The sequence below is a fragment of the Balaenoptera physalus genome (assembly GCF_965194825.1).
Source record: "Balaenoptera physalus genome assembly, chromosome: 13".
NCBI classification, from domain to species: domain Eukaryota; kingdom Metazoa; phylum Chordata; class Mammalia; order Artiodactyla; family Balaenopteridae; genus Balaenoptera; species Balaenoptera physalus.
The window spans coordinates 11058449-11111257 of record NC_138892.1 but is presented as its reverse complement, the minus strand read 5'-3'; the positions used below and the strand labels follow the sequence as shown (position 1 = coordinate 11111257).

The 52809-nt window shown below is 52.1% G+C and overlaps 1 protein-coding gene across 4 annotated transcripts; it reads left to right on the top strand.

The window, feature by feature from the left end:
- Nucleotides 1-15219: 15219 nt before the first annotated feature.
- CYTH4 (cytohesin 4) lies at nucleotides 15220-48655 on the top strand. 4 transcript variants are annotated; one of them, XM_082420047.1, is made up of 13 exons: nucleotides 15220-18542; nucleotides 26972-27054; nucleotides 28995-29059; nucleotides 30266-30332; nucleotides 31839-31957; nucleotides 33628-33708; nucleotides 35294-35406; nucleotides 37245-37393; nucleotides 43150-43261; nucleotides 44689-44765; nucleotides 45142-45213; nucleotides 45720-45874; nucleotides 46680-48655. In XM_082420047.1, the coding sequence occupies exons 1-13, from the start codon at nucleotides 18110-18112 to the stop codon at nucleotides 46750-46752; spliced, it is 1599 nt and encodes a 532-aa protein (XP_082276173.1). In that variant the 5' UTR covers nucleotides 15220-18109; the 3' UTR covers nucleotides 46753-48655. The 4 variants fall into 4 exon arrangements, with proteins under 4 accessions (XP_082276173.1, XP_082276174.1, XP_082276175.1 ...); XM_082420048.1 differs by having other exon boundaries at nucleotides 45142-45223; nucleotides 46680-46768; XM_082420049.1 differs by having other exon boundaries at nucleotides 45142-45223; nucleotides 45720-48655.
- Nucleotides 48656-52809: the final 4154 nt, after the last annotated feature.

The window sequence follows — 52809 nt, the reverse complement described above, 5'->3', positions numbered from 1 at the left end:
ACAAGGAAGGACACTACATAATGATCCAGGGATCAATCCAAGAAGAAGATATAACAATTATAAATATATATGCACCCAACATAGGAGCACCTCAATACATAAGGCAACTGCTAACAGCTATAAAAGAGGAAATCGACAGTAACACAATAATAGTGGGGGACTTTAACACTTCACTTACACCAATGGACAGATCATCCAAAATGAAAATAAATAAGGAAACAGAAGCTTTAAATGACACAATAGACCAGATAGATTTAATTGATATATATAGGACATTCCATCCAAAAACAGCAGATTACACATTCTTCTCAAGTGCGCACGGAACATTCTCCAGGATAGATCACATCTTGGGTCACAAATCAAGCCTCAGTAAATTTAAGAAAATTGAAATCATACCAAGCATCTTTTCTGACCACAACGCTATGAGATTAAAAATGAATTACAGGGAAGAAAACGTAAAAAAGACAAACACATGGAGGCTAAACAATACGTTACTAAATAACCAAAAGATCACTGAAGAAATCAAAGAGGAAATAAAAAAATACCTAGAGACAAATGACAATGAAAACACGACGACCCAAAACCTATGGGATGCAGCAAAAGCGGTTCTAAGAGGGAAGTTTATAGCTATACAAGCCTACCTAAAGAAACAAGAAAAATCTCAAGTAAACAATCTAACCTTACACCTAAAGAAACTAGAGAAAGAAGAACAAACAAAACCCAAAGTTAGCAGAAGGAAAGAAATCATAAAGATCAGAGCAGAAATAAATGAGATAGAAACAAAGAAAACAATAGCAAAGATCAATAAAACTAAAAGTTGGTTCTTTGAGAAGATAAACAAAATTGATAAGCCATTAGCCAGACTCATCAAGAAAAAGAGGGAGAGGACTCAAATCAATAAAATCAGAAATGAAAAAGGAGAAGTTACAACAGACACCGCAGAAATACAAAACATCCTAAGAGACTACTATAAGCAACTTTATGCCAATAAAATGGACAACCTGGAAGAAATGGACAAATTCTTAGAAAGGTATAACCTTCCAAGACTGAATCAGGAAGAAACAGAAAATATGAACAGACCAATCACAAGGAATGAAATTGAAACTGTGATTAAAAATCTTCCAACAAACAAAAGTCCAGGACCAGATGGCTTCACAGGTGAATTCTATCAAACATTTAGAGAAGAGCTAACACCCATCCTTCTCACACTCTTCCAAAAAATTGCAGAGGAAGGAACACTCCCAAACTCATTCTATGAGGCCACCATCACCCTGATACCAAAACCAGACAAGGACACTACAAAAAAAGAAAATTACAGACCAATATCACTGATGAATATAGATGCAAAAATCCTCAACAAAATACTAGCAAACAGAATCCAACAACACATTAAAAGGATCATACACCACGATCAAGTGGGATTTATCCCAGGGATGCAAGGATTCTTCAATATACGCAAATCAATCAATGTGATACACCATATTAACAAACTGAAGAATAAAAACCATATGATCATCTCAATAGATGCAGAAAAAGCTTTTGACAAAATTCAACACCCATTTATGATAAAAACTCTCCAGAAAGTGGGCATAGAGGGAACCTACCTCAACATAATAAAGGCCATATATGACAAACCCACAGCAAACATCATTCTCAATGGTGAAAAACTGAAAGCATTTCCTCTAAGATCAGGAACGAGACAAGGATGTCCACTCTCACCACTATTATTCAACATAGTTCTGGAAGTCCTAGCCACGGCAATCAGAGAAGAAAAAGAAATAAAAGGAATACAAATTGGAAAAGAGGAAGTAAAACTGTCACTGTTTGCGGATGACATGATACTATACATAGAGAATCCTAAAACTGCCACCAGAAAACTGCTAGAGCTAATTAATGAATATGGTAAAGTTGCAGGATACAAAATTAATGCAGAGAAATCTCTTGCATTCCTATACACTAATGATGAAAAATCTGAAAGAGAAATTATGGAAACACTCCCATTTACCATTGCAACAAAAAGAATAAAATACCTAGGAATAAACCTACCTAGGGAGACAAAAGAACTGTATGCAGAAAACTATAAGACACTGATGAAAGAAATTAAAGATGATACCAACAGATGGAGAGATATACCATGTTCTTGGATTGGAAGAATCAACATTGTGAAAATGAGTATACTACCCAAAGCAATCTACAGATTCAATGCAATCCCTATCAAATTACCAATGGCATTTTTTACGGAGCTAGAACAAATCATCTTAAAATTTGTATGGAGACACAAAAGACCCCGAATAGCCAAAGCAGTCTTGAGGCAAAAAAATGGAGCTGGAGGAATCAGACCCCCTGACTTCAGACTATACTACAAAGCTACAGTAATCAAGACAATATGGTACTGGCACAAAAACAGAAACATAGATCAATGGAACAAGATAGAAAGCCCAGAGATTAACCCACACACCTATGGTCAACTAATCTATGACAAAGGAGGCAAAGATATACAATGGAGAAAAGACAGTCTCTTCAATAAGTGGTGCTGGGAAAACTGGACAGCTACATGTAAAAGAATGAAATTAGAATACTCCCTAACACCATACACAAAAATAAACTCAAAATGGATTAGAGACCTAAATATAAGACTGGACACTATAAAACTCTTAGAGGAAAACATAGGAAGAACACTCTTTGACATAAATCACAGCAAGATCTTTTTTGATCCACCTCCTAGAGTAATGGAAATAAAAACAAAAATAAACAAGTGGGACCTAATGAAACTTCAAAGCTTTTGCACAGCAAAGGAAACCATAAACAAGACGAAAAGACAACCCTCAGAATGGGAGAAAATATTTGCAAATGAATCAACGGACAAAGGATTAATCTCCAAAATATATAAACAGCTCATTCAGCTCAATATCAAAGAAACAAACACCCCAATCCAAAAATGGGCAGAAGACCTAAATAGACATTTCTCCAAAGAAGACATACAGACGGCCACGAAGCACATGAAAAGATGCTCAACATCACTAATTATTAGAGAAATGCAAATCAAAACTACAATGAGGTATCACCTCACTCCTGTTAGAATGAGGATCATCAGAAAATCTACAAACAACAAATGCTGGAGAGGGTGTGGAGAAAAGGGAACCCTCTTGCACTGTTGGTGGGAATGTAAATTGATACAGCCACTCTGGAGAACAATATGGAGGTTCCTTAAAAAACTAAAAATAGAATTACCATATGACCCAGCAATCCCACTACTGGGCATATACCCAGAGAAAACCGTAATTCAAAAAGACACATGCACCCGAATGTTCATTGCAGCACTATTTACAATAGCCAGGTCATGGAAGCAACCTAAATGCCCATCAACAGACGAATGGATAAAGAAGAGGTGGTACATATATACAATGGAATATTACTCAGCCATAAAAAGGAACGAAATTGAGTCATTTGTTGAGACGTGGATGGATCTAGAGACTGTCATACAGAGTGAAGTAAGTCAGAAAGAGAAAAACAAATATCATATATTAATGCATGTATGTGGAACCTAGAAAAATGGTACAGATGAGCCAGTTTGCAGGGCAGAAGTTGAGACACAGATGTAGAGAATGGACATATGGACACCAAAGGGGGAAAACTGCGGTGAGGTGGGGATGGTGGTGTGCTGAATTGGGCGATTGGGATTGACATGTATACACTGATATGTATAAAATTGATGTCTAATAAGAACCTGCAGTATAAAAAAACAAACAAAACAACTAATACTAAACTTTCATTGGGTTATTTGTATGGAAATATGTTAATATAAATGTTTCAGACATTACATGAAATTCCTAAAAATCTTATATTTGTATTTGTATGGAAATATGTTAATATAAATGTTTCAGACATTACATGAAATTTCTAAAAATCTTAAAAAAAAAAAAAAAAAAAAAGTTTGTAAAGAAATCCCACAAGTGACCATAGCATAGCAATTGACTTATATATTTGTATTTAACAACTCTGAAAAATTCTTTGCTTAATAGTTCGGAACTTGTAAGGTCACCATACAAGCTTCTGCTTTGCTTTTTCTTGTATAAACTCTTTTGCATAGTTGGTTACTACCACTCTGTGAATGATGTATATTTATTCACTACACAAAACTTAAAGAATGCTAAAAGAAACTATAACACTAGATTTAGTTGCAAAATTCTGGTTTGTACATCAATATATTTTCATAGAATGTAAAAATTTCTATACTTAATATTGCTGCCACTATCACTATCCACTGTGGGAGTTTTTACCATTCTGAAAAATGGTAAATACCAAATGCTTTCTGAATCCTTCTCTCTCCTTTAGGTATATAGCTTAATTCAGTAACTATTTGCCTTTTTCCCCTCAGGATTAGAAACAGAAACTATATGACAAAACTCAGATGCATACCTTTCCTCCAGTCTTCATAAAATGTCCATTCAACTTTAATATACTTTTTTCAATTGATAAAACTAAGTAATGTTTGTGTTCTCAATAATGGTTTACTTCATCGTCAGTATTCAAATATGAGTAGGCATAAGAATTCAGATATTCATTTTGTTCTTTTTAAACTTAGTCTATCTTCATTTACTGTTTATGATTTTAATTTTAGGTTTTGAACCTAGACTTTCTTAGTCAAATGGTTGTTTTCCAGGAAACATTGTATGTTCTGATTTACTGCTACCATCAAAATGATTTAATTTTCTCTAAATAAAACAATTTTTTTGTATCATTTAAAAAAAAAAAATGTTAATATTTTTTAATTTAAATAAAGATCAAATCTGCCCCAGGGTTTATACGACCTCCCCCTAGTCCAGGCCTTACCTACCATCGCAGCACCTCCCCACCCCCGACCCATCACCCCCAGCCCATCACTTCACCACCACCCCCATCGCCACCCTGAGGCCGGCAATGGAGAGTCGGGGAAGGAAGTGATGGAGAATGAAAGAGAAGGCCGAGAGAGGGGGCTGCCACGCTCTTCCCAGCGCCCAGCCCTGCCCGCCCCCGCCCCTACAGTCACCGCCCATAGACCCCACACACAGGCCGTGGCTCCTCTGCGTGGCGTTCCCCCGGCCACCACAGGGTGGAGCCCGTGGGCTGATTTTGGTCTCCGAGGAACCAGCGGAAGGGGACAAGGGCAGGGGGTCAGAGCCTCCTGGATCTCCCAAGGCCGCGCTGGGTGCTGGCAGCTTGACGTGGATTCTTTCATGAAATCCCTCACACCTTCCCTCGTGGGAGGTGCTGTCATTATCCCCATTTTTACAGAGAAGGAAAAAGAGGCCCAGAAAGGGAAAGTGGGCAGCACCTGGTGGGGACCTGGCCGTGTCTGCAGGGCTCCTCGACCTGCGCCAACCACTCACCGGGAGCCCAGAGGCCCCATGCCTCACAGAGGGCACTCTGGGCGGTCTTGGGAATAAATGGGCAAACAGACCCATTTTGCAGAGTTGGAGACCGAGGCTCGCGTGACTGAGTCCCTTAGCTCCCGTCACACAGCCGGGAGGGACGGAGGAAGCAGGGGAACCTGGGACTGCCCAGCACCATCCCATGCCCTGACCCCACCAGCATGACCCCCACTTGTGAGGCCCTGTGTCCTGGCCTGCAGTCTCAGCCAGGCCCAGAGAGAAAGTTCTAGCAGGTGGGAGTCAGCAGCCTTTGTCCCTCCCCGCTCCGTGCTGACTTTGGCCAGGTCATGTTCTCCGTCGGTCCCAGGGTCATCTCAGGACCCTGTGGGCCTGGGGTCACAGAAACCAGATGGGGCTTCCTCCCAGCACATCAACAGCCTGGTGTGGGCAGAAGGGCAGAGGATGGGGGGCGGCCGAGGGGACAGGACGGACAGGAGGAAAAGAATAAAAACCAGGACTCAGGGCACTTGGGAACACCTCCCTACCTCCGCGGTTCTCTATTCCATAACCACAAGGAGAGAGATCTCAGACACACTAAGGGGCCTTCCAGCAGAACATTCTGGGATTCCAGGACTGCAAGCTCATTGCCCTCACAAGCTGGTCTATGTCACCATTCCTGGACATGACTCGCACAGCCCAGCCTGGCTCAGGGACCTGGCTTCCTGATATCTGAAGGTTCTGGTTAACAGAGTTGCCATGCTCGTATGGCAATGACCAACCTCAGAGTGACACTAGAAGCGGCTCTCATTTCATCCCAGGGCCCTGTTGGCAGTGTTACCACCTCCAAAACCACGGTTTGCAGGTGGAGAAGAGGTGCCGGCTGGCCACCTGCCTTCTGGTTAGATGGAACTTTATGGTTGTAGGACGTAGAAGGTCAGGGATCAAAAGGTCTTCACTGAGCTGATTTGGTCAAACCCTGACACTCACCCCAGCCATTTATTCATACAACAAATACTTACTTAGCATCACCATGTGCCACAGGCTAACCAGATAGAACCAGCCCCATCCCTCCTAGAGTTTATAATCCAGCGATGAAAACAAATATTGAGCAAGTAATTATAGTGATGGGTCCTAGGATTCTGGTAGGGTGCGCTGAGAGCCGTGAGCATGTGGGTCAGGGAAAACTGCCCAGAGAAAACAGATTAAGCCAAAACCTGAAGCTTGAGTAGGAATTGGCCAGAGAAGGCAAGGAGAAAGAGCACATCTGGTGGCAGGAGTGGCATGTGCAAAGGCCCTGGGCCGTGAGAGTACACGGTCTGATCAAGGTAAAGAAAGATGGCCTACAGAGCTGTAGCACAGAGTGGATGGGAGAAGACGGCAGAGCAGCAGACAGCAGACAGCCTCCAGAGGGTCTTGTGGGTCAAGCTATGGAGTCTCAATGCCATCCTGAAGGCAACAGGGAGCCACTGAAGGTTTTTAGGCAGAAGAGTGACGTGACCAGACATGTCTTAGAAAAATCAGTCTGGGTACTATGAGGGCAAAGATTTGGGGTGGGGCTGGGGCAAGGCTTGAGGCCAAAAACCTACTCAAGCTGTCACCAGAGGAAAGATGATGTGATGGTGGCCTGAATAGGGAGGTGGCAGTGAGGGTGCCTGAGGAGCCCATGGCTCCGAGAGTCATTTGGGACACCAGACTCTAGGGAACACTGATTATGCAGGCAGGGAGGAGGGAAGAGAGGGGTCTAAATCGATGCCCGGGGTCCCGCCTGGGTGACTGGGGGCGGGACGGGGGACAGTGCTGCCGTTTGCTGAGCTGGAAAACATACAAGGGGCCAGTTTGGGACCCACTGAGCGGAGGAAACGCCCAAATGGAGTTGTCAGGTGGGAAACTGGAAACGTAGGGGACGAGTCAGAACAGAGCACTGGGCGGGAGTGTCGGTGCGCACTCTCGGACCTTGAATGATAAAGAAAGAGGTGCTGGGACAGGCCCCGAAGGAACCCCAGCATCCTACACACCACTGTGTCCATGTCCCCAGGGACCGGCGCGTTGCTTGGCGTGAGGAAGAGTGGCAAGTGGTATTTTCCAAAGATGGCGGCACCAACATCTCCCATCCACATAATCTTATAATGTGACCCTGTGACTATGGTGGAAGTGACACTGAGAGACTTCCAAAGCCAGGTCATAAAAGGCGACTGTTTCCACCTGGCTCTCTCATGGCTCCCAAGGCTACTGGCTACCTGGAACCGCCATGCTGGAGGGGCCACGTGGAGAGCAAGAGAGAGATGCCAAGTAGTTCTAGATGTTCAAGCCCACAGACCCACCGCCAACTATGCAAGAGAGCGAGCCTTCAGGTATCCCAGGCGCATTCTTGGGCTGCCCCAGTTGACACGAAATAGAGCCGAGACCAGCTATCCCCACTGAGCCCTGCCTACATTGCAGATTCATGAGCAGAATAAATGTCATTTAGATCCACCAGGAAGTTTGGGAGTGACTTGTTAACGTAGCAGAACAATCGGCACTTCATAAATGTGTTGAACAGACATTTCAGGACACATAGAGAAAGGGGAGCCTGCAGAGGAGTCAGGGAAGTGGTTAGGAGGTCAGGAGTCAGAGAGTGAGTGAGTGGCCCAAGGGCACACAGCAGGCTGGTGGCCAAAACTTTGTCTGGTCTCCTCTGACCACTATACTTGGGTTTTGCCTGAGATTTTTATGCTATCTTCCTTCCTTCTTTCCTTTCTTTTATGATGAGAATTTGTATCTCCCAGACTATCACCCATATATACAAAAAACTGGGAATATGAAAGTATACAATCAGGTCCAGGAGAAAAGAAGGCAAATGTGCCAAATGATACTGCAGTTGAGCTTCAGATTTGCTTGAGTTTCCGGGCAGCTGGAGTAAAAAGAGAACAGGGCAAGTTACTCAGTTCTCCTTACTGGAAAAGGGGAAACAGGCCAGTTCTCCGGTGAGTTGCATTTTCCTAACACCCCGCTAGAAGAAAGCTCTGTGTGCTCTCGATGTAAGGAGCGCTGAGTGACATCATGCCTTCAACAGCAAATACAGAAGTGGTCTCCTTATTTCCTGTAATAACTTCTTTGCTAAAGGCTGACCCCAGAGCTCTGAAGCCTGGAGTGTATCCTGACATCATTACAGAGAGAAGGACAACATCTCCCTTGCCGGGGTTGCAAGCATCTGAGCATATATTTAAAATAATGATTTCAGGCCCCTCCATCAGAGGATGGACCCAGGAGTCAGTGGCCTGGCAGTTTGTACATTAATAGGCTCCCAGGGGGACATATCCAGGGGTCACCTGCCAAAGAGAATCTTTCGTAAATCTCAGGAAAACAGACAGTAAAGCAGGGCCTACTGTCCACTGGGGCCCTGGAGCACTCTGGAAATTAGACGAGCCATGGGGAGACAGACAAGGGCCAGTAGCTGCCTCCACTGAGGCCCTTTCCACTGTACAACCACGCCCTCCAATCTTTACAAGCCAGCGTGACGCTCCGCAGTATCCCCATTTTACAGATGAGAATGCTGAGTCCCAGAGGATACTGCCACAGCTCATAGGTGGAGGCACTGAGGTTCAAAGCCAGGACCCACTGAGCTACAGGCTGACGCCAGGAAGAGGCCAGTTTCCCAGCTGAAACACACATCGACCCTTCATAAACACCTGAGCCTCACCAGTGACAGTGTCACATTCATTCCTTCAAGAAGCATGCACTGCACACCTACTGTGTGCCCAGTCTGTTCTAAGTCCCTCGGAAGCAGCAGGGAACCAAACCAACCCAGTGTATTAACTTATATACTAACCATATTTCCTTATTTTCTGCATTCTTGAGGCTCTGGCACCTGGGGCCTCACTGCTGGGAAGCGACTTCCACTGCACCAGGGTTAGCTAATTTCTAGAGCTAGTAAATGAAGGGGTCTGCCAGCATGAATTTCAGATGCAAACCAACCAATCTTGGGTCCGTATCCCCATCTGCTTCCTCTGTCTGGCTTTACATTCCACGACGTAATAGTCTTTCCTAGACAACTAGGAACCATCCCGATTGCCCAAAGCCTGCCAAAATTATTCCAACTAGCCAATCCTAACCCTGCTCCATGCTTACCTTGCCTCACCCATTTCTTCCCTGGAAAACCACAATAAAGGCTTTTGTCCATGCTTTCCTCTCACTCTTCTGCCCCCTTGACTGGCCCTGCTACTTCTCTGTGTGGCCCTGCGTGGCCTGTCATGCCCCCTTCTCTTGGGAACCTGTGCGTATAACAAACCGTCTTTTCAGACAGTCATCTCCTGTTCTGTTGGCCTCACCATACCTGAATAAAACCAAATCCCAGGTAACATTTTAAAACACCTAGCCAAGGACTTCACTGGCGGTCCAGTGGTTAAGATAAGAATCTGTGCTTCCCAACCTAAGTGTCCATCGACAGATGAATGGATAAAGAAGATGTGGCACATATACACAATGGAATATTACTCAGCCATAAAAAAAAACAAAATTGAGTTATTTGTAGTGAGGTGGATGGACCTAGAGTCTGTCATACAGAGTGAAGTAAGTCAGAAAGAGAAAAACAAATACCGTATGCTAACACATATATAGGGAATCTAAAAAAAAAAAAAAAATGGTTCTTAAGAACCTAGGAGCAGGACAGGAATAAAGACGCAGACGTAGAGAATGGACTTGAGGACACGAGGAGGGGGAAGGGTAAGCTGGGACGAAGTGAGAGAGTGGCATGGACATACATACACTACCAAATGTAAAACAGATAGCTAGTGGGAAGCAGCCGCATAGCACAGGGAGATCAGCTCGGTGCTTTGTGACCACCTAGAGGGGTGGGATGGGGAGGGTGGGATAGGGAGGGTGGGAGGGAGACGCAAGAGGGAGGCGATATGGGGATATATGTATATGTATAGCTGATTCACTTTGTTATAAAGCAGAAACTAACATACCACTGTAAAGCAGTTATACTCCAAGATGTTTAAAAAAAAGAATCTGCACTTCCACTGCAGGGGGTGCAGGTTCGATCCCTGGTCAGGAAACTAAGATCCTGCATGCTGCATGGTGCGGCCAATAAAATAAAATAAAACAAACAAACAAAAAACACCGAGCCCTGTCCTCTGAGCTCACAGAAACGGTTCTGACCAGTTGGTTTTCAAAGCAGGAGGTCCCGGGGAGCCCCAGCTCTACCCAGGGGTGGGGGTGATTCTAGATGGTGTGGCAACCCCAGAGGCCAGGACTCAAACCCGGCAGGTGCAGCTGGGTAGCCCTGGCCTCCCCCCATGCCACGGGGCCCACGAACGTGGACACGACAGCCAAAGAGATGAGACCAAAATGGCAGAAAAGGGGACTGGGGGGCACCCATGAGGACACGTGTGAACAGAACGCGTTGGTAAAGCTCTGTAATTACACTTCTGAGCAAAAAATGAGCCTCCGCGATAGACGGAACCTGACCCAAGTTTACATACGAAGTATCAGATTTCCATCTTTTGAAGGGCTGACAGAAACTAAAAGAGGAGCGGCTCCAAAAGTAAGTAGAACTGATGTCCCAGGAAGATGACTCGATGTCAACCACAATAACCCGAAAGTCAGAACCAAACTCCAAGCCAAATCCCAGCCTGCTGGCGGCGACAGGGGCACCGGCGGCAGCATCCCTCTGAGCCCATTTCCTGGTCTGTAGAGCGGGAACCGAGGCGCCCTCGGGCCGGGGGACTCCTCTGCCCCTCCCCCCTCAGGCTGCCCCTCCCCCCTCAGGCTGCCCCTCCCCCCTCAGGCTGCCCCTCCCCCCTCAGGCTGCCCCTCCCCTCTGGGCCATCTTCTCCTCCTGCCCAGGACCCTCTCCAGTCACAAACGCCCTGGGTCTCCGGTGGCTTGGCTCAAGTGAAGCCACTCCCTTCTTAAAAACGCCCTCCTCTGCCCATCAGCGGACCCCACCTCTCACTCCCTCCTCGACACCCCCGTTCACTGCCTCCACTTCCTCAGCTCCCCGGCCTGTGGCCCCTGCCTGGCCACCTCTCACCCCAGTCACCCGGCTATAACTCAGTGAACATTCAGGGACCTTCACCTCCCCCCGCCCCCTGACCCTGCCGGGGACACTGATGACCAACTCTTAAAAGGCCATCATCTCTTGGGCTTCCCTGGTGGCGCAGTGGTTAAGAATCCGCCTGCCAATGCAGGGGACACGGGTTTGAGCCCTGATCCGGGAAGATCCCACATGCCGCGGAGAAACTAAGACCGTGCGCCACAACTACTGAGCCTGCGCTCTAGAGCCCACGAGTCACAACTACTGAGCCCATGAGTCACAACTACTGAGCCCACGAATCACAACTACTGAGCCCGCACACCAAGAGCCCACGCTCCTCAACAAGAGAAGCCACCACGATGAGAAGCCCACGCACCGCAACGAAGAGTAGCCCCCGCTTGCTGCACTAGAGAAAAGCCCACGCAGCAATGAAGACCCAACACAGCCAAAAATAAAATAAATAAAAATAAATTTATTTTTTTTGAAAAGCCCTCATCTTGGATTCTCTGACCACTCCTGGGTTTCCTCCTGTCTCTCCGACTGCTCCCCCTCCTTCCCTGTGGTGACATGTCTCTCCAGGGTCCCACAGGTTAACACCTTGGTTCCCACCAGCAGCCGCCTCCCTGGCTGGGGGCGTCCACCACCCACTTAGATGCTGCAAATACCAGCTGCTCTGTTTCCTGGGATCCCTTGCATCGAGGTGTGAGCATGGGTCCACCTTGGCCAAATGGGATGAGCAGAGCCCCGGTGGGCACGGTCAAATAGATATGAGATGCCTGGAGCTGCTGCAGCCATCTGGTGACAACGAGGGAGGCAGGACACAGGGAGATGTGGCCTCTGGCTACTCAGGCGTACTGGAGACCTTCTGCTTCCTCCAGGCCCCCGCTTCTGTGAGCTTGGGAGGAGGGTAGAGCCTGGGCCACCTCCTGTGTGTGTGTGAGATATGCACACATGCACTTGATGTGCAAGTGTGTGCTCCTGTGCCCAGCAGAAACTACTGTCCCCAAACTACTGCCACCCCAAAATCAGAAATCAGAGAAAATTATGGAGGGTTGGAAAGGGGAAGTGGGAGTCAGGGAGCCCCTGAGTGGAGGGCAGAGGCCTAGGAGGAGGAGGAGGTGTAGGGAAGGGACAGACCCCAGGCAAAACCAGATCCAGGCCTGGATTCATCCTAAGTCCCACCCTCCATTCCATCTCAAGCCTCTGAGCCTTTGTTCATGCTGTTCCTCCAACCTGGAACACCCTTCCCTCACCTTCTCTGAAGCACAAACTCCTGCTTGATCTTCCAGAGGATTCTTTCCTTCCTTGTACAAATATCCAAGACTCCAGACAAGCATCCCTGCTCTGTGAAGCCCTTGCTGAGTGATGTGGCAATGACTGGTCCAGAGATGGGCCCATGACCTAGGCCTAGCCAATCAAAGTCTTTCCCTGAGAATCTTTTTGGGTAGGCCCTCTTTCTGAAGTCAAAGGTAATTTGATGTGAGCCTGGAGCTTTCTGTTGCCAGGTTGACTGCCCCATCGAGAAAACCCATCTGTAACCAGAGACAGAAACAGCTAAGGCAGACAGAGAGAGAGAAGAGAGAGGGGGAAAGAACAAGGACATTTTGAGTCTCTGGTATCCATATCACCAAGGCCAACCCCATCCCTGACTCTCCAGTAACTGAGCCAGTAAATTCCAGTTTAAGCCAGACTGAGTTATGTTTCCTTAAAAACAAAAGATGCTTGAATTCTGGAATATCACCATTCTCTTTAATGACTCACACTGGCCCATCATCTGCACCCCAAATAATTTATTAACGATTTAGTCCCTTATGTACATTTTGACTCTTCCCAAAGTCCACAGTTATCAGTGATGCTGTGTGCTTGCTCACCCCTTCCCACATATGTGCAATCATCTCATTAGGGGCAATTTCTAGATGTGAACTTGTACATGAAAGTGTGCTTCACTGCCCTTAACCCCCAACCCTGTCTTTGGCTGAGTCGTGGACCCTCCCACAGGTCTAGCTTCCCTCTATCCTTCTGTCCTACAGGCTCCCAGTAAGTCTTGTGGCCAAACCCAGATGAGGAGTGACAGGTATGATGGAAATCAGGAACATTTGGAGAGCCCGTGGGCTTCTGGAGACCTGCTTGCTGCTCAGGCCTTATAGGCAAGACCCTCAGCAGCCCCAGGATGTAGGGATGCCCCACCCACCAGACGGAGGCTATCTACAGTTCTGAGTCATGAGATAAAATAAGAAATCAGAGAAAATTATGAAATGGGGGGACTTCAGAGATGGTTCATCCCAGGCACTCACCCTGCCCACCACCTACCACGTCCCACCCAGTCCAACTGACTTAACCATGTGTCCCATGAAGGCTGGGATTTTTGTCTGTCATGTGCCAATGCCAAAAACAGCACATGGCACATAGTAGGTCTTCAGTAAACACCAACTGAATGAATGGACAAATGGATGGATGGATGGATGGATGAGTGGGTGGATGGGTGGGTGGATGGATGGATGGATGGGTGGGTGGATGGATGGATGGAAGGATGGATGGATGGAGTACTCTCTGCAGCCCAAAGGGGTTCAAGGGTTCAGCCCTTACCCACTCTAAGTCTCTTCCTTCTCCAGGTCTAAGTTACCTTACGTGTAAAATGAGGTCATTGTATTAGACCACCTCTAAGCTCCTTCTAGATCTCTTTCCTTAGAGCCATCGGTATCAAGGTGAAGAATTCTGAGCTTTGGGGCAAGCAGAGAGTGTCACTCATGTAGTTTTGCTACAATTCAATTCAAGTGCTGGACCTTTTTATCTCTCCTCTGAGGGGTGGGCAGGCCGCTGAGTTTCTTTCTAAATGTTTAAAATGATGCTTGCACAAATTCAGAACGAGAATGAAGTGAGCACAGGGCTTGAATCTGAGCTTTGCCTCTTCCTGGCTGTGTGACCTTGGGCAAGTGACTTAACCTCTCTGAACTCAGTTTCCCAACTATAAAATAGGGATTGTAATACACTTCATTGGGTTGTGGAAAGGATTAAGTGAGATGTGCACTTAGCACAACACCTGGCAGGTAGTGAGCACTCCATAAATGGTTGTGGTGATTGTTTGGGGACCTCCCAGACCCCATGGTTGGGGACTGTTGTGTGTTGTCCCATAACCAATTATGGACCTCCACCTAGTGTACATGAAGTAAGCAGAGACTCTGACCTCAGCCCAGAAAGAACTAGAGGAAGAGCCCTTTAAGGGGAGCCCTTCCATCTTCATCCTTCTTCCTACCTCAAATTCAGGCATAACGGCTGGAGATCAGGCAGCCACTTTGGACCATGAGGAGACCTTAAGGATAGAAGTGGTAAGTTAGAAGGAGCCTGGATCCCTGATTACCAGGCTTCCATGAGGGCAGTCCTATATTACCTACCTCAGGCTTCTTTCTCGTAGGAGATAAATATACCTCTAATTTCTTTAAGCCATTGTTATTCGGGTTTTCTTTTTCATGTAAGCAAACTTAATCTTTTTTTTTTTTTAGCAAGTTTATTTTTTAAAATTTATTTATTTTATTTATTTATTTTTGGCTGTGTTGGGTCTTTGTTGCAGCACGCAGGCTTTCTCTAGTTGCGTTGAGCCGGGGCTACTCTTCGTTGTGGTGCATGGGCTTCTCATTGCGGTGGCTTCTCTTGTTGTGGAGCATGGGCTCTAGGCGTGTGGGCTTCAGTAGTTGCGGCACATGGGCTCGGTAGTTGTGGCTCGCGGGCTCTAGAGCGCAGGCTCAGTAGTTGTGGCGCACAGGCTTAGTTGCTCCACGGCATGTGGGATCTTCCTGCACCAGGGCTCGACCCCGTGTCCCCTGCATTGGCAGGTGGATTCTTAACCACTGCGCAACCAAGGAAGCCCAAGCAAACTTAATCTTATCTGTCCCCATTTTGCAGATGACAAAAAGCAAGGCTCAGAGGGTAGAAGTTCACACAACTGGCAGATGCTGAGTCAGGATTTGAATCCAGGTCTCCATAGCTCCCCTACTGTTGACTCTACCAAACCCTTTGCCACCCACAGTGAGAGTACCCTCCCTCCCAGGCTACCTGCATACAAGCTGTTAGACATGATCGGGGCTGTAGGGGAAGAGCGAAGGAAGGTGTAATCACCGAAGGCTTCACAGAGGAGGTGGTATTTGAGTTGAGTCTTAGAGAAAGAGATAGTAATAATACTGAACCATTCAACCAGTCCTTCAGACAAAAAGTGAGGTCCCAGATGCCAAACTGTGGCCCTGGGCAAGGGACACCTACTGGGCCTGGCTGTAGCATTAGAACATGTGTCAGCGGTCCCCAAAGCCATCCCCAGTTTCAGTGATTCACCAGGAAGATTCACAGAACTCAGCATATAGTCTTACCTGCAGCTGTGCTCTATTACAGCAAAAGGATACAAAGCAAAATCGGTGAAAGCACGTGGAGTGACGTCCAGAGGAAACCAGGCATGAGCTTTCAAGCATCCTCTCCCAGTAGAGTCACACAGGAGGCGCTTCATTCCTCCAGCAAAAACTTGTGAAAACACATGAGAGGTGTTGTCAACCAGGGAAGCGCAGTAGAGATTCCGCTCTCCAGGTTTTTACTGGGAGCTGCTCGCGTAGGCACTCTCTGCCTAGCACGTACCCAAATCCCAGAGTCCCGGGAGGAAACGGGTGTTCAGCACAAACCACACTGTTTGCACAAACAGTTTGGGCCACTCTTACCAGGGGACAGCAGGAACCCTCCTGAAATCCAAGTTCCCAGATGCCAGCCGGGGGCCAAAATGCAAGTTGGCCTTTTATATGTATGTATATATGGGGGTTTTTTTGATTGAAGTATTATTGTTTTACAGTGTGTGTTAGCTTCTCGTGTACAGCAAAGTGATTCAGATATAGATATAGATATATACTTTTTCAGATTTCAGATTCTTTTCCATTGTAGGTTATTACAAGATATTGAACGTAGTTCCTGTGCTGTACTGTAGAACCTTGTTGTTTATCTCTTTTATATATAGTAGTATGTATCTGCTAATGCCAAACTCCTAATTTATCCCTCCCCCTCCCCCCTTTCCCCTTTGGTAGCCGTATGTTTGTTTTCTGTGTTGGTGAGTCTGCTTCTGTAAATGAGTTCATTTGCATCATTTATTTTTGGTTCCACCTATAAGTGATATCATATGATACTTTCTTTGTCTGACTCCACTTAGTATGATAATCTCTAGGTCCATCCATGTTATTTCATTTCCTTTTTTATGGCTGAGTACTATTCTATTGTGTGTGCATGTGCGTGTGTGTGTGTGTATCACATCTTCTTTATCCATTCATCTGTCGATGGACACTTAGGTTGCTTCCCTGTCTTGACTATTGTAAGTAGTGCAAGCAGGCCTTTTAACAAATAATGGTCTCAGACCCACCGTTAACACTTTTCTACACAGGGAATGACACCTTTCTCTCCATTTCTCTTTTTGAAGTGACCCAGGAAATGGTTTTTTTGTGCCTGAGGCCCTGATATGTTGAGAAAATTCTAGTTTACCATGAAGATAATTTCAACAAGTTTCCTAGGAACTAACCTTGAGCTAGGCAAGAAGTGGCAGGCAGGGGGTGCTGGCGTGGGGGCAGGTTTGAAGAGCCTGAGAGCTCTAGACCAGCAGTGAGTAGGCCCAGCTGCTGGTCCTGAGCTGGCTACTCACTCAAGTTCCAACTTGGTCAAGCGTGTCCCCGAAAGGAGCCTCAGTTTTCTCTTCTCCACGTGTCTCCATCCTCAGCAGGCCACCCGGGGCAGCTGGGCCACAAGGTTTCTTAAGGCCTCACCTCGAAAGTCATGTAACATTACTTCTGTCGCGTTCTAGTGGTCGAAGGAAGACACAGCCGAGTCCAGATTCAAGGGGAAGAGAAATAGACACCACCTCTTGATGGGAAGAGTGACAGCGTCACAGCACAAAGGGGTGTGGAGACAGGAAGTGGTGGAAATTGTAGCCAACTTATGCATCAACCACACCATCTCCCCTGTGTGCCCTTCATTCATTCATTCATTCATTCATGCATTCATTCATTGCACGCTTGAACACCCCCTAGGTTCCCAGCATTTACCAGACATGGGACACAGAGGTGACCTTGTCCTCATGGGGCCTCGAGACTGGTGGGGGAGACAGATGAATAAACTGATATGTGCCACAAAGTTACAAGGAATGAGCATTTACTTTATAGATCTTTCTTTACATCGCACCTTTTTCCATAAAGTATGGAATCAGCCTGCCAAAAAAAGGCACAAGCAATAAAATTATGAATTTTAACCCCCAAAGAAAATTTAAACCAAAAGGGTAAAGAAGATAGTGTTTATTGAATAGCCAAGCATCTTACACACATTATCTCCCTTCATCTTTTCCATAACCCTGAGGTGAGGATTATTATTCCCCTTTCATAGTTAAGCAAACTGAGGCTCATGGCAGATAAGTGACTCACCCAAGTTCACACAGGTCCTGAGTGGCAGAGCTGAATCACACTGCTGAGTCTGGCCTTAAAGTCTGTATGCTACAAAAGAACAGCTGTAAAAGAGCTTCAGATTTGACTGAGCTTCCTAGCAGCCTGGGGGAAAAGGGAAACTGAACATAATGCCTGACTGATCACTAGACAGGAAAAAGCCAGGCATTTCATTGAGGGGAAGCAAAGCCCTTCCTAGCACTCAATTAATTTTTCTTTGCTCAAGGGAGAGTTGATGAAAGAGAGCTTGTGGGGTGGAATTGATGGGGCTCAGCTTAGACAGTCCAAGTTGAATGATCCTTAAGCTTATATGCAGGGAGGTTCTGTCCTCCAGTAATCATCTTCCTCTGGTGTGTGTGTGTGTGTGTGTGTGTGTGTATCTGTGTGTGTGTGTTTTTCTCTGTGTCACCATCTTTCTCTTTTTATCCCTCTCTGTCTCTTTTGCCTCTGTCCCTCCCTTGCCCGCACCCAAAATGCAAAGAGTCCCCGCTATTCAAAACTGCTGGTTTTTAGGAAGTGCTGCTACATCAAGAGACTACGCACCAGACCCCAGCAGGACAGGACTTCCTCCCCACAGCGTGCTGGGCGGGGCAGACGGGAAGGGGCCTGTTGTAGCTGAGATGACGGATCCCTGCCTGAGCAGCCCGAGCCGCAGCTGGGTCAGTGGGCCTCAGGAGCACAGGCCACCTTTCCCCGGGGGCTTCAGAATGGACTTGTGCCACCCAGGTAAGCACCTGGGCCGCCCTGTCAGTTTCCTGTTCTGTAGAATGGGGATAATAGTGCCTGCCTCACAGGAATCGGTGTGTAAATAGATATAACACAGATGGGACATGCAGAAGCAGGCAGCAGATATTTATGAGCTTAGGCTAGGTGCCAAGCTGTGTTGCATATGCTGGGAGTCCCGCGAACAAAGCAGGCGTGGCCCCTGCCCTCATGAGCTTACGCTCTAGAGGGGGAGACAGACAGTAAATATATGAATGTACTATGTCAGGTGGTGACAAGCAGGATGAAGACCAGTAAAGTGAGATAAGGAAGATGGGTGGCTGGAAGTCCTCAAGAGGAGACACCGTTTGAGCAGAGACTTGTAGGAGGGAAGGGAGTGATCCATGTGGGTTTCTGGGGAAAGAATATTCCAGGCAAAGGAACAGCCAGTGCAAAGGCCCTGAGGTGGGACTGAGAAAGGTTGTTTGTGTCGAAGATGATGATGTCTGCTAGAATGATAACTGTCTGGGTGGCACAAGGGCCCTGCAGCCCATTTGGCCTCTGGTGAGTGACAGTGGCCTTTGGGGAGGCTGAGGGCACCACCTTTGCCAGTGGAGGGGCCAGCAGGGGATGAGCAGCAGGGGACCATGGCTGAGACCCTACCTGGTAAGCAGGAGAGGAGGCTGTCAGTTGGTACAGGAAGAGGACAGGACTGTGTTGTGTTGTGTTTCTGTGAGGCTGAGAGGAGAGCGGCCAAGTCTCTGCGCCCTGCATCTCAGAAGGTTCCAGCATGGCCTGGAACTCCAGAAGACAAGGGGTGCCAGGAGCTGTCCAGTTCCCCAGGTCCAGATGACGTGAACCCTATTAGCAACAGACCCCTTTTTTCAAACAAAACCTAAAACAAAGCAGTCTGAGCCCACCCACTGCGCTCCCCTCGCCCCAAGTGTTCTGGGGAACACAGAGAAGCACTGATCCATTTCAACAGCCCCCATTTACAGCTGGAACAAAGGAGGCCAGGAGAGGGACAGTCTTGCGGAGGCAGGATGACTCCCCACCTCCTAGCTCCCTGTCCAGTGCTCTCTCCCCGAACCCCATGCTTCTCCTGGGGGCTTTTGGGGGCAGGTGGCTCACAGACTGTACGGCTCAGTGAACACATCTTAGGGGCAAGTAGGGACGCAAGAGGAGACCCAGGAGGAGCAGTGCCTGGCTCAAGGTCACTCAGCAGATGCGAGGGTGACAAGAAACAGTGAAGTAATCCCCCCACACACTGCCTGTCTTTCCACCATTATTCTTGGGGTCTTCAGGTACAGAAGTCCTTAGGATGGTTGTTCCCATAATGCAAAGAGGAAACTGAGGCCCTCAGAGGTGAACTGGAGGAGAGGACGGAATTGCCCAAAGTCGGGCGGCCAATAAGTGGCAGAATAAGGACAAGATCTGAGAGGAGCGAGAGCCCCAGTTTAGCCTGGGCTGTCAGGGAGGGGAGGGGCGAGGCCTCCCAGGGAGGCCAAGAGGTGCGTCACTGCTTTGCTTCAGGCTGGTCCTGGGACGACAGGGATTGATGGAGTCACTGCAGGCAGTCTCTTGGGAGATGTGAGGACTCCACTGATCAGTTCATCTACTCATTCATTCATTCATTCATTCATTCAATAAGCAGTCCTCTGGTGTGCAGGTCCTGGGCTGTGCAATGCTAGAGACAGCAATGACCCAGCCACAGGCCCAGCCCTGAGGGAGCTGCTGGCTCGGGAATGGAGGGAGGGGGAGAAAAACCCTATAGGACAGTGACCCAGGGCAGATGTACAAATGGGCACAGACCTGCAGCCAGGGAGGGAGCGACTCTCTCTACCCGGGGCAAGGGAGATCTGGGAAGACTTCCTGGAGGAAGTGGAGGGAGGGAAGGTCATTTCTCTGCTACCCAGACTGGGTCTTACTCGGAGGTCCTTCACAGCCTGGTGACTCTCCCTCTCTGAGCTCTGACTTGTCATCTCTAAGTGGGTACCATCATCCTGGCCTCACCCTGGGGAAGTGGGGAAAGAACAAGGATTTGGAGTCAGCCCGACCTGGCTCAGATCCCAGCTGTGCACGAACCTGCCAGTGGTCATGATGGGCCTCTTCCTTCTGTGGGTTTCAGTTTCCCTGCTCATACAATGGACAGGATGGTGGCAAAGGGGCGGCCTGCCCTCCTCCAGCTGTGGGTGTCTGACACCCAGAAGCAGGTCCCCTCCCCCTACGTCTGCTGAAAAGCTGAGAGGTCCAGGCAACAAAGCCCCAGTGTGACCAAAGACAGCCGTGGGGCTGCTGCAGCAAGACTGCAGATTAAAAATAGAGGCAGATGGGCTGGGGGAGGAAGCCACACGACTTGATGCGCCTGCAGGTCCTCTGGGGCTGGGGCGGGGTGCAGCTCTGCTAGCCGCCCCCCCATCTCAGACCCCCTCGCACCCAGACTCTGAGGAGCCTCCGCCTTCAGGGCCCCAGGATCGCACCCTCCTCCTGCCCTGGAAAGGGGAAGCGGGGCCAGCTGTCCTGGAAGCCGGGCTGCGAGCAGATTTCTAAAAATATGATGGGAAAGAGGAAGGACAAAGGGGAAGTAGAGAGGAGCTGGGGAGATGGCCAGGGCGGCACCTGGGCACACTCAGCTGGCCTGGGCACAGGGTGCGGAGGGCAGCCCAGCCGCGGGGTGTGTGGGTCGGTGTCCAAGGGTGGCCTTCACGAGGTGTGGGAAGCACAGCCCAGTGAGGAGTAAACAGAGCTCATGGTGGTGGCGGTGGTGGCGGTTGTTACCATCATTTTAATACTTTTGTGTTTTTTATCGTTATAGTCACTATTATTATCATTAAAATCCATCTCCCATGAGCTGCACCAGTGCCTGAAACTCCATCATCACTATGCTTGGAATCAGAAGTGACCCCCCTCAGGCTGTGTCCTTGTCACCTTCCCTGAACCTCAGTGTCGTCAGCTCTGAAATAGAGAGAAATCCCTGCTTTTAAACAAATAGGTGAAGGGTTGGAAGACCCCCCCATGCACCACGGGATGAGTGCCACAGGCTCGGGCTGTCAGCACTGTTTCAGGGTTCAGATGTACTCGGCCAGCTGCCACCTGTTGGGGTCAGGACCTGACAGAAGGGGACAGTGGACTGAGAGGGTTCAGGAATGCGCCTGTCAAACCACGAAAAGAGCCACATGAAAAAAAAGGCAAATAACCCCTCTCTACCCTCACGCCAACCCACTCTTCCAGGAAAAAGAAAAAAGCACTTTCCCCAGCTCTACCATGTTGGCCTTGTTTTATTTCTTACCCAAAAAGAGAAAGGTGCTCAGACTGTAGACATCATCCAGCATCTTGTCTTCATTCTCCTTGGTGGTCAGCCACGGTCAACATTTCTGTGTCAGAATATCCAAGCTTAGCGTCTTGATGGGGTTTTGATGATTTGCACAGAGATACCTGGCTTCTGAAGATCGATGTGAGGGTTGTGGCCTTGGAGCCCCAGATGAGTGTAAACCACAACTCTGCCACCTTCCAGCTGTGTCCCCTTGGGCAGGTCACTTAACCTCTCTGAGCTTTGGGTGCCTCATCTATAGAATGAGATTTAGAAATACCTTCCTCCAGAGCTGTGGTCAGGATCAAACAAGAGAGTGGATGGCAAAAGCCTGGAGCCCCCAGGGCCTGAAACACAGTAGGTGTTCAACCAGCATGCCTTTCCTTAGCCAACAGCTTGGCTTGTTTAGGGATGCTGCGGGGATGGGAAGGAGGTGAGGGAGGGGGCGTGCCCAGACGGAGCACAGGAGGGCCCCTGAGAGGAGATGGAGACAATGAGTAGGAGCCGCTAGGCAGAGAGGAGAAGGAAGGGCATTCCAGACACGGGGGAACAGCATGTGCAAAGGCCCGTGGAGGGAGAGAGCGCACTGGAACACATGAAGGGCAGCCAGGAGGCCTCAAGCCTGGGGCAGGGGCGGGCCCAATATGAGATGAGGGTGGGGCACCAGCAGGTCTGGTGGACCCGGTAAGATTTGGGGGCTTTATCCCCAGGACAATGGGAGGGGCAGAGTGGAGGCAGCGAGACTTCAGGAGGCCCTCAGTCATCCAGACAGCGGAGTCCAGGGTTGTGTGGGGGGTGGAGGCCATGGAAACAGAAAGAAGATGGACAGGGCTTGGTGATGGACACAAGGATGAGAGAGGAGGTGCGTGTCAAGGTGCCTCCTGGGGTTCTGGCTGGGGTATCTGGGGAGCCATTCCCAGAGCTTGAGAACTCAGGAAGAAGGCCAGGTTGACGGGAAGTTCTAGGAGTTCCGTTTCAGTCACAGTGACAAATGAGCTGTTGGTCAGGACACAGGGGGACGGAAGGGTCTGAAGCTCGGGGAAGGGGTTGGAGCTGAGGGTATGTGTGTGATTCCTTGGCCCAGGAGGGGAGAGGGGGATTAATGAGACCCCGCGGGGAGAGAGGAGAAGTCGGCCTGGGACCCAGCCATGGGATCCACATCGGGGATTATCAATGGAAACACGGAATTCCCACCCAGCTTCTCCCCAACAAGCAGCCTGTCTGCAATCCACGTGGCCTCCAGCAGCAGGTGCCCTGGGCCGGAAACAGGCCTTCAGGACACAAGCCCCAGCCAACAGGAAAACAACGACAAGCAAACAAACAAAACACAAAAGTCTGCTCTTTCACCCCAAAGTCAACTAGAGGTGATTGGGTTTTTCCACCGTGGAACTCAGCCTCCCTTCACTCCTGACAGAAGAGTTCCGGGTCCCAGTCTCTAACGCTGCCTCCCTTGCTATGGCCCTGCTCCTGTCTCCGTGAGGATGGCCCCTCACTCCTTCTGTCCCTGCATGTCCCCAAAGGCATGCAGAATCCACCTCTCCTGGGATGGAGGCTTAGGTGTTGGCAAACTAATGTTTTGATCCCAGCACTGCCACTTCTTGGCTATGTGACCCAGGGCAAGTCACTTCACCTCTCTGACCCTCAGTGTCTTAAACTGAGAAGGATCCACTTGCAAGAGTTGTGAGGATTAAATGACATAATTTACATGAAGCTGCTGGCATGGAGTAGGTGTGTTTGAATTTAGAGGTTGATGAGACTCTTGCTTTGTCCCCTGGTGAAAGTGCCACCTCCCTCCACCCCCCAGGAAACCAGGATCTCTAGACCTCATAGTTGCAGGGACAGACAGGAAAACTCCCAAGTGGGTCACTAAAAGGATGGTACCACTCCTATTCCTTCCTTGTCCCTGAATCCCAGGAGATTACCTCTTGGGGAAAGAGCGCCATCTAATGGTCACGGATTTACGGTGTATAGTACATCTTGGAGGACCATGCTCCGTCCAAGCAGTTTATCATCTCCAAGCTGACACCTCGGCAGCACCTTCCATAGGCTGCTCCATCCCTCCATCCGGCCAGCACCCTCTGGTGGTGAAATGTGTAAGAGGACCATTGGATCCCATGGCCACATGCTCCTCCCACACCTCCTGTACTGTAAAGAGGGTCGTCCTTTAGTCTAATGTGATGTGTTGCAGTGTTCTGGGTCAGCAGATCAAGCCCTTGGGTAGTGGTGCTGGCCAAGATTCTGTGGGCAGGAAAGGCCACCATATCCAGAACAAGGGATCCAATGTAATCGGTTTGCCACCAAGTTGCTGTTTGGTCTTCTCAAGAAACAATGGGTCTCTGTCGCTGGCAGGTCTGATATTCAGCAGTGGTGGTAGCTTGGAGAGCCTGGGTGAGTGGGTCCACGCAGAACCTCCACAGAGGCCACATTCATTCTTGTACCGTTGTACCAGCACTGGACTAGCCAGTCAGAGACTGGCCGATGTCAACTGGCTGAGTCATTCTATCTGCCTGGTGATTTAGTGCCTCTCCTGTGGTGGCTGTTTCCTGGGGAACATTAGTGTGCTTTACAGAAATCTTCATACTCTGTGCCCACTCCCATAGGGCCACCCATTTGACTCTTCCCCGGACCTCTCTGTTCCCAAACTTCCTTCTTTCCTTCTTTCCTTCCTCCTGACCGAGAAGTCAAGGCATCTTCTACTGCCCATGAATGCATGGATATTCTTACTTCATGCCGCTTCTCTTTCCACATGAAATAGATGACCAGGTGCCCTACCCAAAGCTCTGCTCACTGGGAGGACTTCTCACCACTCTCTTTCTGGAACACCTTGAGCAGGTCTGTAGTTCAATAGCTGTCCAGTTTTACTTGTACACAAACACTGAGCCACCCATCCTGGAACCGAGTTCAGGCATTTTTCTCCTTTGTCATGAGGTCACAAGAGACCCATCCATAAAGACATAGTATGAGCTGAGGGACCTGGTACAGCAGAATGACAGCAAGTGGATGACATGGGGGTCTGGGTCACCTGTCCCTGGGGCTTCCTGGAGCCATCTGTCTCTGTCTCTGCTCACACCTGTTCCTGGGTGAACCACTTACAAAGGATTGCTGTTGGGCTCACTTGACTTTATGACTCGGTGGGTCAGACCCATCTTGGCTGCTTGACAGGGGAATCATCACCATTTACACTTGCCACAGTGTTGCAGGAGCCTTCCTTCCAGAGGCCTGGCCTCTCCTTCAGTCAATAGGGCCTGGGATCTAAAACCTGCTCAGGTCCACAAACCAGGCAAGGGCTCTTGGCTTTTCATGTAATGACTGCCCTTTGGGAGGGGCATATCCTTGGGCGAGGCAGCTCCATTTGGGCTGAGGTAAGTTCCTGGGGAGGGGCTCAGCTGTGAGTCATCAGGAGGCTACACACACACACACACACACACACACACACACACACACACACACCCAGCAGCTGAGTGAGTGGGTGCCTTGGTCCTGAGGGGGAGAACTGGGTGACACAACATGGCTCCCATTATACGTGTGTTGTACCCTTACTGCACGTCAGATCCTCACTGAGCGTTTGACACAATTCAGATTTTTTTAATCCTGACAACCACCGTCTAGGTTATGGTTCATGCTTCAGAGACAAGGACACTGTATAAGTTGAGTTTCAGGTGTGGCTGATGTAACAAAAAGACTCAGAATAACAGTGACAGAGACATTCTCAAAACTTATTTCTCTCTCATTGAAAAGTCCAGGTGGGTAGCTGGTGGAGGTGCACATGATGTCTCTTCTCCACATGGTTGCCCAGGGCCCAGCCTCCTTCTAGCTTGGTGCTCTGCCATCTCAATACCCACCTAACATCTCAAAGTCCAAGATGACAGGTCAGTCAACAGGAGGGGAAGTAGGGAAAGGGACCTCTTGATATTCTCTGCTTTTATTTGGAAGAGATCATATCTGTCCTCGCAAAACCTTTAAGAAACGTGACCAGGCGCTTCCCAAAGCAAGGACTTGAGAGTCGAGAGGATTTGGATGGGCAGACAGGAAAAGGCATCACAGGGTGGAGGAGCTGTAGAGGCAAAGGTGGAGAAGTAAGACTGAGGGTTAGACCATTTGGGGGCAGTGAGGAGCAGGCAGGCTGGGCTGGCAGGCTCTTGTTGAGAATGGTGGGGATAAGGCTGGCTGGATGAGGACTTTTCCCCCTATGGAATAAGGATTCCATGGAGATTTTGACCAGGAGAGTGTTATGGATGGGACAGGAAGGGGGGGTAAGGGGGTGGGTAGAGGTAGGTCAGCTGACCCAGGTGGGGAAATGGCCATAGCACCTTGCCAGAACATTGGCACACCTGTGTCTCCTTTAATTCATTTCCAGGTGACAAGGAAAGAACTCAGACTTTGTAGTCATCCCAACCCAAGTCCCACCCTGGCTCAGCAACTTGTCCCTTTGGGATCCTGGCCAGGTCACCTCACTTCTCTGCACCTGAGTGTCTGGGGCAGGCACTGTGAAATGTCCCCCCAAATTCAGTTTCCCCATCTTACATAGTAAGGTTATCAGGACCACCCTATTAAAGGCTCATTACCCAGCCTCCCTTGAAGGTAGCTGTAACCGTGTGGCTACATCTGGCCAATGGGATGTGAGGCAAAATGATCACCACTTCCTGGTCATACAAACAAATGAATAAGTGACAGATGCGCGATCCAGTGAAGAAGTAAAGATGCAGCAAACGATGAATGCCTTCAGCAAGTATTGCACTGAGTGCCTGCTATGTGTCAGGCTCTTTCTAGGTGCTGAGGATACAGCAGTGAGCAAAATTGTTGAAGTGCCTATTCTCATGGGGCTGAGTGGAATGAGTAAAACACAAAAGATGCAAGTAAACAAGATGGCTTAGGCAGCCTGTACCCAGAGGGGCAGAAGAAACATAAAGCTGGTAGGAGGGGAGTGTGGGGAGGGACTGCTTTAGACAGGGCAGTCAGGGAAGGCCTCTTGGAGGAGGTGACATCTGAGCCAAGGCCTGGATGAAGAGGGCAAGCAAGTCATGGGTTTCTAGAAGGAAGAGGGCCCTGGGGAAGTGAGAGCTAGCTGGGGTGGCTGGAGCCAAGTGATGGAGGGGAGGGCGGGGAATGAGCCAGGGACCACCAGTTCTTCTCTCCTCTCCAGACCCAGGGGAGCTGAGCAGCGGGGAGGCGGAGGAGCTGCAGCGGATCAAATGGCATCGGAAGCAGCTTCTGGAGGACATCCAGGTGTGCTCACACTCACGCTCACAAATACACATGCTCTTGTCCACCCACATGTTCGTGCTGACACACCCTCAAACCACACATACCCACAAGCAAGCAGCCATACACGTTCGCACACCTCCTGACCCAGCCTGGGCCAAGAACGGGGCCAGATTCCAGCCCACATGTAGCCTCAGCCTCGGCCCCCAGGAGTGGGGAGAACAGAATTCCCAGGGGAGTCCCCACTCCTGGGTTCAGCTGCCAGGGCTCAGAGAGAGCCAGGAGAGCAGGGGAGAGAAAGGGAACAATCAGTTCAGCACCTACTATGTGCAGAGCCCCACCTGCATGGCCTCAGTCTGGTCTCATCTCCAACCCGGACCTCAGATTCATCCCCCCCAAAAATGTAGACCATTTGGTCAAGATAACACCATTATCTGCCCGGCACTTGTCAGTTCACCAGTTTCTCAGGCATCAGCTCATCTGATTCTCAGCCACCTTCTGAAACAGACCCTGCTTCTGCTCCTGGAATGTGCCACCATGCTCGGTCCTGCCCCCGGGCCTTTGCACTCACGGTCCCCTCTGCCTGAGACTCTCCTAATCCCTCCTCATGGCTCCTTCTTCTCCTAGTTCATTCTCAGCCCAAATGCCTCTCCTTCTAGGGGCCGCCCTGCCCACTCTGGCTGCAGTTGGTGGGACCCCACCTCCCATCCCAACACGTGTACACCTAAGATTCCAGAGAAAGATGAAGGCACAAGATAACTCCCTCAGCAAGTACTTACCATGTGCCAGGCTCTTTCTAGACCATTACTCTGACCATTTTCTGCATGGTCATTTCATCTGCCCTATGATCCAAAGTCCAGTGGGGTGAGCTCCATGTAAGGAGAGCCTGGGTCTGTTTCCCACCACTATATCCCGAGTCCAATAGTCAGAGCATAGTAGGTACTCAGTTAATACTTACGAGTGAACCTTCATTTTATTTGTGGGGAAGCCACTCAGTGACTTGGCCAAGTTCACATGGACAGGAGCTGACTCGGCTCAGAAAGAGGCTCCAGGCCCCATGCTGCTCCTGGGTCCCAGGACAAACCCCTATTAGGACTACCCCCATCCCAAAGATCTGGAGGGAGGTGAGGGAAGGCTGGGGTGCCTTTGGGGGCTCTTGCTGCTGCCACTGAGTTAGGGGGTCTCCTCTGCCACTGGGCACCTCCCGCCGGGTCAAGATGGAAAAGGCTTGGGGGGTGTCAGGGAAAGCACAGGCTTGGAGTCAGATGTTGGACGTGTCCCTTCACCTCTCTGGGCCTCAGTGTCCTGTAAATTTCACAGGAATTGCAAAGTCCCTGAGAAGAGGTCCTGTGCCATCTTGTACCCTGTTGACCCATAGCACCTGGCTCGTAGTGGCCACAGAGTCTAGGGAGCGGGACAGGGTGAATGGATGGATGGAGGGAAACCAGAGAGGAGCCGGGGCCTGACCACTGGGTGAGAGTTTGTACCTCCTGCCTGGGGAGGCAGTAAGGAACCATGGATGGAGTTTGAGCGGAAGAAGGGCCGGCACCAAGCTGTGCTTCAGAAAGACGGCAGCTGGATGGAGGAGGGCTTGTCGGGAAGTTTTGGCTCAAGGGTGGGACACTTTTCAGCTGCAGAGGTGAGAGATGGGAAGACCAGAAATAGAGTGGGGGAAAGGCTAGGGACTGGGGACTCCCTCACCCCAAGAGAGGAGCCCCGGGAGAACTAGGTATAAACAGAGGCAAGAAGTTTGGCTTGGGATTTTGAGGATATGAGATATTCGGGAAAGGGATCCACCAGGGGGAGGGTCCCTTAGTGGCAGCTCAAGACAGAGGTTTGGGAATCATGCCTGGAAGTGGGAATGGTTGTGTTTGGGGTGCGGGGTGGGGGGGTCGTGAAGCTCTTTCTGTCCCAGGCTCCGCCCCCTGACTCTACCTCCCCACCCTGCCCCCGCCACCCCACAGAAGCTGAAGGACGAGATCGCAGATGTGTTTGCTCAAATCGACTGCTTTGAGACAGCAGAAGAGAGGTGAGGGGCCCGGCAGGGGACCCTGGGAAGCTGCAACAGTGGCTTCCTGAGGATGTCACATGCCATGAGTGAGAGTGAATGAGCCCAGGTCCTGGTGAAATCAGGGGTCGGACCCCCAGAGGGGAGGCATAGGGGGGTGAAATAGGAACAGGGCGGCCCTGACACTCCATCCCGTGGTCTGGTCTGGTCCTTGCTTCCAGCAGCCCCTCTCTTCAGCAGCAACCCCGTTCTCCCACCTCCTCCACCCAAAGTCTCTCCCAACCCACCCTGACCCAGCCCCTGACCAATCGCTGGCCAGGAGCATCCTGGGATGGGCCAGGGAGAGGGGAATTTCAGCCCCAAGGATGAGGACAAGGAAGCCAGGGGCGTTACGGGGACAGGAGCCTGGCCTGTGGCAAGGCCGAGGCTGGTCCACCTCACTCCACCCATAAGATGTCACAACCCCACCCCTTCTATAGGAAGACTGCCCCTGGCTCTGTGACCTGCGGTTGGTCCTCCCCTCACTGGGCCTCAGTTTCCCCACTTGTACAATGAGAAGGTTGGTCCCTACATAATCCCCTAGGGCCCCAGGGCACTGACTCCTCCGTACGGTGTCCCAGGAGATCCCCACCCTGCCCCTGCCAGCCTTCAGTTCTCTGATGCCTCTGATCTCCACCTTCCTAGCCCAGACACGTGCACGCACTCACGCCCGCATACACACGTGCACTGCCCCTGTGTCTCCAGCCCCAACAATGACAACAACATAACACTTACACGGCACCTAACACTAGCTATTTTCAATGCTTTAACCTCTCAACAATGCTTGGGGGGCAGGTGGTAGAGTCACCGCATTCTACAGATGAGGAAACTGAGTCCCAGAGAGATGAGTGGGATTTGCACCAGGAGCCTGGCTCCAGAGCCTGTGCTCTCACCCCCAACCTCCCTGTTATCTTGCTCCCCCTCTAAGCACGGGGCCCCTCTAAATACCCCCCCCAGAAGCATCTCTGGCTCCTGAGGCCACAGCTCCAGAGCTGGGCCCATTGGAAATATGGTCTCGTAGCTCAGGAAGGGGCCCAGACCCTGCATTTCTCACATTTTCCCCGGTGATTCCAGCCCCACTTGGAGGCCCTTAGGGAATACTGGCTCTAGCTGAGGGAAGCATCCTCGGGGATTGGAGGGGTGTCCCGGGGTCCGGGGGCGTCCAGGCTGATGTCTTCCTGTCTACAGCCGCATGGCCCAGAAGGAGAAGGAGCTGGGCATCGGGCGCAAGAAATTCAACATGGACCCCGTGAAGGTAGGCAGTGCGGGGGCCGAGTCAGGGGGCTGGGAGAGCTACATGCTGGGTCCCTCCACAATGTCCTTTTCTTCCCCTCAACTGACACAATTACCCACTTTACAGATGAGGAAACTGAAGCCCTGCGGGGCTCAGCATCTTATCCTGCGCCTGTTATGGCTGGGGGCTCCGCCATCCCACAGCATAGTAGCCCCAGGGCATGAGGTGGGAGCCAGGAGGATGGGGTGGGGTCTGTGATGTCTGTCCCCCGCTCTGTGAGTTGGACTTTGGGCAGTGGGGCCCTTAAACTCTGGGGCTCAGTCTCCGGAAGTGTCTTCCAGCCCCTCGGCTGGGGGAGCCAGTCCTGGGACGCTGGCGTGGAGCCCTGAGCCCTCAGGGCTCAGCTACGCTCTAACCCCACCCCCGGCCCCACCCCCACTGGCCCCAGAGCACCCCCAGTCCCCACCCCTCGCCCAGCCAGGTGGCCCTGGTCTCCTTTCCTGTAAGAGCCGAGACAGGAGGAAGCCACAAGTTGACACACGGAGGTGGGGTCAGGGAAGCCAAGGGGTCCCTGGAAATTTACTGCTCTCGCTTAGAAGGCTGCCTCTTCCCCATCACAGGCCTCCCGTGTCCCACTGGCACAGCAATCAACCCCTGCCCCCATCCACAGGGACCACACACACACACACACACACACACACACACGCACGCACGCACGCGCTAACTCACTTCCTACCTGATCCTGCCTGAGCGCCCCTCAGGGAGGGGCCACTGAGGGGTCCCCTGGGCCATCTGCCTGTCACTCAGAGCCCTCCACAACCTGTCCCCCCTCTCCCAGCAGCCTCTTCTCCAAAAGGGATAGGGGCTCGAAGACATCATCATGGAAAACCAGACACCAACCCCTCAAACTCCTAAAATTAGATGACAGACTTCAAGTGCCTGGGTTGTGGGGAGAGATGTCTGAGATATTGTCAAATCAGAAAATCGGGCGAGGCACACTTCCATTTTCACACAGAAAAGGGAGGAAAGGACCACCCAGGAAACCATCTACCTCCAAGTGGTAGGACTGAGCAATTTCCTCTCCTTTTGACTGAGCAGTTTTTTTCTAATTTTTATACAATGGACATAGATTACTTGTAAGAAAAAATGAAACACTATGTTTAAATAATATGAATTTTAAGGGGGACAAAAGGAAGGGCTGAATCATTCAATCTTAAAATTATAAATTCATAGAATCACCGAAGCATATCATCAAAGAGTGTCAGACTGAAGGGAACCCTGGGGAGCACCTGGCATGAACCTGCTTCAAGGCAGGAACCCCATCTCTCTTTGCATGTCTCTGCTGATGGGGAACTCACCACCTTACAAAGGCAACTTCTTTTACGGAGGGGACACAACTTCCCAGAACAAGCTCTGCCAATGCTAGAATGCCAGGCCCAGGGCTCTGGCCACGGGGGCTCCCTCCCTCCCTCCTCCCAGCCCAGCTGCTGGGCAGGGCTACTCACAGGCTCTGTGTACCACCTCCAGGGCATCCAGTATCTCACTGAGCACAAGCTGCTAATCCCTGATGTCCAAGATATCGCCCAGTTCTTGTACAAGGGCGAGGGCCTCAACAAGACGGCCATCGGCACCTACCTGGGGGAGAGGTAAGGAGGGTGGGGCCTTAGGGAGGCAGAGAATGAGGGTGTGCAGGTGTGCACAGGTGTGGGTGAGGGGGTTGTGTGTGCAGGTAAGTAAGGGAATGAGTCATGTTAGGAAAGTCATAACTCCTGGGGTTGAGCAGGCTAACTGATCACGCCCCTCCAGACCCTGAACCAAGGCCTGCCTGCCTGCCTTCATTCCTTCCTTCACTCATTTAGAAAACAAGTAGATATTTTTAGTATCTACCGTGTACCAGGCAGTGTTCCAAGCCCTGGATTTACACCAGTGAACAAGATAGGCAAAACTCCTGGTCGGGGGGGCGGGCAGGGGGGTTAAATTGGGAGTATGGGATTAACAGATGCACACTACCATATATAATAGATAAACAACAAGGATTTACTGTGTAGTACAGGGAACTATATTCAATATCCTGTAATAAACTATAATGGAAAAGAACTGAAAAAAGGAATACAGATATATACATATATATGTATAACCAAATCACTTTGCTGTGCACCTGAAAATAACACTGTTGTAAATCAACTATACTTCAGTTAAAAAAAAAAAAAACTACTGGGAATTCCCTGGATGTCCAGTGGTTAGGACTCGGCACTTTCACTTCCATGGGCCTGGGTTCAGCCCTGGTCGGGGAACTAAGAGCCCGCAAGTCACGTGTCATGGCCAAAAACAAAAACAAAACAAAATCAAAAAACTCCTGCCCTCAAGGAGGTACATTCTAATGGGGAAGACAGATCCCAAAATATGTAAAATAAGTTAGAAAATTATAAATTCTTTGGAATACAAATAAAGCAGGGAAGGGAGATGAGAAAGTTCTGGGAACCATGCTTCGAAGGCTGTGACTTTAAATAGTGTGGACACAAAGGGTCTCACAGAGAAGGTGAACTTGACTGAAATTTAAAGGAGGTGAGCAGTGTAGCTCTGGGGGAAGAGCATTTCAGGCAGAGGGAGCAGTGAGTGCAAAGGCCCTGGGGCAGAAGCCTGCTTAAAGAACAGCAGGCTAGTGAGACTGGAAGAGAGAGAGGAAGGGAGAAAGTAGTAGGTGACAAGGTGGGGATCCCTGAGAGGGTTCTGGGCAGAGGAGTGGTCTGAGGGGACCCTTCTGGCTGCTGGGTGGCAGATAGACTATAGGGGACAGGCGTGGAGCTGGGCCAGCAAGCCAGGAACCCTTCCCCCAGGCTCCCCAGAGGACACTCTCCTTCTCCTAAGCAAGCAGGGAGCCCAGGTGGCAAGAAGGGCAGCGCTTTCTGATTTCAGATCTGGGAAGGGGAAGGAAATGGGGGTGGGCATTTTCTCTTCATTTTACAGATGCGTACACTGGGGCTTGGGGAGGTCAAGTGGCTTGTGTGGGGTCACCCAGGAAGGAAGTGACAGAGGAAGGATTTGACTCAGGGCAGGCTGCTCTGAAACCAGAGCTCCCCTCCTGGGTGAGGACAGAGCTGGTGAGCTGTCGGCGGGGGGGGCGCCTGCTGTGTGTGGGAGGGGGCGGGGGGCCAGTGATGTGGGCTCAGACAGATGTGAACAGACCAGATGGTGGCTGGATTCAGAAGGAGGACATCTCTCCCCTCCTTGGCCTCCCCCACCTCGACCGCCCCCAGGAGGTGGGTGCCAGCAAATGCCCGAGTGTGTCCCGCCCTCCCTTCTGCCTCCTCGCCAGGGACCCCATCAACCTGCAGGTCCTCCAGGCCTTCGTAGATTGCCACGAGTTCGCCAACCTCAACCTCGTCCAGGCCCTCAGGTGAGTGGTCCAGGGGGCAGGGGCCTGACCCTCGAGGGTGGTACGGCAGGAAGGGTTGGGGCATCACCCTCCACATGGCTAACAGCACAAACAAGGCATCAGGAGAAAGAATCAATAAATGAGGGAACTCCCTGGCGGTCCAGTGGTTAGGACTCAGCGCTTTCATTGCTGAGGGTCCGGGAGCTAAAATCCTGCAAGCTGCGTGGTGCGGCCAAAAAAAAAATTTTTTATAAATAAATAAATAAACTTAATTAATGACATCATCCCCCACATAGAGCTGAGGTTAGATGAGATAATAGGTGTGGGCTGCCTGGAGGAGCACCTGGCTCGTTACTACTACTACTGTTATCATATTACATCATTATTATAATAATATTTAATCATAATCATTATTACTATTATGACTGCCATTCCCATCCCACTGCTCTTTGGATTAGTGTTTGTTTTACTTATTTTATTAATGCAGCTTAGTGTGTACTGCATTTATTATTACTTATTATTTTCTAATTAGGATATTATTGTTGCTACTCATTTTTACAACAATGGGAGGCATTACAGTATATGCGTTAGGAGCACAAGCTCTGGAGCCAGACTGCTCAGTTCATATCCTACCTCTGCTACTCACCCCTTGGGAAAGTCACACACACACACACACACACACACACACACAAAAAAACCTCTCCGTGCCTCAGTTTCTTCATCTGTAAAATGTGGATACTAACAGTACCAACCTCATAGTGGGGTGAGGACTAAGTGAGAAAATGCTTAGAATTGGTCCACAGTAAGTGCTTAGTAAGTCTTGCTGCTGCAGATGATGCCTGGAAAATCAGCTCCTGAGTGGGGGCATTTGTTCTGGGCTTTGATGGATGATTAGGAGTTTGCTAGGCAGAGAAGGAAGAAGCCACCACCATCTAAGCAATGTGGCCTTCCCTCTAACTCCCATGCTTTTTAAAGGAGAGGAGTAGGTTGGGAGTCTCCAACATTCATTCGTTCATTTATTCACCTGTTCATTCTTTCACTCACTCAGCTAGCCTTTACTGAGCAGTTACTGGCTGTCCCAGCTCAGCAGGAGATGTGAGAGGAGCAGGCACTGCCCTTGCCCTTGGGGAACTTAGTTGGAAGCTGTGGAAATCATTCACTTCTAAGAAAGGGGTGCCCAGCCAAGGGAAGACACTCCTCCAGGGTCCCACAGTCAAATCCCAGGACCCAGTGGCCAGGCGGGGAGGAGCCTCAGAACCCGGGAATCCACAGGGCTAAGGTGGACTGGCACGCAAATGGTGCTGGGTCTCAGATGGGCAGAGGGGTGTGCCCGCTCAGCTCCTGTATTCTAGAAGAAAAAGCATTTCTTGGATCCGTCCTGCAGTCTCGGTGCTCGAAGAACAAATTCCACTGACCTCCCCCCGCCCCGCCCCGCCCCCCGCACCATGAGCCTAGATGACAGGTGCAGAGTCTCTCATTAACAGGATAAAGAGACTAAGCCTGGGAGACACAGAACAGCTTAGGGGGTGGGGGGATGGAGAAGCCCCTAAGCCCCCTCTGAGAGCCTCCCCCACCTCCACTGCCCATGGTTCTGTTCTTCCCCCAGACAATTCCTGTGGAGCTTCCGACTGCCAGGCGAGGCCCAGAAGATCGACCGCATGATGGAGACCTTTGCCACCCGATACTGCCTCTGCAACCCAGGTGTCTTCCAATCCACAGGTGCCAGTGTGGGAGGGGACCCTGCCAGACACAAATCTGCCTTCCGAGGCACCTCGGCCTCTCTACCCCCTCAGGTCTCTCCCAAGCATCCAGACCCTGAGAGCTCAGATCCCCTCATGAACCCTCACTGAGTGCCAACTCTGTGCCAGGCCCTCTTGTCTGCTGGGTGCTTGTCAGGCAGAGCTGCCTCAGGGCATGATCCTTGGGAGAGAAGGCAGGAAATAATGGCACAGGGTGCTAAGGCATCAGTGCCTCATCTGAGGGCAGGGATGGGGGACTCAGCGTGTCCAGGCTGGCTTCCCAGAGGTCCTGAGGTCTGAATGGGGTTTTGAAGGATGAATAGGAGTTCTCCAGGAGGTCAAGGGGAGAAATGGCCTTTTGGGCAGGAGTTCTAGTTTGAGCAAAGGCACAGAAGCATGAAACAGCCTGAGCAGGATGCAGGGCGCAAAGGGGTATAGAAAGATATCAGCAAAGCTCAGTCCTCCACATCCCCCAACATGGTGGGCGAAAAGTCATCATGGCAGGCTTGTCCTGGCCTCTTCTCTGGGTCTGAAGATACCATAGCAATAACCAAGTCCACATATTGAGCACTCCCCATGTGCTAAGTGCTTTACCCATGCAAAGTCATGTAATCCTTACATCCACTCTACAAGGTCATCAGTGTTCTCACCCCTGCAGAATACAGACTCCGAGACGTGAAGGGAGCTTTTCAGCAGTATATCCATGGGCAAGTCCTACAGAGCATTTGCCTACCTTGTAGTTATATACAAATTAGGGATTTGCTTGTTTGTTATCTGTCAGCCCCACAAGTCCAAATATCTCACAAGGGTGGGGACCAGACAGATTTTTTCACCAGTGAATCCCCATTCTGCAGCACTTAGGAAGTACACAATAAATATTTGTAGGAAGGAAGGAATTTTAAAGCACCAGATTTGAATCAGAGTCTCACTACTTAATTTTGTGACCTTGGACATGTAACTCACTCTCCCTGTGTCTCAGTTTCCTAATCTGTAAAATGGTGGTGGTAACAGTGCCTACCTCATAGTGTTGTCAAGGGCTGTAAAGAGCTTAGCACAGAGCAAGCACCAACATTAGTGCCACTGCTACCAGAGGTAGAATCATCGATGTTCTAGAATATGAAGCTACTTCAAAGTTAAACCTCCTAATATTGCAGATGGGGAAGCTGAGGCTCTGGGAACTCAGGTACTTTCCAAGGTCAACCGGAGAGTTGGGGACACAGCTGGACTTCCCTGGCTCTGGACCCAGGGCTTTAAAACATCATAGAGTAGCGATCACCTCCTTCCCAAACGCTCAGCCCAGCCTCGCTCCTGAGCACATGAAAGCCTGAATAATGGAACAGGAGCACGGCTCCGGGAGCCCCACAATGCTAATAAGATTACCAAGTGACACGTGACGAAGCCCTGAACAGTGTTGCCAGCAATAAGCATCCTCTGAGTTCCAAGAAGGCAGAGAACAGAGTGGGCAGGGGAGCTGGAAGGGCTCCGTGGGGAGGAGGGCTGGAGCTGGAGCCCAAAGAGCGGGAGGGTTTAAGTGGGTAGAAAGGGAAGAGGAGGGAGTGCCTGGCAGGGGGCCCAGCGGGAGCAGAAGTACCAGGGTGGGAAGGCACACAGGGGCTCGGGAACTGACAACTGAAGCTTGTTTGGAGCAGGGAGCCCCATAAGCGTGGGAGGCGAGGCCAGGCGTCAAATGCCAAGCCGGGAGGACAGAGTGGACCTTCAGGACATTGAAACGGCCCATTCTTGGCCCCTGGAAGGGATTGGGGCAGGGGAGGGGGGAGTGGCCAGGGCCAAGACTGTGACCGCTGTCCCGTCCCGCAGACACCTGCTACGTCCTGTCCTTCTCCATCATCATGCTCAACACCAGCCTCCACAACCCCAATGTCCGGGACAGGCCGCCCTTCGAGCGCTTTGTGTCCATGAACCGTGGCATCAATGACGGCAGTGACCTGCCTGAGGAGCAGCTGCGGGTAAGAAGGGTGTGGCCGCACCCAGCCCCGTCCCCAGGCATCCAGGAAGAGCCCGTCCTTAGGTCCATGGCCCAAGAGGGGCTCCTCTAAGATAGGTCACTCCAGGAGAGGGCGCTGCTGAGATGGCCCTCCCAGGTTGGTAACTGTCTTGAGAGGGACCATCACAAAAGAGGTTGGTCCCGAGAAGGGCTTTCCCAAGTGAGCCCATCTTAAGAAGGAGGTCCAAGACTGAACACCCAGGAGCTCCTCCCAGAGCTCAGCCTTTGGGGAACTCTGGGCACCCATCATTCACACCTTCCAGAAAGGGTGCCTCACGCAGCCTAGGTCTATTTTTTGGAATCCCAGATTCTTAGACTCTCAGTGGGTCAGGGCTGAAAATCCCCAGACTCTGCTCAAACCCCTCCCTCTTTCAGAGAGGAAGGAACAGGTCTTCCACAGGCTACACATCAGCTCGAGAGTCGAGAACCCAGGCCTCCCATCCCCTCCTCAAACAGCCCCCACCCCTGCTACACTGCACCGAGCCCTGTGCCTGGCATGGGGCACCCAGGGATGAGTAAACCCACGTTCAGGGTCTGGTGGGAGGATGATACACATGTGAATTATAACCCTGCGTGATTCATGCTGCGCTGACCGTAGGAGACACAGCTATGGAGACACAGAGGACACTATTATCACTCTCCTGGGAGCAGGGGAAGGGTGCCATCCTGGAAGACTCCACAGAGGAGGTGACTTTTGAACTGGGCCTTGAACGTTGAGTGGGAGTTTGCCCAGAGGAGAAGCAGGGAAAGGACATTCCAGAAAGAGGAACTGGCCAGCACCTGACCTGGTTGGTAAAGGGAGGGGCTTCCAGAGTGGCCAGCTGGATACATACAGACAGTGATGGGCACCAAGGTTGGGCCAGAGAGACCACAGCTTCGAACGACAGCCTTAGGAGCTTGCCTACTTCCTATGGGCAAAGTGGAGCCAGGAGCTGTTTTAGAAACACAGGAGTGAGATTCAAAGCCTGGCTCTGCAAAAATGAATTGACGATTCATTTCTAGGACCAGAGACGCCCCAGAGCTCAATACAGCTTCAGTTCCCTCCAGGTCAGAGCACGGCAGGAGGGGAGGAGACGGTGTGAACCCCACCCTGGCAGCTCAGCACCCTGTGTACCTCCGACAGCAGAAGTCTGGTCGGTGGGGGGAGAGCCTGAGTCTGGAGCGATTCTGGTGCCCCTCGGTGTTTGAGAACAGCCTCGCCCTTAGCCCACCCCCCTCCTTGGTCCCCAGAGACAGTTTATCCTGGTGGGCAGGGGGCACGACATAAAATGAGGGCTTGAGAGTAGGTTAGAGCCCAGGTCAAGTCCCATCTCCCCATTTGCCTGCTGGGTGACCTTAAATAATGACTCACCCTCTCGGAGCCACCATTTCCTCAACCAGGAGAACAGGGATAATGATGTCTGCGTCACAGAGCCGCTGTGAGTAGTAATTTTTAAAAATGTAAAGGGCATAGCCCATGCCAGGTACATAGCACAAGCTCTAAGTGGTAGCTTAGGTCGCTATTAAGAGTAATTAATAATAATTTAAAATCCCCAGCCCTTAGTAAAATGCCTAAAACGTGAAAAGCATTTGAAAACTGGTAACGCATCTCATTGTGGTACTTGGGGCAGGAAGCTGGGCGCACCTTGTCCAGCAGGTAATGAGTTAATGACATGCCAGCACCAGTCCTGTTGGATCTCCCAGGTGCCACTTTATTGCTTCAGCCCCCAAAAAGCCTCCTTCAGCAGCTCCCTCCTTAGGTATTTTTCCCAATTCAAGCCTTTTGTTAATAACAATGCACTGCATTTGTATAGAGCTTGTAACTTTCTTCTCATAGGGCTTTCTGGTCTATTATCTCAATTTAGCTTCAACCTCTTCCTGGGAGGTCTGGGAAGGGTTTATTATCCTCCTGGGCAGCCGAGAGGGGCAGGCACTGAGCAGGGAAAAGAATTGGAGTCACAGCCACATCCAAGTCCTGGCTCCCCCATTTTCAAGTTGTGTGACTTTAGGTAAGTGGCTTGACCTCTCTGAGCTCCCGGTTTATAGGATTAGTGTAGGTAAGCTTATAGGATTAGTAAGGTGTTTAGCACAGCACCTATGTCGTTGGACTGGCTAATTAATCCAGAAGCTTCCCAGGACACAAAGTGAACCACACTGGCCTTGTCCTTGCTCTTCAAGGCTTTCACAGGAAGCTGCTCAGGACCGGGGGTCCTCTTGCTTTCTCTTGGGGTCTCATCTTCCCCATGTGTAAAGCAAGGACTCAGCTTTAAGCACCTTCAGGTATTCAGTTTGCAGCTTTGCAGAAGGATTCTCCAGGACACATAACATTTTTAAGTGACCTGATTTATGAAATTAAATTGACACAGATACATCACCTAAAGAGAGGTCACCCCGTGACCATGAGTGTGTGCAGCTGGGAAAGGCTTCAAAGAGGTGCATGATGGGAGCTGGGGCTCAGGCATGTTGAGCGGGTCTTGCCCTGGCCACCCTGATGGGGACGGGGCGAGTGCCTAAGAAACTCAGCCCAAAGGTACAGGGTGTAGACTCAGAAGATGGGAGATCAAATCCCAGCTCTGCCCTTATGGTTGTGTGCCCTTGAGTGTGAGCCTCAGTTTCTCCATCTGCAAAGTGGGCTGATGACACTGACCTCACATTGTTCTCCTGAGAAGCAGACAAAGCACTTCAAGCACCTGGCACCACTCACCTTGACAGGGTTGCCCAGAGAGGGAGCCAGGGTGGAGGAGGGGAAGAAGCAGAGAGGATAGAAGGAGGGCTTGTCCACTCTCCAGTGTCACAGGTGGAGAAACCGAGGTCTGGGCAAGGGAACAGTCTCCCAGTTCAGGGCATCTTCTGCTGCAGGCAAGGCTGGACCTCCTGGGTTCCTGTCCAAGCGTCTCCATCAGAACTGACCATGTACTGGACCCATTAAGTCATCTCGACAACCTTAGGCAGCAGGTACCATCCCCAGTTTACAGCGAAGGAAACTGAGCTCCAACAGAGGTAACTGGCCAAGGGTCTCAGTCTGTGAGGAGTCCAGATTCAAACCTATGTCTGTCTGACTCCAAAGCCCTTCCCTCTGCAGAGACCAGAAAGCAAGATTAGGGGATGGAGATCTTGGCCGTGTTTCCCAGCTTCCAGTTTCTTCCTGGCTGGAGGAATCTCAGCTCATATCATGGAAAAGATGGGGGATTGATGGTTGGCTTCAGGCTCGGCTAGATCCAGTTGCTCAGTGAGGTCAGAAGAGCGCAGTCTGGTCTCTCCATCTCTGAGCAACCTCCTCTTCCAAGTAGGCTTCCCTCTTAAATGGGCGTTCCCCAAGTTGCAGCAAAGATGGCCTGGGCAGCTCCAGGCTTCCATCTTGCTTTATACTTTAAACTAGAGTCCCAGAATTAAGGCTTATTGAATTAAGGCTTATTGACTGGCATAGGTCACAGGTCACTCTCTGAACCCGTCACTGTGACCAGTAGGATGAAATGCTCTGATTAGCCAGATGGGAGTCATTCGCAGTCTCCTGGAGCCTGGAGGCGTGGCGGGTGGGCAGTGAGCGTCAAACCCCTGAGCAACCTGCACAGAAAGTCCAGGTGCAAGGATGTTTTAGTACAGGGGTCGGGGGCGGGGGGAGCCTGGGGTTTACAAGGTACAGGAAATGTGGGTGAACTGAGCTGTTTCCCTTGTGGGGGCAGAATGTGTAGGCTGTAGGGCGCCCGCCAAAGCTGCCATGGGGCTCCCTGTGGGTGTCATGAAGGATGAGGCCCTCTCTGTCCCCCTGCTCACCTCATTGAGCCTTCGGAATATTTGTCTGTGCTGCCAGCTTTGCTGACAAGGCCTTGCTACCACAGACCTTGTTCAACCGTCCACTGCCACTTGGGGAATCCCAGGGCCAGGCTGGGCCAGGGCAGGAGGGGTAAAGCGGGGCTTCCCGGCTGCTCTAGGGATGCAGGGGCTCCAAACAGAGAAAGTGGTCCCTGCTCTTCCCCACTCACCCCACCACAGCCAGCGGAGCCCACTCCATCAAACCCAGGAAAACCTGCTTCCAGCCGGCACTCTCCTCCCCCCATCTCTTACCCCTCCGCCACCCCTAAGCTCCTGGTCAGAAAAGACCTTTAAAAACCAGAAAACACCATTTCTAAAACTTTGGGGAGTCGAACAGTACTTGGGAAAATTTTCGTTTAAAATTTCGAGGAAACCGTCTGAACAGCAGCACAGACAACCGCAACAGAAGGAAATGATTTCATTATCTCAACGATAGAGACCCAGCATTGTGTCTGGTTTTAATCAGCAGAATTAGACAATTTAGAATGTTTTTTCCAAACACTCGGAAATCTGGGCAGGTCATCTATGGAACGCAGTGCCCCACGGCAGGGGGTTCAAAACACACAGGGGTGATCTGTTGCCAATATCCACAACTCTCCCACAGGGAGGTCTTCGCCCTGGCTTGCATACTTCCAGTGACAAGGAACTCATTACCCCTACAAGGTTGCTCCTTCCATATTTTAGCAGCTCCAACTTCTAGAAAGTCCTCCATAGAGAATTAAAATCTGCTTTCTGGAAAATTCCTACCCCCTAGAACAGGTCTCTGGTCTCTGCCTAGGAGAGGGGGCTTTAAGAGCCTAGGTCAGCATCCCATCTTGAGTCACAACATGGGCAGCCAATCTCCAACTCCCTAGCAGGTCCTCTGTGTCCCCTAACCCACGGTACACCTGGAAGTCTAGCTACTGCACCTAAGAGAAGAGGAGACCCCTTCCCCCTTAGATGTTGTCCAAAGAGGCCCTGAATCTGGCTGCTGTGCCCCAGAGTGAGTGAGTGAGTGTGTGTGTGTGTGTGCGCGCACACGCACGCACGTGCACATGCACGCACACTGGTGAACCTGTGTGTGGGTGTACACATCCCAGCCAAGCATCCTGTCTCCAACACTCTCAGACGTGGGGGTGATGGGCCCTGACTCACTCATCTGACCCTTAAGCAGTGCTGGGTGGTCAGGGTGCAGGTGGGGGCTTCTCCTCCTCATCATCTTCCCCTTGACTTGGGGGCAGGGAGGGGCTCTGACCCCAGTGTAGTCCATTTACTCTCCCTAGAACACTGGGGGTCAGCACTGTCCGTTCTTCAGATGAAGACAGAGCAGCTCAGAGAGGTTGAGGGATGTGCCCAGGGTCACACAGCCATCAAGTGACCGAGCTGGGATTTCAACCCAGGTGGCCTGACACTGAGCAGGTGCTCTTGTTCCGCCCCGCGTTCTCCTGCCACTGGCTGGGATTCCAGCGGGAAGGTGGGGGATGGGAACCATCAGCCACTCGGTCAGCAAACAGTTGCTAACCTGCTTTAGGCCAGGCCCTGGGGGAGGCTCTGGGGTTATGACACCCAGGCCTTTCCTGGAGGAGCTCCCCATCTACTTGGGGAAGTCAGCCTCAGCAAGCAGACTGACAGCAAAATACTGACAGCGTGGGGAGCATGGGTGAGGCAGCCAGCGCGGTCTCTCTGCGGGGCTCACCCCACCGGCTCCATTCTACAATAGCACAGGGGGAGGCATGACATGGGGTTGGGGACAGGGGAGCACCACTGGGCCTGGGGGGACCAGGGAGGGTTTCCCCCAAGAAAGCCAGGGACCAAGGAGGAGCTAACAGGAGGGGAAAGAGTTTGCCCAGAGGGCCAGTGACCTGCCCGAGGCCACACAGACTGGACCCAGGCCCTGGACTGGGATGAATGTCACAGCGGGTCTTTCTCTCGCTTCTCTCGGGGCAGAACCTCTTCGACAGCATCAAGAGTGAGCCCTTCTCCATCCCCGAGGACGATGGCAACGACCTCACTCACACCTTCTTCAACCCCGACCGCGAGGGCTGGCTGCTCAAGCTGGGTGAGAACGTGCTCATGCACGCTGGGGGACACGCACCGACGTGCCTGCACCCTCACGCAACGCGGCTGCCACACTCATGCACTTGACATGCAGCCTCGGGGGTGCAGTCAGGTCAGCCCCAGGTCTCCTGACCCCTGGAGCAGCAGTCTGCCTGTCCCATCCGTCCATCTGTCTGTCCTGGGGATGAGGGGACAGTGCAGGAGGGGAACGATAAGCAGGAAGTGGGGACGGGAAGCTGACTGATTCATAGATAAACGCTTCAACCGCAGGTCATTCTTCCTGCAGCAATTCTGAGGAAGCCCAGACCCAGTGAGGTTAGGGCATCTGACCAGGGCCACACAGCCAACCAGTGGCGGATTTTGGTGGGCAGAGGGTTGGGTGTCCTTGAAAGACAGAGGGAGGGAGTGTGACAGGATGTGGCTCGGGGAGCCTCCCCTCAGTGGGACTAGGGGACACGGAGGGCCTCGGGCCTGCAGAGGGGAGCTGTGGCGGGTGCCACAGCTGCAGCTGGAGGATCTGGCAGGGGAACTGCAGGGCCCGGCCGCATGCCCCTGCCACCCCCACACACTCCTGGGCGCTGCCCCAGCAGGGGCAGCCCAGCCAGGCACAGTGGTCTTCCAGAGCAGGGGAGGACAGACGCCTCGTGTTGGAGCAGGGGCCCTGGCCTGGGGTGCCCATCCAAGCCCTCCATCTCTCCAGACCCACCTCCCAGTTGACCCCCCTGCAGACTGCAGCCTCCTTTCTTGCCCAACTGACTGTCCTCAGTCCCGGGGCGGCTCTAAGTCACAGATCCCTGCTCCTCCACCCATCCTCAGCCTGAGCTTCCACAGCTGCAAAATGGGGATAATCGTCCCTGGGACAGTTAAATGTGTGGGAAGCCAAGCACTTGGGCTCTGGGGCTGGGACACTGGGGTTCGAATCCCAGCTCTGCAGCCAAACCTCGAGTAGATGACTTAGCCTCTCTGCACCTCAGTCTCCTCATCTGTAAAATGGGGTTAATAATGGTCCCCTCCTCATAGGTGGTTATAGGGATTAGTAAGTGAAAGTTTTTTGAAATCTCTAGAACATTGCCTGGCAAATGAAAGATGAAAGGCTTAGCACAGTGCCAAGCAGGGAGCGGGCCAAGGCATGAACGGAGGGGTGAGGGCAGCAGGAAAGTGCAGGGAATGACCAGCCTGACCCAGGGCCTGATCATGGAGGATCCTGGGTCAGGCAGCTCAGGGGCAGTGCGGGGGTGATAGAGCCACTCAGGTTTTAAGTCGGGAAGGGATAGATAAGGGAGAAGGTGCGGCAGGCAAGGGGTTGGGGGCTTTCTGCTCAGGTGGGGGCCCAGAGAAGAGCATCTGAGGCCCTGCTCTTCCGTGGAGGGAAGTGCTGGTGGCCCAGGGCAGAGGAGGGCTGACCGACTCCGCCATTGGCTTTCGCAGGCGGCCGCGTGAAGACGTGGAAACGACGCTGGTTCATCCTGACGGACAGCTGCCTCTACTACTTTGAGTTCACCACTGTGAGCCTTACCCTGCCCTGCCCCTCCCCCCAAACCCTTTCCAGACTCCCACTAAGCGGTCCATTGACAGAGCTTGGGGCCCCTTGAGATCTTTCGGATCTCCTCCATACCCATTTTACAGATGAGGAAAACTGAGCTACAAAGAAGGGAAGGGGCCGGGCCAAGGTGCAAGGCAGAGCTGGGGCTTAACGTCAGGACTCCTGACTCCCAGCCGGGGCTCTTCCCGTGCTGCTCCCCTGCCCTCTCCAGGACTGCACAGAGTCTGGGGAGATGGGCACACTTCTCTCTGGGTCTAGGGAGCCCCCAAGGTCACTCCCTGCCCTTGGCTTTGAAGCTCCATTTGCAGATCCTGACCTTGTCTCCCGTTCCCCTGCAGGACAAGGAGCCCCGGGGAATCATACCCCTTGAGAACCTCTCAGTGCAGAAGGTGGATGACCCCAAGAAGCCAGTAGGTATCGGTACGGAGGCCCGAGGCCGGAGCGGCTGCGGAACTTCCAAATCAGGGTGGGAGGAGAGGGCGTGCCCATCACACCTGCCGGGTGGCTCAGGGTTGCCTCAGTCTCCCTCCTGGGGCTGTGGATCCTGGGGGCAGGTCAATGGCATCAAGGGGGCCTGGCCTCGCTGACTCTCAGAGCCTCCTCCTGACGCTGGCTCAGGGATGTTAAGTCTCTGCTCATTTCTGAGCCTCAGTTTCCCCATCTGTCAACTGGGGATTTTAAGAAGAATCATGGATTTAGGTCGAGCCAGGCACGTAATAAGTTCTCAATGTGAGGAGCTGCAGCTTCTGCCCCTTTGCCTCTCACAGGAAGGCTCGGGGGTCGGGTATGTCCTGCCACTCATCCAAGCACTGGTCTTGCCCAAGTGTCTAGGCCTCTCTGAGCCTCCCGGAGAGCCCAGTATAGCAGCCCTTTCCTCCCACCCCTGCCCTGCCTTCACCTGGCCACTTCCCCACAGTTCTGCCTGGAGCTCTACAACCCCAGCTGCCGGGGCCAGAAGATAAAGGCCTGCAAGACAGATGGCGACGGCAAAGTGGTGGAGGGCAAGCACGAGTCCTACCGGATCTCAGCCTCCAGCGCTGAGGAGCGGGACCAATGGATCAAGGCCATTCGGTAATGCGTGGCCGGACTGGTGGGGAGGTGTCTCCTGTCACCTTCCAGAAGCAGCTGCTTCTCTTGGAGCCCAGTTTCCTTGTCTGTAAAGAGGGCTAACTCTAGAATCTCCCTCCTGTTTCTGGAACGCAAATCCCTTCCACACATATCCCTTCTGTGAGCATCCCCTCTGGGCCGGCACAGTGCCAGGTCCAGGACACAGGGGAGAGAGGCACCGACTTCACAGGGATGGTGGAGGATCACGGGAGATGTTGCATGTAAAGCTCTTTGCCCAGCGCCTGTTAACATCAGGATCCAAAGTGGCCCTGGAAAGACCTGGTGGAGGTGGAGGGGAAGGAGGCCTTTCTAGGTGGAATGAGCAGTGCAGGCAAAAACAAGAGGGCACGTCAGGCCAAAGCCACGCTCACCTCCGTTTTACGGATGAGGACTGAGGCCCAGAGAGGGGAGGGACTTGCCCAGGGCCACACAGCCAGTGAGGGGCAGAGCTGGGACCAGCAAGCAGTTCTGCTGGTTCCACCTGGGCTCTTGTCACCTCCTTCTGAGAGTCTGATGGGAGCCTGGAGAGGGGTCCAAAGACATTTGGGGGCAGAATTCCCAAGGCTCTCAGGCCTCAGCCTCACCGGCTCCGGTACCGCCCGTGGGACTCTGGGTTAGGCCCTCGAAGCTGGACACACCCTGGCTTGGTCCTTGCTGGGGTCATCTGGCTTTTCCCCTGAGGCAGGGCAGGCCGACCCCTCCCTGGGATATGAGACTCTTTATGTCAGCCTGCCCAGCCCTGAGATCTTTTCACCTACTCTCACTCCAGAGCCAGCATCACCCGTGTCCCCTTCTACGACCTGGTCTCTGCTCGGAAGAAGAAGATTGCCAGCAAGCAATGAGCTTCCTGGGAGGTGGTGCCCGGCGTCCTGGGAACCCCGTGACCTGTGGTACCTGGAGACCTACCTCCCACCCCAGGGCACCCTTTCCTGGCCCGCAGACATCCTCCCTCAACCCCCTTCACTTCAAACTGACAGCAGAGGGGAGGAAGGGCTCAAGAAAGAGGGTGGGTGGGAACCACCGAGGGCTCAAAGCCCGACCATGAGGCCGCTGGCCTTGGACACCCAGGAAAGGCCCCGCCCCAGCCCCAAGTCCACCGCAGTAAGGGGTGAGGAAAGCAGCCCAGAACCCGGCACCCGGCCCTCTCTCTGGGGCTCAGTTTCCTCTCCTGTCAGACGTCTCCTTGCCCTCTGAAATGCTGTCAGCCCTCAGAGCAGGAGGGGCCTGCGTGCTTCCTACCCTCCGCCATGGTGATGCCTCCTCCCTCTGCTTAGGGCGTTTCTCCGCCAGCCCCTCCACCGTCCTCAGCTGGGGCTTGGCCTTCCCTGCCCAAGGGACACACGTACACATCTCAGACCCACCGACAAGACCTCTGGGAGACCCGAGAGCACAGGACTAGAAGCCCTGATGCCACAGTCTCAGTCCCAGCTCTGTCTCCAACTTGCTGTGTGCCCTCGGCCAAGTCACCCTCCTTCTCTGGTTCCTGGAAAAGTGCGGTGTTTGGGGAGAAATGTCTTGGCCCTCCTGGCTCTGTGCACCGCCCCCACTGCAACCTTCAACCTGCCAGCAATGGCCTTAGGTAGGTCCCAGCAGGGCGTGAGCTGGCCACCTCCCTCCTCTGAGACTGCTTCCTCTCGGTAGGACAGGATTGGACTGGGTCTCCCAAGGAGCTTCTGGCTGGAGATGTCTGCACCAGAGCTGGAGGGGGCTCTGGACTGAAGGCTGCTGGGAGGCAGAGAGCAGAGTGGGCTCCATCCTCAAGGATGTCCATCTTAGAGAAGGGGGGTGGTGGGACTCCTCAAGAAAATGGCAGACAGCATCCCAGACAGATGTACTCAGGCGGAACTGGCGGTACAACCAAGAAGTCAAGAAGAGAGCTTTGTGAGCTGTGGTTACCAAGAGGGCTGCCTGGAGGCAGCGGCCACGCCAGTGGGTGACACAGAAGCTTGTAGCAGAGTCTCAGCTACAGCTTCCCTGCTGGACCACTGCCCAGGGCTCCCGTGGTGGTGAGCAGGGTCCCAGCATCCTGAGATCCTCGGGAGTAGCACCATCAAGAGTGGAACTGACTTCCCAGCCCACAGGCAGGCAGCTCTCCAGGGAGATTCCAGCCTGGAGGAGGATTCCACGAACAGGTTTCTTCTCAGTAGCACTTCTCACCCTGTCGCACAGGGCCTGGGGGTGTCCCTGGAGGGAAGTTCCCTGGCAGGAAAGCAGGATATGGGGTTACCTCTGCCCCACTCCCAGCCTGCGTGGGCAAGCCGGAGCAAGGTGGATTCCCCCCGGGAAGGGAGGCAACCTCTCCTCCCCTCCACCTCCCACACACATGCACACTCTCCAGGGTGTCAGGATAGAGTAGCTGCCTTGCAGTGGTGAGAGCCCTGTCTCTGGAGGTGTGCAAGAACCTGGTAATGATATTGCACTGAGGAGGATCTGGTTGGGCATCTGCAGGAAGAAGCCTTACAGGACGTTTGAGGCCTTCCACAGACTCCATGTCAGCCTGGGAGCTGAGCGCCACCCCTGCTGCCTCATTTGGCCCCTGAAGGGGCAGCCAGGCGTCATGGGCTCTGAGGTTCTCTCCTGCCCCTGGTTATACACTGGCTGTGTGATCTTAGTCCACTTCCTTCCCCTCTCTGGTCCTCAGCTTCCCCCCGCCCCCATCATTGAGAGGGTGGAACAGGGGATTTTCTGGGCATGAGTGGCTGTTCTGGGAATCACTCAGAATAGAGAATAAAGCTCATGATTCAACTCGTGAGTGGGGCTCTGTCCTGCCTGTGACTACATCTCCCATCCTTGAGCCCACCCTGCCCCTTCACCTTCATCCTTTTCCCAGCCGGAGTGCAGGAGGGCCAGACAGGGAAGAGTGGACACCCCAAGGACCCTGGACCCTCATCCTCTGGGCACTGGGGCTGCCACACTGGGCAGATCTCCAGGGGCTGGATTTGTGTCAGAGGTCCCTCAGAGCATGGGCAGGAGTACACTGGTTCTGCCAAGGCCGGGAGAAAGCAAAAGAACTTCCCAATAGGCTGCGCTGTCTAAAGAGAGAAAGAATGCTGCTCAGGAGATAGGTAATAAGCTCCCTGTCTGCAGAAGGATGCAAGTACAGATTGGCTCCAATGATCACTTAGGGTGTTACAGAGGGACTTGAATTTGGTCATCTTCATTTATTTGTACTTTCCACAATGTTTATTAAGTACCTACAGTGTTCCAGGCACTGGTGGAACAAGACAGAATCCCTGTCCGCATGGAGCTTACATTTTGGTGGTCCTGAATTTTAGGACTCTAGGCAGCACCCTCAGATGTGTAAGGCACTGAGGTGGCCCCTACACCTTAACCCAGCCCCCTGCCTGAAATTCCACTGTTGAGCCCCTCCTTGAAGACCTTAAGGTGTTGGACTGATCAACATGCTTTCATTTGGCCCAGGCTTATGGAGCACCTACTATGTACCAGGTTCCACACACAGAACCAGAGATCCAAAGATGGTCAAGGTAAAGCCCTTGCCCTCAAAGGGAGCTCAGTCTGCTGGGGAAGACAGGTGCAAATGAGCAGTGACAGCCCAGGCCAACACTTGCCTGTTATATAGAGTGGAGCACAGGGGTTGGTGGAGGGCTGGGCTGGGCTGGGCTGCCCGGAGATGCAATCCAAGGGGCTTCACAAAGGAGCTGTGCTTGAGTGTTGGCAATCAAGTGGGAGAAAGGACACACACTTGATGTTGCAGTGAGCTCACCTCATGTCTGCTCCTCCCCACCACACACACTGACTGCAAATTCCTCACACGCCAGACTGTCACCGCTCCGTGCCTGGCACACAGGAGGTTACACAAGAATTCTTGATTAGACTGAAGTCAACTGAAAAGGCCCTCTGGGGCTCCACATCAGGAAATGCAAATATCTGGGGGTGCGGGGAACTGTGGGAACGGTGGTGCGGCGGTGAGGGGCGGGGGCATGGCTAGAGAGGCGGGCAGGGCCACATCGCAATCTGGTCCAGCTCTGACTTGCCGGCCCAGGACTCCCCTGCTCCCGTGGCCTCTGCCCACCTTCCCACCCTTCTGCCACTCTTCACTCTGGGCAGCAGGGGGCTCCCACCACCCGTGGATGAGAGGTTCCACGACGCGGCCAGACCAGAGATGGGACCGGCTGCCCCTTTCAGGGATGAGGCCTCAACCCAGAGTACAGCCTTGAACTGGGCCTCCCGGAGAGGGATGCACCTGGTCGACTAGGACCTGCGGGCTCGAGCAGGCCCAGACGCCCACGGGCACAGATAAGCATGGGCCTTCCCTCTCCCCTCATGCCAGGCGCAGTCAGCCCTGCACAGCCTAGGAGTCGGGATACCCTGGGCTCTGGCTTTCTGGCTGTGGGACCCTGAACTAGTAGCTTACCCTCTCTAGATGTGATCTTCCTCCTTGAAGGGTTCTAGGACAGGTGAGTTCTAGGACACAAACCTTTAGCGGGGACTTCTCTGTGCAAGGGAGTCTCAGACATAGGTACCAGGCCGCGCCTGCCCTGGGATGAATTGAGACTGTTGTGTGTGGCAGGGTGGGTGTCAAGTGAGAAGGTGCCACAAAAGCCACGTACTGTAATAGGCCACAGGGGGCAGTAGTGAGGCCATCCAGAGGCCCTGGGTTCAAGGCCCAACTCTACCCTGTGTCTTAAGCAAGTTTCCTAAGCACTCTGAGCCTCAGATTTCCCATCTATAAAATGATAATGATAGAATATATGCAAAATACTTAGAACAGTGTTGAGTACCTACTCAGGGTTACATGCTACTATTATTATCCATCACAAGGTAAACTAGTTACATGCTTTTATGGAGATACAAAACAGGCTGGACCACTGGAGGAGGAAAGATTCAGGGGGGGGTTGGGGGGTCATAGATCTGAGTAGGCTTCTTTTTTTTTTTTTTTTTTAGTGCTTCTATAACACCTTGTTTTTTTTTTTAATTTTTATTTTATTTTATTTATTTATTTATTTATGGCTGTGTTGGGTCTTCGTTTCTGCGCGAGGGCTTTCTCTAGTTGCGGCAAGTGGGGGCCACTCTTCATCATGGTGCGCGGGCCTCTCACTATCGCGGCCTCTCTTGTTGCGGAGCACAGGCTCCAGACGCGCAGGCTCAGTAGTTGTGGCTCAGGGGCCCAGCTGCTCTGCGGCATGTGGGATCTTCCCAGACCAGGGCTCGAACCCATGTCCCCTGCATTGGCAGGCAGACTCTCAACCGCTGTGCCACCAGGGAAGCCCTGGGTAGGCTTCTTGGCAGAGGTGCCCATGAAAGGTAAGATAAATGGAGGCCTGGCTCTTCCAGCCAGGAGGAGCCAAAACAAAGATGCTTGATAAGGCAATGTATTTCTGGAACTGCCTTGAGCCCCCAAAACAAACCCCCAAAGCAAGAGGAAGAAAGGTTGATGGGGGCTGGGCCCTGCCAGGGGCTGAGCTGTGTGCACGATGCTGCAGTCCCTTGCGTCTCCAAGGCCATCGTGCCCCTTGTCATGAAGCTCTGGCTGGGGATCCAGTAACATGGCTGCTGAACTAGGCCATCACAGAAGGAGGGAGAACAAGCTTGGCACTGGATAGCCTGGGGTGGAGCAGGAGGGGGCAAGGGGGACCCCTGCCCAGTGCCTGGGAAGTAGGAGCGCTTCTGGCCTGGCAGCACAGAGCTGGCCCTGGGACCCTGCGCCCGGATGCCCAGGGCCAGGAAATGGGGGGCAGGCAGCCAGGAGTCGAGCGGCAGGTGTGAGAGACCTGGAGAAATTGATTTATTAGAGACGATGAAAGGAGCTAAATATGTTTGCCAGCTCAGCGATGACTCAGGCGCTCCCCAGGGGTCCACAAAGTGTGAGCATCAAAGAATCAAAGACAGGCCTCCTCCCACCCGGGCTCTGCCAGCCTGGAGCCGTCCTTCCGCAATGGAAGGACCACACCAACTGTCCTGAGAGCCTGGTCCTCAAGGGGCAGCAGAGACCTAGCCACTCCAGCCAGCATCCCCTGCCTGCCCCCCACCCCACCAAACCTCCCCAGAATGGCTGAAGAGCGAAGCTTCAGAGTGAGACAGATCTGGGTTGAAGTCCTGGCCTGGCCCCAAATTGCTGCGTGGCCTTAGACAAGTGGCTGACCCTCTCTGGTCCCACATTCACCAGGGAGGACAGATGCCCACCAAGCCAGGGCCTTTCCTCCCTCTCCCTGTCTGGCAGTGTCATTCCTACCTAATTTGGCTTCTTCCAGACAGCTGTGAGCACAGCCTCCTCTGCCTGAAATCTACCAACTTCCCTCCAGGAGACAAGTCAGATTCCACAGGGCCTCATTTCCAGAGAACATGCTCTTCCGGTACCAGGTTCCAGGCTGGTACTGGACTCCAGGAGAAACAAGAATGAATCAGAGTCAGAGGCCGGAGGCAGGACAGACAGAGGAGGCAGGAATGATCTCCTCGCGGGGCAGAGGGCTGGGGGCTGCAGTAGGGGTGTGGGAAGGGGGCCTGCAGCGCCTGGGAGGACCAGTGGAAGAGGGGCTGTCGGGGGTGAGGAGGGACATCTGCCAGGCAGCTGGGGGGACATGGCAAGGACTGTGCAGGGAAATGCCTGGAGCCCTCACACAGCAGCGTGGCACGGCTGGGGAGCGGTGAACTGTTCACTGGGCACAGAGGGGGCCTGTGCCTAGAACAGCAGCAGTTGGGGTTGAATAGAAGCTGGGACCAGGCTGGCCAGCGAGCAGTTACACTCTATCTGGATGGGGAAGGGGAAGAGGTCACAGCAGGAGACAGGCGGGGCTGGAGGCTGTTTGCAGGTAGTCCTTCTGGCTTCATAGCCTGGGGCTGCCAGGCTCAAAGGAGGGTGTGAGATTTGATTCTGCTGCTGGACTCCAAGGCCCACAAGCCCCCTCGTTCTCCCCATCTCTCTGCTTCCACAAAGAGAC

Coding starts and splice junctions, on each gene's coding strand:
- CYTH4 (XM_082420047.1), top strand. CDS start 18,110: ATGATCCTTAAGCTTATATGCAGGGAGGTTCTGTCCTCCAGTAATCAT. Junction 27,055..28,994: donor AGCTTCTGGAGGACATCCAG/GTGTGCTCACAC, acceptor GCCACCCCACAG/AAGCTGAAGGACGAGATCGC. Junction 43,262..44,688: donor GGGCTGGCTGCTCAAGCTGG/GTGAGAACGTGC, acceptor TGGCTTTCGCAG/GCGGCCGCGTGAAGACGTGG.